General features: G+C 39.7%; 2 protein-coding genes across 2 annotated transcripts; one reads left to right on the top strand and one right to left on the bottom strand.

The window, feature by feature from the left end:
* Positions 1–13272: 13272 nt before the first annotated feature.
* Positions 13273–34815, bottom strand: Gpalpp1 (GPALPP motifs containing 1). The gene is made up of 8 exons (XM_090342110.1): positions 34644–34815; positions 31788–31920; positions 30941–31039; positions 27757–27862; positions 23062–23193; positions 22493–22657; positions 20016–20114; positions 13273–14067 (listed from the first exon to the last, which is right to left on the bottom strand). Exons 1-8 carry the CDS (start codon positions 34732–34734, stop codon positions 13849–13851), a joined length of 1044 nt encoding a protein of 347 aa, XP_090198236.1. The 5' UTR covers positions 34735–34815; the 3' UTR covers positions 13273–13848.
* Positions 34816–34932: 117 nt separating this feature from the next.
* Nufip1 (nuclear FMR1 interacting protein 1) lies at positions 34933–62587 on the top strand. The gene is made up of 10 exons (XM_090342099.1): positions 34933–35350; positions 38012–38094; positions 41704–41802; positions 42518–42580; positions 43185–43261; positions 48967–49059; positions 51628–51821; positions 55045–55161; positions 59018–59253; positions 62038–62587. The coding sequence occupies exons 1-10, from the start codon at positions 34945–34947 to the stop codon at positions 62152–62154; spliced, it is 1485 nt and encodes a 494-aa protein (XP_090198225.1). The 5' UTR covers positions 34933–34944; the 3' UTR covers positions 62155–62587.
* The last annotated feature ends 9196 nt before the right edge of the window (positions 62588–71783 follow it).

Genomic DNA, 71783 nt, shown 5'->3' with positions numbered 1-71783 from the left:
GACCAGTGCATGTAAAAGTAGCAGGGTTCCTGAGACCTTATTAAGGCATCATCCTTGGCTGTGGAACTTAGAGCCTTGCGCTCTCCTTCTACTCTTCTTTCTAGCCCATCACTTGCTGATGAATTCCTTTGACCTTTAATTCTAACAGAGTCAGATCTGTTCCTTGCATTTAAAAGTGTGTAAAGGAGGAATAAGAAAGTTTTGCAGGTGTGGGGCATTGTGGGGAGCACAAGAGGAGCAAGATCATAGAGCAAAGGATGCAGAACTGACATATAATAAAACAGGGAGGGTGGAGCCCTCAGGAGATGCTCCTGGACAATACTGCATTTATGGAGACATGTTTTTGAGGTAATATCCAGTCTTGATTGCCTGAGGGGCTTTCTAAGGATCAATCTCTGTTTAGGTGGAATGGTGCTTGTGTTCAGCTAGCATTTCAATATTTCAGATCAGTCCTGGTAGTACAGAATTTTCTGTTGTTGCTCTCAATAGACAAAGCCCACACAATCCTTATGACTCCCCAGCTGGCAGGGCTGCATCCCTGTATCAGGCAACACCTCCCTAGTGTTGGAACTCAGTGGGAGACCATGCCTGCTCCAAGTCGAGCTCCTTTGCAGACAATGCCTGCTAGTGTCAACTCCATGGCTGACAGGAATTTCACAAGCCAAGTCTAGGACAAAGGAATATGATTATAAAGAACTTCATTCAGAAGTGAAGTGCCTGCTAGAAAGCTACTAATTTGTCTGGTCATCATGTATTCTCTCCATCTTCCCCCTGTTCTTTAATGGTTCTGAGTCTATAGAGTTTCTTATATTCTGGATTCTGGTTGGTTGTCCTTATTATACTTAGACGTTTTTTGGAAGGGGACACTTTATTGGTCTTGTGTCACAACATTCTGATTGGTTACAGTCTAATCTCTTCTGCAAATCCTCTCTGTAGAGTCATTAGAAGGTTATCAAAACCAGAAGAGGCTAGGGGGTTTGAGTGAAAATATGTTGAAATAATGACTCTTTTGTATCTGGTTTTTTTTTTTTTTGGTGGGGGGGGGGTCTTGAACTCTGGGCCTGGGTGTTGTCCCTGAGCTCTTCAATTCAAGGCTACCACCCTTCCCCTTGAGCCACAGTGCCACTTCTGGTTTTCTAGTAGTTAAGTGAAGATAAGAGTCTCACAGACTTTAGTGCTCTGGCTGGCTTTGAACCATGATCCTCAGATATCAGCCTCCTGAATAGCAAGGATTACAGGTGTGAGTCACCACACCTGGCTTTGCATCTGGTTTTTCTAGGATAAGACACTGACCTGGGGGCTGGGGTCTTAACTAAATTACTCAAGCACTGGGACACCCATTTCATCTTGGCTGAGCAGAGGGCATCTCCAGGTTTAGGTGTCCAGTGCTTCCCTTGACACTAATGTGGATAAAATGCAGTTCTAAGAGGTGTGTGTGTGTTTTTTAAATATTTTTTATTTTAAAACTCTAAAAACATAAGAGTTACAGTACATAAGTCAGGCAAAGAGTTCATTGATCTAGAGTTTGGCTGAAGAATTTGGCCTGGGGGAAAGGATACCTCCATGCTAATTGCCCTGTGGGGAAGGGCACTCAAGCCAAGTGATAGGGAATCACAGATTCATAGCAGGAAGGGGACACAAGGCCTCAAAGTCCACGGAGTACTACTGGCACAGGCCAACTTGGGTTAGATTTGGGGAGCCATGCACTTTCAGCTTCAATGCTGTTAGGGAAATAACTAGAGGGAGGGTTAGAGATAGATGCTTTCAGGGTTAATTAAGCCTCCAATTCTTCCTGGTCATTACACTGGCAAGTGGTCTTACGAGCACTTACATAGCATACATGAGGTCCCAGGTTCAAATCTGAGCATGAAAATAATCCCAGAAAAATTAGAATGTTCAATACTAACTTAGGAAGAGAAGCAAAGTTCAAGGTAGGCTAAGAGAGGCCCATGGATGTAGACTACCCATACTGATGATCAAACCATTATAATGGATTCTGTTTCTGCTAAAATAATTCCTAGGCAGAAAAGGAAGGCTAAATTCTGTGAGACTAAACTAAAAGGTGGTCTCCTCTCCTCACATCTGAGTGCTGGTGTGAACTGATTTCTTTCTACACCCCCCATCCTCCCCCACACCCTCACCCCCCCACACCATAACCCACGTGGCCAGGCAGATCCCTGATTCTGTATCCTCATGTGGAATGCTAAGCAAGAGCTCAGCTGTTGCTGTCTATGACCTGGAGAAAACTCAATATGCTTCAAGCCCTGTGTGCTTCTGGGTAGGCAATTCCCTCAGTGGCACGGAGCTCTTCTTTCCACCCTTGAAAAAGATCCATTAGCCTCCCAAGAGCCAGAGAAAATATCATAATGGGAAGTTTCTGCTCTCCCTCTCCAAACCAAGTTCATCTGCTCCTCGTTCCCTGACTTATGTATGTCAAGGTTGTGTGTCTGCCCTCAAGGGGGGCGGGGGAGACTATATGGTTTTCATGGTTATACTCTATCTGCAAACATCAGCCTGTCCCAGAGGCCTTCTTTTATATTTCCCAGAAGTGAGAGGTAGTTCAATCTCTCCACCTGCCCATTCTGTTGATCGAAGCCAGCATCTTGAACAAGCTTGAGTGCTGGACAGTACCAGGAAGGAGAACAGGATAAGGAGGAGACAGGATGATGAGGGGTGGGAGGGTGGAGGGACAGAGGAAGACCGATCATTTTCTGGAAGGTCATCTCTGGATAGGCTAACCAGGGGTCGATACAGCGGTTCAGCTGGAGACATTCTGAGGATTCGTTCCACTAGATTCTCTATACCATGAGCTAGGAAACATCATTGCTTGGGAGAAGATAATGATGGCATGGCCATTTAGAGGAATGACTCTGAGGAGCATGTTGTGTTCAAATTCTCTTGCTGCCACTCTATCATGTATGACTTAGGGGGATTGTCCTAAATACCATAAGCTTAAGTTTTCTCATCTGTATAATGGATGTGATAATAATCCTCAGTAGATTGTTGTAAGAATTAAATGAATTAGGCCCAGTGTGGTGGCCCACATCTGTAATCCTAGCTACTCAAGAGGTTGAGATCTGAAGATTGTAGTTTAAAGCCAGCCTGGGCACTTCTTATCTCCAATTAACCACTAGAAAACCAGAAATGGTGCTGTGGCACCAGGGGTAGGACGTTAGCCTTGAGCTGAAGAACTCACGGACAGTGCCTAGGCCCAGAGTTCAAGTCCCACAACTGACAAAAAAAAAATTAAATGAATTAAAACATGTGGCACGCTTAGGACAGTGTGGGGAGTGTGCCTGATGCCATCCTCTCATGGTTTTATCTGAGGAATCAGAGAGAATTAGTTTTTTTGTGTGTATGTCAGTACTGGGGCTTGAACTCAGGACCTGGAGCTCTTGGTTTGTTTTTCCTCTCAAGGCCAACACTCTACCACTTGGACCATACTTTTAGTTTGGCATTTTTAAAATTGGAGATGGGATCTCTAGGACTTGTCTGCCCAGGCTGGCTTTGAACCACAATCCTCAGATATCAGCCTACTGAGCAGCTAGAATGAGGGGCATGAGCCACTGGGGCCTAGCTGAGCCAGAGGGCTTCAGATGACTGGTTTAACCTTGTTATCGTCTAGACTGGCTATTGAGTGAAAGAGGAGAAAGGGCAATGCATGGAGGAATAGATGGGTGAGTGATAACAGAGGATTAATAAGATAGAGCCAGGTAGTCAACTAAATTCTCAGTTACATATCACTAATAATGTAAACATATAGGTTTGTTTGTGCCAGTAGTAGGGCTTGAATTTGAGGCCTGAGTGCTGTTCCTAAACTTTTTTTTTCCCCTGGAGTCTGGAGCTCTGCCAGTTGAGGTACATCTCCACTTCTGGCCTTTTGATGGTTAAGTAGGGATGAATCTTAGCTGGCTTTAAACTTCAGAACTTAGCCTTCTAAAGTAGCTAGAATTACAGAGGTGAGCCACCCTACCTGGCTAAGAAATAGGTTTTATTTCCCTATGGTAGGTGATGAAACTTCTCTGAGGTGTAACTTGCCTGAGGTCACACTCTGCTAAGGCAGAGACAAATAACTTCACTGCATGCAACTTAAAAAAAAATAATGTATTGGCGTGTGGCTCATGCCTGTAATCCTAGCTACTGTGGCTCAAGGGTAGGGTGGTAGCCTTGAGCTAAAGAGCTTAGGGACAGCACTCAGGCCCAGGGGTTAGGGGTAGCCTTGAGCTGAAGAGCTCAGGGTCAGCACCCAGGCCAGAGTTCAAGGCCCATGATTCCACCCCCCCCCAATGTGTATGCTTGTCCTGGGACTTGAACTCAGTACCTGGGAACTGTCCCTGAGCTTTGTTGCTCAAGGTTGTGCTACTTGAGGCATGGATCCATTTTCAGATTTTTGGTGATTAATTGTAGATCCAATTTTTTGGTGGTTAATTGGATAGTCCTATAGACTTTCCTAACTGGGCTAGCTTTGAACCTCAATCCTCAGCTCTCAGCCTCCTAAGCAGCCAGAATTACAGGAGATTCCCCAGTGCTCAGATTGTGCTCTGCCTTTTCATCATAATGGGTACACAAAACATATCACATAGTTACTCACAAACCAAACTGTCCTTGGGGCTGAGAAGCTGTGATGGCAGAGGGGCAGGATGAGGCGACAAAGCACACCGGCTAGGATGGGAAGAACAGAAACAGGAGAATATGATTGCAAATCACTGTTGTAACATGGAGGTCAAAGTTTCCCTCAAAATAGAAAAGGTCAGCTAAGCCCTGTGGCTCAGTGATTGATCATCTGCCTGGCATGTACAAGGCCTAAGTTTGATCCCTGGCCTGTTTACATCTCACTTACTGGAAATCAAGCCCAGATTCTGACCTATTCTAGTAAAGACACTGTTTGAGAAATGGACCTTTTATTCAAGGATCTGATTTAGCACTAAAGATGGTAGACAAATAGTCTATAATATCAGAGACATAGGTATTGGGAAGATGGGTATGGCAGGGCCAGAGGAATGCTGTAGAGTATAAGGTGTAAATTGGGAAGAAGGAAAGAGGAAGGAGGGGAGGTAGAAAGGAATGAAGGGAAAAGGAGAGGAGGAGGAAGGAAAGAAAAAAGAGAGGGAAAAAGGGAGGGAATCTCTGTTGGCTGTTGAGCTATCATAACAGGGCAGAGGAGAAAGAATCTTTGTGATTTTAGTTAAGAAATGATGTAACTGAGAAAGCCCGGTGGAAAGATTTTTCTCCTTACATTGTAAAGCATTGGCAGCTTCCGACGTTACTTATATGCCTAAAACCTTCATATAAACAATTGACATCACTTGACCATACATATTAACAAGTGCTAAGTAACCTTCTAGTGGCTGGAGCCTGCCAGATTTGAGATAGTAATGGCCCAGCTGGTTTAAATGGGTCGCCATGGTTACACTCATGCTCTGGTTTCCATGGTTACATTTCACGGTCCCTCACAGGAGTTCAATATAGACTTGAAATTTAAAGGCTTTTCTTTTTTTGTTTTCCTTTCTTGCTTCCCTATATAGGAATCTAGGGTTCAAAGATTAGGATGAAAGTTTCCATGACCTCCTGGGAGGAAAGAGAGAAAATGGTAATAGATGTGACATTTGTAATTTCTCTGAAATGAGAAGAGGATTAAATTGGGGAGGGGGGAGAGAAATTATTGCTGCTGAACTAATTAGCCAATAATATGAGCCAGAGGTTTTGCTAAATTAGAAGAGAAAGCGATGAGGGCTCTTGGCAAGGGCAGTAGGTTGTCTAGAGTTGGAGGTTGAATATTGTTCTCTAATTATTAGAGTCCGTTTTAAATGATCATTCACATCATTACCATATAGTGCTGTAGCCTGCTTGCATTAATTTCTTCCAGTCTTCATTTCAAATCTTCTTCCTCGGCTCAGTCAGCTTAATCAGGCATCTGCTATAAGGTACCAGCCCAGGTCTGGCTTGAATTTGGAGCTGGCCTTTTCAAGAGGAGGAAACCTATGTGGAATTCTATCACCTCCTTGTGGCAACCATGAGCATTTCCATGGTTACCTCATCTAGAAAAGAGTTAACTGTTTTTACAGCTAGTATTTTAGGAAGAAGAAACAGCCTTTGTCTATTTACTGACTTATCTATCCCTCCCTCTATTCAAAGTTTACCATGTCTCTATGATATCGCACCTAGAAATCATACTAATATAAGGAAAGGATACTGTCTTGCTAGAACTCTCAATCTGGATATAGATTGGAATGAAGGGTGACAACACTGTGTTTCCATTCCATCCTTGTGGGCCTCAAACACAAACTAGAACAAAAATGCAGTCCAGGCACAGCTTATTAATTCAGGGATGAGCAACAGATCCAAGCCACATGGACTAAGGGGTACAGCTCAGAGCCCCTCAGCAGCACGTGGTGATAAAGGTTCTGCTAGGGTCCCTAATCTGTCAGCAGCCACATAAGTTGCTCTCCAGGAGCCAGCACTTCTCCTGTGCCATTTGGGTCCTGAAGAAGGTAGAACCATTGTCATAAATCACAGTCACAAAGCAGAACATGGGGTTTCAGCTTGGCCTGGGTACACCAGAAGCCTGAGGAGAGTTGAGGAGGATCAGGCATTTTTTGGTGGTGGTGAGGTTTAAAATCAAGGCCTCGTGTTTGTTAAGAAGGTGGCTCTGCCACTGAGCGATGCCTTGAGTTCTAGTTTGCACTGGTTATTTTTGGGATAAGATCGTGTGTCATTTTTAGGTGCATGCTTGGACTTCAATCCTCCTGTTTTCTTTCCCATCAGAGTGGAATGACAGGTGTGTACCAACACATCCAGCTTCTGGTGTGGAGATGGAGTCTCTCGTGGTTTTTTCTCTCCTGGCTTGCCTGGAACTGCCATCATCCCAATCTCAGCCTTTCTAATAGCTAGGGTCAATGGGATGAGCCACCAGTATCGCACCAAAGGAACATATTTGATTGGGCTACAGAATAATGGACAAGGCTCAAAGGTTGTCATCAATTGTGTCATCAACAAGTTGAGGAGGCCACTCTGCAGAGAGTGAATTTGAGATCCAGAGGGCAGTTTTTATGTTCAGAACGATTTTTTGTTTTTTTTTTTATATCTTTTACACTTAAAAATAATTATCTGGCATTAATTTTAATCTACCTATTATTCTCTCACATATCCAGTATTCTCAAGACCATTTATTTATGTTTGCTTCAGAACATTTTTTTTTTTTTTGGTCATTCATGGGACTTGAACTCTGGGCGCTGTCCCTGAGCTCTTCAGCTCAAGGCTAACTAACACTCTACCCCTAGAGCCATAGCACCACTTCCGGTTTTCTAAAGGTTAATTGGCAATAAGAATTTCACGGACTTTAGGGTCCTGGCTGGCTTTGAACCGAGATCTTCAGATCTCAGCCTCCTGAGTAGCAAGGATTATTGGTGTGAGTCACCATGCCCAGCTGCTTCAGAACTTTCTAGGACAGATAAGCTTTAAATCCATCCCCGACCTTGTCCTTGAAGAAAGGTTCATTGTCATTGTTGTGGTGTTTTAAAATATGGGAGAGACTCTGTGTGTGTGTCTCTCTCTCTCTGTGTGTGTGTGTGTGTGTGTATGCATGTGCGTGCACACAGGTACTGGGGCTTCCACTCAGGGGCTTTTCCACTCAAGGCTGGTGCTCTACCACTTGATCCACAGCTCCACTTAGAGCTTTTGGGTAGTTAATTGGAGATGAGTCTCCAACTAACCTGCCTGGTTGGCTTCGAATGGTCAGTTCTCAGCATCCTGAGTAGCTTCCATTACATACATGAGTCACTGGCACCCAGTCCCAATATGGGATACCTGATAAGAGGATAGAATTGTGAGTGACTGACAGATTCAAATGGATATGCCCACCTGAACAAGGGGCAAGTTCTACACATTTTTAGAGTTTTTTCTCTTCCTATATAATGGACCTCATGAAGTGTAGCCCTCCTCTTCAAGTTTGCCATTCGTTTCTTGGTTTCTCCTCTTCTCTATCCAGCTTAGAAGTTGCAATAATCCCTTACATGCTTCTTCATTCTATGTCTCCTACCAGCCCAAGCAGGTCAAGGCCATAGTTCACTGTGACCTTGTTGTCAAAGGATATCTTCCAACATGGTTTCTAGCCTACTATATAGCAGGTGTGGTGCTTAGCTTCTCCCTGTAGGCCCTCAAGGGCTTATTTCAAACCTTCAAGCCCCTGAGTAAGCACTCAGCAAATGACCTCAGATTCTCACATGAGTGGAATGTAAAGTATCCATCTGGTGTTTGGGAAAATAAAAACTTTGCAACAGGCAGGGAAAAATGAAATTATAAAGATTCCAGCCATGTGATTTATTTGAGAAGTATAGGTTTCATCAGATCCCCAAGGCTAGCTTCTATATATCAACCTGAACCTTAGCTACTTTAACCCTCTCTCTGTCTCTCTCTGTCTCTGTCTCTCTTTCTCTGTCTCTGTCTCCATTATTCTATCCAGTCATACTAGTCTCTCCTAAACATACATGCATACATAATCCTGAGCCCCCTGTGTCCCTCCGCCCTTCTGTGCTGGCCTAAGTGACTGTAATATTTTTTTATGTTAAGACTGAGTAAATAGATATCCTTTGTATTATTAACACCTAAATGCTGTTACTTTTCATGCTGAAGCTTGCTAGACAGCATAAACAAAGCCCAGTTAGGAAGGATGACCTACATAAGATAACTCCTCCCTCTTTTATCATCCTTGGAATGATATATTCTCAAGTTCTCTAATTATGATGTACTGCCAGCATCATGACTATACATCTAATTGTCAGTACTACACAAGTATTTATTAAAGGATGGCCTCTTCTTGACAATACTTAAAAAAAAAATCTAACTATGCTAGGCATTTTACTGATTATAGGTTTAGCTTTCCTTCCTCAAAATGTTCTTACTTCTGGTTCGTGTTTCTGGAGGGAATATGGCAGAATACTAGAAATGTGCAGGGCACCAAGGCCTCTAACGGCCTGCTCTCTGCAGGCCCACGATCAATGATGATCACGATGGTTGCCAATAGCAGGCAGTCCTCTAGGGCTGGAGGGAGTGATGTTAAGTCTGGTCCTTGCTTTGGCTAACCTCTCCCTACTTCTCTCCAGGTCCTTCTTAGTCCTGAGGAGACATGATTAATTGCCAAAGTCAGGCAGGCTTCCTTGCTATTGATTGGGCAGTCTTTCAATATTATTTTTATTTTCCTTTCTTCTTTTTCTTGTCTTATTTGGAAAGATTAAATAAATCACTCTGAATTGCACTGTGATTTATACATTGCTCCAGAATGTGGCGCACAGAGAGGGTGATGGTCCATTTCTCATCTCCTTGCTCTGTCAGAGGATTTGAGAAAAATGATGGAGGAGGGGAGCAGTGGGCTCTTTACAAACTGTAGCTATCAGAGGGTGGTCTCAGAAGTGAAGATCCCAGATTCTGAGTATTTCTAGCAAAGAACTAAATGAAAACACACTCAAACTGCTTTCAGCTTTCTAGGGTTTGGAGAGTGTGGGAGGAGCTGAAGGCAGTGATAATGGGCTTATCTCAGGGAAAGAAGGGATCATGAGTTGTCAGATCTTTGGAAGGGATCTGTGCATGTCCAAGACTGTCATAGCATGTGTTTTACATATATGCGTAAAATGCCATACAAGTGCATGAAACCTGAAGCAGGAATTTGCTGTTCTGCAAGGCTCAGGCTAAGGATGCAAGGGATTTCACTATACAGATGCCTCATTTTGCTTAGAGCTGGCCCTGAAGTTTTCTGCTCCTTGGGTGAAGTCCTAACCACAAACTGACTACATATGACACTAAAGGAGGAATGGTCTTAGAAGGTACTAGGCAAGACTTTCTTGCCCAGGGCAGCTTTGAACTATAATCCTCAGTACTCAACCTCCTAAGTAGCTAGGATTACAGAAATGCGTAGCTTCCAGCATTCTGCTCCTATTGAACAACTATTTTTTGTTTGTTTGTTTGCCAGTCCCAGAGCTTGAACTCTGGGCCTGGGCACTGTGCTTGGGCTTTCTTAAGGTTAGCATTCTACCTCTTGAGCCACAGCACCACTTTCAGCTTTTTTCTGTGTACGTGGTACTGAGGAATGGAACCCAGGGCTTTGTGAATGCTAGACAGGCACTCTACCACTAAGCCATGCTCCCAGTTCCTGAACAACTTTTTAAGATAAAACAAATCAAAAGAACAACAACAAAACCCCACAGGCCCCTCTTTTACTTATGCATTGGGTTTTATAATTTCAGACTGAAATCTCACAGTGGTAATCTAAGATGACAATTTAGACAGCTTGGACAAATAATAACTAACATTCCAGGTACAGAGAACTGCAATGTCACCTTTTAGTGGTATGGTAATAAAGTTCCTGCTCTGCTTTATGAAGTTCAAAGTGGGGAGAGGAGGCATTACATTCTTAAAACAACCTGCCAAGAAATGTAGGAAATCAAAAAGTTCTTATTAGAAATGTCAACATATGGCCAGCAGATGTGGTTCGAGTAGGCCTTCTGCATCTAAGGGGGCTGGAAGGAGGAAAGAGAGAGGAAACTAGAGAGTCCTCTTTCTAACTTAAAAACAAACAAAATAACCCTAAAAAAACAAATACAAAGCCCCTGAGTATGAAAGCATGACAGAAAGTGGACAAAGGGCACCATACCCTGTTTTCAAGTAAATGTGCATTCATTCTCTAGCTGTGCTTTGGAGGGGAAAAATAAACAATTTCAAACTCATAGACCTACTGTGGGATCTGATACACTCACTCACTTGGGGACACATTAGGTACATGTGATGCAAAGATCCAGGCTATCATAGTGATCTGGTGGACAGCCACCAGATCTCTAAGGAAGAGAAGTGGAGTGGCAGGGGGAGAGAGACAGAGAGAGAGAGAGAAAGAGAGACAGAGAGAGAGAGAGAGAGAGAGAGAGAGAGACAGAGAGAGAGAGACAGAGAGAGAGAGACAGAGACAGATAGACAGAGAGATAGAGAGATAGAGAAACAGAGACAGAGAGAGACAGAGAGACAGATAGACTGAGAGAATATGAAAGAATATGTGAGAGGTGAAGGACTTCATAAGAAACATTGATTTTGTTTCCTATGACCTTAAAAGATACACAAACGCCAGAAAATCAATGGAACAGAATATACGATCCAAAAATAAAACCACATACCTACAGTCAACTTATATTCGACAAAGGAGCCAGAGATATACAGTGAATAAACACAGCCTCTTCAGCTATTAGTGCTGGGAAAACTGGTCAGTCACATGCAGAAAACTAAAAATTGACCCCAGCTTATAGCCATGCACAAGCATTAACTCAATATGGATCAAAGACCTCAATATCAGACCTGAAATCCTGAAACTGCTACATGATAGAGTAGGAGAGACACTGGAACTCATAGGCATAGGCAAAAAGTTCTTGAACAGAGTCCCAGGGTCACAACAGATTGGAAAGAGACTCGACAAATGGGACTACCTAAAAACAAAAAGTTTCTGCACAGACAAAGGTGTAGCTACTAAAGTAGAAAGACAGCCAATCAACTGGGAAAAGATTATATTTAATATATCAGACAATTTTTTTTTTTTGGCCAGTCCTGGCTTGAGCTCAGGGCCTGAGCACTGTCCTTGGATTTTTCTCAAGGCTAGAGCTCTACCACTTGAACCTCAGCACCACTTCCGGCTTTTTTCTATGTATGTGGTACCGAGGAATCGAACCCTGGTCTTTGTGCATGCTAGGCAAGCACTCTACCACTAGGTCAAACTCCTGGCCCCTATCAGAAAAAATTTTAATATCCAATATCTACAGGCAACTCAAGAAACTAATCCCCCCAAACCCAAGGGAACTAAAGAGAGACTTATCAAAAAAAAGGTTAAAATGGCAAAAAAAAAAACCCAACAAAAAAAAATATGAGAAAATGCTCATCATCCATGGTCATAAAGGAAATGCTATAAAAACAATCCTAAGATACTACCTTACCCCAGTCAGAATGGCCAATATTCGGAAATCAATGACAAATGCTGGCAGGGTTGTGGAGAAAGAGGAACGCTACTACACTGCTGGTTGGAATGTAAAATAGTTCAGCCACTCTGGAAGGCAGTTTGGAGGTTTCTTAAAAAACTGAAAATAGACCTTCCCTATGATCCTGCCATATCACTCCTGGGCATCTATCCTGATCATCATAACCCAGGAGATGATAAGGACACCTGCTCAGCCATGTTCATTTCTGTACTTATTCACAATAGCCAGGCGATGGAAACAACCCAGATGCCCTACTGCAGATGAATAGATACAAAAAATGTGGTATATATATACAATGGAATTCTACATAGCCAACAGACAAGATAAAATAATGGCATTCACTGGGAAGCGGATGAAACTAGAACAAATCATGTTGAGTGAGGTAAGTCAAGACCAAAGGAGCAAAAGGTGCATGGTATTGTTAATATGTGGATATTGGATCCAAACAGTACAAGAGCGAGGATTCAATATTCGGGTACCCAAAGTTATGGACAGGGTCTTGGAGATATAAACATAGCTACAAGACATAAAAATCTATGATGGGATATATACTCTATAGACATAATGTTTTATTTTATAGGTTGATATATATACCTATGACATACAAACCCTCAGCTTAATTTTATATTCTAAAAATCTATGTGCCAGTGATTATATAAAGAGATTCTCTTCTTGAATCCTTGTTCGTTAAACATGACATTTGAAATATGATGTAAAAATGAGTGTCAATAAAATCTTTCAAAAAAACTGAAAAAGATACACAAAAATAAATTTGTCTCTGCATATATATTTATTTTTATGATTATTCTCCAATACTAAGACACCTAGAACAAAGGTATAAAAGTTGGCAAACAGAGTACTCTTCAACTTTTCCTCAGAGCACAGAGAAATCCCCCTCAGGTAATATAGAATTCGGTAAGATGGAAAACACTTCTATTTTTATGTTTTCCTTTAAAAAACACATGTAAATATTGATTTATATTTCATACAATTACAAATAAGGATTTGAAGAAGCAACCATAGCTCTTACGTAATTCCTTATCACAAACTGCTGTTGGAATGGGCTATGAATGATGGGTGTAACTAGTGATGGTTTCAACTAAACTTACAGAGGGCCTTTCAAAGCAAGAGGCATTTTCCAATTATGGTCTTGTTCAACAGGAACCCTATCAGCTAACCTCTAATTTCCATTGTTGACTCATGCTTCATGACACTCTGCATTGAACTTTCTCTTTAGCTTTGTTTGTTTGTTTTTTTTTGGGGGGGAGGAGAAGGCTGGTCTTAGGGCTTGAACTCAGGGCCTGGGCACTGTCCCTAAGCCTTTTTTTTTTTTTTTTTTGCCAGTCCTGGGGCTTGAACTCAAAGCCTGGGCACTGTCCTTAGACACTTTTTGCTCAAGGCTAGCACTCTGCCACTTGAGCCACAGTGCCACTTCTGACTTTTTCTGTGCATGCGGTTCTGGGGAATTGAAGCCCAGGGCTTTGTGCATGCTAGGTGAGCACTCTACCATTAGGCCACGCTCCCAGCCCTCCCTAAGCCTACTCGATCTCAGCCTCCTGAGCAGCTATAATTATAGGCATGAGCCACTAGTGCCTAGTGTCTTATCATTTTTAACAACCCTTTCTTATATTATTAGGAAAGTAAGATTATTTTTCAAGGAGCCCACACTTTGAATACCATAAAGCTGACTTTTCAACAATCATTAATTACCTCTAAAGAAAATAAGATTTAATTTACTTTATTACAAAAGGAAATACATTTTAGCACATAATTATTGTAGATGACAGAATATCCAGAAAGGTTCAAATTGATAAGAACATGTACTTTACTGAAATATACTTACTTATAAAAACATATTGCCTTTGCCATGTGAAAACTTGCTGTTTAGTTCTCTAGATTTCTTTATTAGGGCTTTTTTCTGGGCTTCATCAAACCGATTGACCTTGAGATCCTTATCCCGGTCAAATGGTATTCTCTCTTGGGGCTTGTTTTTATCTTCAGCAGCCTTATTCTTTAGTTTTTTATGATGAAGGTCCATAAGAGATTCTGATCTTTTGGATTCCTAGACATAGTAGGAGAGCAGGGAAAAAAATAAACAAAAAAAACCATACAACTTGGCTTGAACAGATTACTCAGAGAACATGATCACAATGCAGAGCAATTATACAGCAGCAGTGTTCACTAACGCTGTTTAAAAACCAAACGGGGGGCGGGGGAGGGGGGGCGGGGCGGGGACGGGGCGGGACATTCCAGATGTCCCTCAGTTGATGAGTGGATCAACAAGTTGTGGTATTTGTACACAATGGAATTCTATGCTGCTGTCAGAAAGAATGACATCGCCCCATTTGTTAGGAAATGGAAAGACTTAGAAAAAATCATATTAAGTGAAGTAAGCCAGACTCAAAGGAACTTAGGCTCAATGGTTTCCCTCATTCGTCATAATCAGTAGAAACCTTGGACTCTACTAGCAGAGATCTACAATAGAGCAAAATCTTGATACATAAGGCCATATAGTATGAAGCTAATTGAAAGGACCTCCAGGATATTGAAACAAAAGCCATATAACGAATGATTGTTGTCCTTTAATGTACTACGTTGTCTCTCATCTCCTTTGCTGCCCCTTGGTTATCTCATATTGTTATAGTATCTCACTTTGTTATCTGATATATTGAATTTATTTGTATTTGGTTATTTGAAATTTGATAGGGAAGGGGGGAAAACCAAAACGGGTGTGGGGTGTGGGGGGGAGGGTAATGGGTACCAAGACATGTGAAAGGGTATCAATGTATGTGAATTAATGCACCTTCTATCTGGCAAATATCATGTAACCCTTTTACTAATTACAATAAAAAAAAAAAAACGGGGGGCGGGGCCAGGAGTTTGGCCTAGTGGTTAAAGTGCTTGCCTAGCATGCAGGAAGACCTGGGTTCGATTCCTCAGTACCACATACATAGACAAAAAAGCCAGAAGTGGTGCTGAGGCTCAAGTGGTAGAGCTCTAGCCTTGAGAAAGTCCAGTGCTCAAGCCCAGGACTGGCAAAAAAAAAAAAAAAAAAAAAAAACCCAACAGGTTTTCCCAAACCCCAAAAGGTATCTAGCAAAGACAAATTTACTTTCATGGAAATAAAAGATATTTATTAACTACATATCATGCAGTAAAATTAGAGTAAGATGGAGGAGAAACAAATTAATTATGTTATTTATATACTAACAAAGAGTATAAGCCAAAAACATGGTCATAAAAGGATTCTACTCTTACTTCCTGAATGTGGGTCCCTGAAGGATACATGGGTAGAGAGGAGAGGAGGCACTGGCAGACAGAAACTAAAACAAAAGTAAAACAGAAAAAAAACAAGAAAGAGCACAGAAGTGGCAGATTTCAAGGGCTGTGCAGAGATTGGTATGTTCCAGATCCTTGGAGAATATTTGTCCCATTCAATTTTTGCCTGCTCATTCTCCTTTATGTTCCTCATTTATTTTTCTTTCATCTTAGCTAAGTCAGGTTGTTATTCACATTTTCAGAGCTATCTAGTAAGATAAGGGTTGAGAAAAGGCAATATAGATAAGGAATTCAGGACAGACTTCTGAGTAGGTTTAGGGTACAAGATAAAATGGCTCAGGACAAGAAGCAACGAGAGGCTAGAGTAGTAGACGAAGGTAATGCAGACAACAACCTTCAAGGTGGGGTATATGGGTTACCAGGAGTGGAGTCGATGCAGTACACCGGTGTGCAGAATTTTAAGATTATTCATCTACAATTCGTAACTATTTCTTTCAAGGGATCTCAAGTAAAAGTATTTGAAGATCTCTAGTCTCCATCTCAGAGCTGCTTAAAGAACTTCAGATTCTCAAGTTCCTCCACGGACTGGGAGAATTGATATCTGGGACTCTGAGAAACCTGTGGTTTTATTAACAAGGTTCTGATATAGGTGGTCCATCAGAGGAACACACATTGGGGAGGTCTTGCTTTTTTGTAGTTTGTCTAAATGCAAAACTTGATGGTTTATCATCACATCTCTACATGCTGATGAGATAATCCTTAACAAAGTGATTACAAGGGGGTAAATTTTACCAAAGGATATTATATACACACATGGAAATATCACAAGGAAACTTCTCTGTACAACTAATATATGCCAATCAAAATTAAGTACAAGGCAGTAACTCAACAGAAGAGGTAATTATTAATAAGGAAGAATGACAAGCTAAAAAGTTAGAAGGACAGGACTTATAGATGTTAGAAAAAAAAAACTAAAGAAAATAGAGAACAGAGTCTGTTAACATTGGTATGGACACATGAGAAAGGATGGAGTGGTAAGGACCCCATTACTTTACCTAAAGCCACTACTGGGGAAAATGATTTATATTGATGAGCAAAGTGTATAAAATGGAACAAAATGCAAATAAAATGGAGAAAAATTAGATGGCAAGTTTTAATGTACTGATTCTTTATATTAATAAGCTAAACACCAATAGAGACAAAAGAACACACTAAACTATTGGGCTACTATAATCAATTGAAACAATTCAATCCATAAATGTACATAGCCTGAGCATTCTGGGCATTCTGAGCATTCAGCCCAGAAACTATTATTTTTTTTGTCAGTTGTTTGTCAGTTGGCCTGTTTTGATCGATCTCTCTCTCTCTCTCTCTCTCTCTCTCTCTCTCTCTCTTTACTCTTTATTTTTTTTTTTTGTGGCACACAAAGCCAAACTAGGGTTCAACTATTAAAAAACTATTTTAAAAACCTAGAAAAACTGTTGTACTACTCAAAATAGCCAACTTGTGGAAACAGTCCAGATGCTCTACATCAGATGAATGGATCAAAAAAAAATGTGGTACTTATAATGGAATTTTACAGTCATTAGAAGGAATAATATTTTGTCATTTTCAGGGAAATGGATGGACTTAGAACAAATCATGTTAAGTGAGGTAAGCCAAGCTCAAAGAGACAAATGGCACAAATGTGGAAGCTAGACCTAAAAGACACTGGGACATAATAATTTACATGACATTCACACACTGTGAGACCAAAGGAGTATACTCTTAGGAGAGGAACAGAAAGGCACAATGCACCTATGTACATCTGACTATACAGAATAATATTTCTTGAAATGAACTATAGGAAATGGAAACAAGAGGTTTTTTCTTTTTTGCTATTTTTGTTTCCTTTTCTTTTTGTTCTGTTGGTTTATATGTTTTGGGAGGGTAAGGGGGAACAGAGAAATGGAGGGACAAAGTGTGAAAAAACTCAGCAATGGTACTCAAAGAATACTATTTTGAAAATGAACTGTATAACTTGTGGGTGGGGATAGGAGGTAAAAAACTGGGAGAAAGTGAGGGAAGGGGTCACATTTTCCAAAAAAGAAATGTTCTCTTACTGGGTGTGGTGGCTCATACCTGTAATGCTACCTATTCAGGAGGCTGAGATCTGAGGATTGTGGTTCAAAGCTAGCTCAGGCACTACAGCCTGTGAGACTCTTATCTCCAATTAACCACTGAAAAACCAGAAGTGGCACTGTGGCTCCAAGGGTAGGGCTACAGAGCTGAAGGGCTCAGAGACAACACCCAGGCCTAGAACTCAAGCCTCATGATTGACCGGAAAAAAAAAAAAAAAAAAGAAAGAAAGGAAAGAAATGTACTCTTCACCAGGCTTATATAACTGTAACCCCTCGATATATATCACATTTATAACAACAATTTTTAAAAGCTCGAAAAAAAGTTCACTGAAAATTCTAAGTGAAAGTTTAAAGTCAACTGATATAGAGATGCTTGCTTAAAAAAAAAATCAGCTAATTAGTCACATCCAATCACTTAGCAAAAATGAGGACTTAGCAGGTATGGGTTCAATCTCTAAAACCGAAAAACCAAAACCTGAAAAGTTTGTGCTCTCGAACTATTTATAAAACTTTGAAGAGTTTATTTTGAATGGAATGGCTTTTTCAATAGCTTTTGTAAACTCATGCTTAGTTTCTGGATGATTGTTTTTTATTTTGTTTTCATGGTAGTAGTTTTAAAATTTCAGTTTATCAAAAGACTAGGGCTACAGAGTATTTTAGTCTTAAGACTATATTAGTATTAAAAAGTCATTTTATTACTGAGCATCAGCATAACACCAAAACTCTAGTTTCTGGGTGCATTTTAAACTAAACTATAGGCCATTACATATCACTCTAAGTACTTCAAAAACATTCATTAAATACTGTTCAGTATTTGCTTAAAGTTTTTCTCTAAGATAAACTTAGATGTAATGAAACCTGCAAATATTAGGTACGTACTGTTTTATAATTCAAAATCCAATCAAAATTCTGTATATTTCCATCACTACAGAAAGTTCACTGTGCCACTTCCTAGTCAAATCTCACCCTCTTATTCCAACAGCCTACGTTCTGTTATTTACTACCATATATTATTCATTCTGCATATTACAGAGCTTCAGATAAACAGAATCAAGAACATGTGCTTGTCTGTGTAAGACAAACCAACCACTCAGCATAATGACTTTGATTCATCCATGTTTGGCATTTATTTTAATTTGTTGCATTTTACAGTTTGAGTTTTCTTTCTTTTATTGATTGATTCTGGACTGTTTGTAATAATAGCTGATATTAATAAGCTTCTATGAACATTTTTGTATCTTTTTCAAGACTATTATGAAAAAGGCATTGTCTTTTTTTTTTGGTCAGTTGTGGGGCTTGAACTTGGCCTGGGCACTGTCCCTGAGCTTTTCAGCTTAAGGCTACTGCTCTACCCCTAGGCCTGGACACTGTCCCTGAGCTCTTCAGCTCAAGACTACCACCCTACCACTTGAGCCACAGCCCCATTTCCCATTTTCTAGTGACTAATTAGAGATAAGAGTTTCATGGTCTTCAATGCCCAGGCTGGCTTTGAACCTGGCTTTGAACCACGATCCTCAGATCTCAGCCTCTTGAGTAGCTAAGATTACAGGTGTGAGCCACCATACCTGGCTTGGCACTGTGTTTTTTTGAGACGACTATGAATAAGTTGGGTGGACATGTTTTCATTCATCTTAAATAGATACCCTGGAATGTATTTAATTAGAGTAAAATACTATAGAGTCATAGTATAGATGTGTTTGGTTTTATAAGAAAGTCAGTTTGGAAAATAAGCTAGCTTGTTAATCTTAAACCATTCTTCTAACATAATTAATTACTGTATAAACTGTGGCTCTTGAAACTACTAGATATTGCATCTGACATGTTTTGAAATGTTGGAGTTTTGTTTTCATTCAGGTCTGGTTAGTTGGAAATAAGAGTCTCACGGACATTTTAGTGCCCAGGCTGGCTTTGGACTGTGATCTTCAGATCTCAGCCTCCTGAGTAGCTAGGATTATAGGCGTAAGCCACTGTGCCTGGCATACTCATTCATTAGTTTTTAAGAGTAAGAAGGATTATAACTAAAAATGAATGAGCTGGGCGCTGGTGGCTCTTGTCTGTATTTCTAGTTATTCAGAAGGCTGAGATCTGAGGATCAAGGTTTGAAGCCAGGCCAGGCAGGAAAGTCAGTGAAACTCTATCTCTAATTAATCACCAGAGAACTGGAAGTGGCACTATGGCTCAAAGTGGCAGAGCACCAGGTCTGAGTAAAGAAGTCCAAGGACAGTTCCTAAGCCCTAAATTTAAGTGCCCAAAGACCAGCACATAAAAGAAAAAAAAAGGAGGAAGAGTAATACATGGGTAAATACAATCAGAGTACATTATATACATATATGGAAAATATCAGATTGAAATGCCTTTGTAAAATTAATTTATGTTGACTTACAAAATGGAACTCTATAGAGACAAAAGATCAGTTGTTGCTTAGGGCTAGAAGGGGATGCTAGTTGACAGAAAGCTGTGGTAAGGGTACAAACTTTTTGGGGCACAGGAAATGTCTAAAGTTGACAATGGTAAAAGTTACAGATATTCCTGGCCACACTGAAAACTACTGAACTGCATGAATTCTAGGAGTGAATTTTATTTTAATGTAGCTGCTTTGAAAAATTCTTACATTGTAGGACGACACTTGCTCAGCCAATCTCTTATCTCTTGCTGAAGGTATGTGGTCTTCATCCTTCTTACCCAATGACTTCCTTGATTCTTGTGTTTCCTGAAGAACAAACATAGATAACATATTAATCAAGATAAAATAAAAATAAATCTTATTTTTACTTAGATTAAATAACAAGAACCTAAACTAGTCTTTTAGGCTAGTTGATTTCCTTCCAGTTACAAATTTTTATATATTTGAAGAGATCAATTCATGAGTAGCCTATTTTGTAAGCAAAACCTCTAGCCAATCAACTAACAGGAAGAAATTACTTATTTATTAAGCCTAGAGTAAGTTTTTACTAATAATAACAAGATGTAGCAAAATAATGACTAAAAGAAATCTATCATCTGTTATCAAACACAGTGAAAAGAGCAGGGCAGGTAGCTTATTATCCTAGCTATTTAGATGCAGAAATTAGGGGGAATCTTGGTTTGAGGTTAACCTGGGCAAAATGTTTATGGGACTTTATCTCAACTATAAGCTGGTTATGGTAGTGCATACCTGTTATCTAGTTACACAAAAGGCTAAGATCAAAAGGAGAGTGGTACAGGCAAAAAAGGAGACCCCCTATTTCAAAAATAACCAGAGCAAAAGGGCCTGGAAGTATGTGGTTGAAGCTACAGAGCTAAGAGAAGTGGAATGGTGGTACTTTTCTGTAATCCCATCTACTCAGAAGAAAGAGACAGAAAGGCTAGCTGGGTTAAAACTAAAAAGATCTAATCTCACAAACAAATATTGTATGGTGCATGCCTGTAATCTTAGGAAGAGAATCATAGTCTGAGGTAGGCTTGGCGAAAGCACAAAAGTGCTATCTGAAAACACATGAAAAGCAAAGGCACTGGAGGTATGGCTCAATTTGTACAGCACTTGTCTAGCAAGTATGAGGCTCTGAGTTCAATCTCAAAAAAAATCAGTGAAGCTATGCTTCCCACAATATGTGTGGCTCTCTTACAGTTTATCTTTTGTTACTCTTGCCTCCATATACATTCAATTACTGTTCTGAGATATTTATTTAATCTAAGGGACAAAGGGAATTTGTGATGTTGCCAAATGTGATAGAGTGTGCAGATTTCAATGAATCCCCACCCTTCAAGAGTAACACTTCTAAGTGTGCAAGTATAGCTCAGTAGAAGGGTACCCGTGCGGCAAGTGTAAGGCCTTGAATTCAACCCCAAGACAATCACAAAGATACCACAACATAAAATAACCCCTACTTTATAACCACCTCTCTACAAGAGAACAATCCATAGGAAGTTACTTTATCTTTCTACCAAACATGCCTGACAGAAGATGTATTGAACTCATAGTTACAGGAAGAGAATAATGATTCTGAGAAGTCTAAGACTGAGGATCAAAGTAAATAACAGATGAAGTAAGTGTGGAACTGATCATATCAGAATTAAGCATTTAAGCCTTTGATGGGATATCTTATGGAAATTATACCCTTAGGTAGAATAAGTTTAAGGAGTAGTTCTTTTTCTAAAATAAATAATCAGGAAGACAGGAGGAGGAAGAAAAAACACAATATATTTCAATGAAGATGCTTCTTACTATGTTGGCAAGTCATGTGGACCTTGGCACACCTGACTCCAGCCATTTTTGGGAATTCTCTAGGTATTTGCCATGCTACTCTGAAAATTTGGTGACTCATACCTGTAATCCTAGCTACTCAGGAAGCTGAGATCTGAGGATTGTAGTTCAAAGCCAGCCCAGGCATGAAAGTTCTTGAGATTCTTATCTATAATTAACCACCAGAAAACCAGAAGTGGTGCTGTGGCTCAAGTGGTAGAACACTAGCCTTGAGATAAAGAGCTCAGGAATAGCACCCAGGCCCAGAGTTCAAACCCCATGGCCACCAATAAATAAATAAATATACATTTTCATGCAGTCAGTATAATGTAGTATGAAAACTAGGAAATTTGGATTTAGAGGGGTCAAGATGGACTTTTTTTGGGGGGGTGGTCATGGAGGGGGTGGCGCAGTCCCGTAGCTCTTCAGCTCAAGGCTAGTGCTCTACCACTTGAGCCACAGCCCCACTTCCTGTTTTCTAGTGATTAACTGGAGATAAGTCTCATGGCTTTGTAGTGCCTGGGTTAGCTTTGAACCACAGTCTCAGATTTCAGCCTCTTGAGTAGCTAGGATTACAGGCGTGAGCTACCATGCCAATAAAAATGTAATTTTTTGTGACTGCCCTAGAAAAGAGTTAATCTGTGACTTAGGGCTGAAGCTTTAGAAGAGTCTGCTAATTAGAAAATAGTACATAACAGTATGACTTTCCTGCCTCATAATTATACTTTGGAGGAAAACATGTATTTTCCCTTTGGAATCAGAGCTTCCAAAAGAAGAACCCTTAAATACTTTTGCCCTAGCAAAACTGAGCCAACACAGACAAAATTCATAAATAAACCAACACACAACCAAATAAAGGTTCCCACCTTAGTTTTCCTTTCCCTGTCTGCTGGAGTATCTGTCCAGATTGATCGGTCTCCAGATTTATCATCAGCTCTTCTCTTAAAGGTCCTTGGTCCAAGACCAAAATCTTTCATTTCTGGAGGAAGCTCAGTCATCCATGATTCTCTTGTAATTGGTTTAGATGAATCCTTTAAGAGAAATAAAAAGGTGAAAAGAAAGCACCGTGGACAGTGTACAGATAATATTGTAATTATGGTTGCCAAATAAGATTTTAAATTTGCTTTAAAACTTCAATAGAAATGATAGTTTTGTGACATACATTTGTAGTACATGTTAGGAAGTACTTCACCCAAATTTGTTATTCTTCTGGCTATCTTTTGCCATACAGAATATTTTTAGTAGACAATGTCACCAATTTTTCCCTTTGCAATTTATGGGGTATGAAGATGCTAGATTTCAACATTTACAATGTATACAAGTAGAAATAGATACAGACATATACATACAAGCAATCTTAAGATTATAAATAGTATATTTAGTTTTAAAATTAATTTTATGTAGTTTATTTCTTAAAAGGTTTAAAAGACCTTACATCATCTCCTTTTGTTAATTTTTCTTTCATTCTCTGGGCTCTTTTTTCAAATTCTGCTGTTACACTGAAGTTAACAGGTCCTTTGGCGGGCATTGGTCCAATAATATCTTCATTTTCACTGCTGTCTATTTCCTTTTAAAACAAGACATTGTTTTTAATCCAAGAGGAGATTAGTAGGTATAGAAAAAGATCCTAGGCCAGGAGTTTGGCCTAGTGGTAGAGTGCTTGCTTAGCATGCATGAAGACCTGGGTTCAATTCCTCAGTACCACATACATAGAAAAACCAGAAATGGTGCTGTGGCTCAAGTGGAAGAGTGCTGGCCTTGAGGAAAAAGCCCAAGAACAGTGCTTGGGCCCTGAGTTTAAGCCTCAGGGCAAAAAAAAAAATCCCACATTACTCAAATTGAAGTAGATTATCCATAGACAACAGAACAAAAAGAAAATGTACCAGCTCATCCCTAATGCATGACGAGCTTTTCCTTGCTTTCTGCAAGTGCATAGTACAGAAATGATAAACCCAAAGCAAGTGGGCTGTCTACCCCTCCTCTTATTCAATTATTTTAATGTTCCTCTTGGTGTCTTGGTGGACACAGATATGGCCTCAGAATTACCAAGGGTATTTTTTTTTTAAACCAATTATCAGTGACAACACAGATGAAATCAAATATTATTTTTGGTACACAAAGAGTGCTTTGGAAGATATCAGCAAGCAAGGTATATTTTTCGGCCCTCACGCAACAGAAGTACTATGTAATAACATAGAACACTGGCCTATATCCAAGTAACTTTGTTCCAAAGTATCTCACTTACCCCAAAGGTAAAATAGCATTGTTTTAATGGAATTCAACTAGTTGTTATTAAATCATTTTGATAAGCATTTTTTTCCCTCTGTGGGTCTGCTACATGGTCTATACAGCAGGGATGGAAGGCTGTCCTTGTCCTCCAAGAGATTTTTCGTGATAGATAACAGTAACATACTTGATTTTTACACTGTTAAATGATTCCTCTTCTTCTTCTTACTAGTCAGATCAGGAAGTACGTGTGTATGTATGTATATGTGCGTTCATGCGTGCACGCACATGCGTGTGTGTGTGTGTGTGTGTGTGTGTGTGTGTATGTTTATGTTAGCCTTGGGGTTTGAACTAGGGCCTGTTCACTGTCCCTAAGCTTATTTGCTCAAAGCTGGTGCTCTACCACTTGAGCCATAGTGCCACTTCTGACTTTTTAGTGGTTAACTGGAGAAAAGAGTCTCATGGACTTTCCTGCCTTGGCTGGCTTCAGATCCTCAGATCTAAGGCTCCTGAGTGTTTCGGATTCCAGGGGTGAACCACTGGTGCTTGGCAGGAGTTTTTTTTATATTGCTTTCATTCCCCACAAATCACCCAAATGTAGCTTACTCTCAATGAGTTTTCTTATCTCTGAACCATGATACCAATGAGTTTTGGTAACAACTTGGCAATTATTTGTCCTCTAAATCCTCCCTACACATTTAGTATGTATGGACTTTGGCATTAAAATGCCACACTTAATTCTTAGCTGTGTTTTCTTTTTGAGGAAACCTAAGCTTAAAGAAGCATACTAAGAAAACATACAAAACTTTGCAGGGAGGGAAAAGGGGACAAAAACATGAGAAGGGGTATCAAGGTTTTAGAAGTAATGTACCCATTACCATACACATGTAACTGTACCTCCTCTATACATTATTCAACAATAAAATACAATAAAAAAAGAAGCTACAAAACTTGCCTCACATTATAAAGCTAGAATCTAAGACTCAATATTCCATGAACAAAGGCAGGATTTTTTTTTTTTTTTTTGCCAGTCCTGAAGCTTGAACTCAGGGCCTGGGCACTATCCCTGAGATTCTTTTTGCTCAAGGCAAGCACCCTACCACTTGAGCCATAGGACCACTTCTGACTTTTTCCATTTATGAGGTACTGAGGAATCAAACTCAAGGCTTATGTATGTTAGGCAAGCGCTCAACCACTAAGTCACATTCCCAGTCAAGAATTCTTATATAGAGTGACAGCAACCCTTCTGTTCTATTCTTAAACTATTTGTGATTTAACTTCAAGTGTTTTATAGATTAGCTCTACTATAGGAAATTCCTTGACATCACAGATATTATCTTTATTTTTAATTCTATGCAGATTAGAAGTAAAATGGGCCAATATAAAAGGGTGCGGTGGCTCACACCTGTAATCCTAGCTAACTCAGGAGGCTGAGATCTGAGGTCTGCAGTTCAAAGCCAGCCAGGGCACCAAAGAATGTGAGACACTTATCTCCAATTAATCACTAGAAAACTGGGAAGTGCGGCTGTGGCTCAAGGGGTAGGGTGGTAGCCTTGAGCTGAAGAGCTCAGCGATAGTGCCTAGGCCCAGAGTTCAAGCCCCATGACCCACAAAAAAAAAAAAAAGAAGCAATAAATGTATTATTATTGTTTAAGAAGGTAGGATAAGCTAATGGTATATTTTTATTTAACTAAAGACAGCTTTATGAAAGTTCATGTCTTGATAAGAACTTTCAGAAATAAAGAGTCATAAACTAAATGGAGGAAGCAAAGGAAAAAATTGACAAACACAGAAAACTATAATGTAAGCACAAATCTAAGCTAATGTTTTCAGAAAAACAAATACTATGCACCCTTCTAGGTTAGTATGGACTCTAAAGGTAAAGACCTCATTTGTAATTATTAACATTATAATTAATTAATACAATATTAGCCTTGCGATTGCAGATAAGTTACCTAACCTACAGTTCTCCCTGCCCTCCCCTCCCCCCCCCCCCCCCCCCCCCCCCCCCGGCTCTGTTACAAAGATTTAAACTCATCATCTCCTACTTGCTAGGCTGGTGCTCTATCATTTGAGGATGCTTTTTGCAGATTATTTTTGAGATAGTAAACTTTTTTGCCTGGATGGATCTTGAATACTGATCCTTCCCTCTCATCCTCTGGAGTAGCTAGGTTTATAAGATGAGCCATGAGTATCCCACAAAACATTCATTTTTGTTTTGTTTTGAAAGTTGCAACAGAGATTTAACTCAGTGCCTCATAGGCACTCTACCACTTGAGCCACACTTGCAGCCTCCTATTTAACCTTGGCTTTCATGTTTTTTAAATGGAGCTGATAAAAAAAATACTCCCACCGCCAACTGCTCTACTAAAAAAGAGAATCAGGCGTTTTGTTCCTCCTCTTTTGTGACTGTTTATAACTCCTGGGGAAAATGTTGATAATTTTGTCAATCACTTTGGTTCCAGTCTTACTACCCATCTAACTGGCTTGGGCATGGATGTCTGGTAAAATTTTGGTCAAACAACGTGAATGAAGATCTGTAGAAAACCTTGTAATTTGATGACAGATTCGTTTTTTGAGTATGTGCCAGGAACACTGCTGTTCTTAGAAACCACACAGAGTTAATAACTCTAAAGTTCAGTCTTTACCACTGCACCATATTTCCATTCACAATCTCTCTCTCTGGTCCGTCATGGGGCTTGAACTCTGGACCTGGACTCGGTCCCTGAGGTCAAGGCTCCTGCCCTACTCCTTGAGCCAAGGGCCACTTCTGGTTTTCTAGTGGTTAACTGGAGATAAGAATTTCACAGTTCCCTGGCTGGCTTTGAACCATGATCCTCAGATCTCAGCCTCCTGTGTAGCAAGGATTACAGGCATGAGCCACCATGTCTGGCCACAATAGCATTTTAACTGTTACTACAGTGGAGACAAGCAGTGATTTCTTGACTACATGAATTCACTTGTAGAAAGAGGTGTTTGCTAATTAAAAGTTGGTTTTGATGAGCGGGGAATTTGGTCAATAGAATGCTTGCCTAGAATGCACAAAGACCCGGGTTCGATTCCTTGGTACCACATATACAAAAAAGGCTGGAAGTGGTGCTGAGGCTCAAGTGGCAGACCACTAGTCTTGAGAAAGCCCAAGAACAGTGTTTAGGCCCTGAGTTCAAGCCCCATGACTGGCAAAAAAAAAAAAAAAATGGCTTTGATAAGTAAACAATGTGTAAACTTGGGTAAGTTACCCACTATATTTTATGAGACTGGAGAGAAGGATCAGATCCACATGTGGGGAAAATATATTATAAATGATACATATTTCAGCTATTTTTTAGGAGAAAAAGGGCCCCTTTCATATTTGACTATAAAATCACTTGATTATTTTATAAAAATCACTTATCTACAAGTATATTTGTTATAAACAGGTAGCAGTCCTGCTAGGAGAGAGTTAATCTCAAGGTAAAGAACAAACTCCATAGTTTCTCTCCTCCAGGTCAATAATTACAATAATTCCTTCTTTTTTTTTTTTTGCCAGTCCTGGGCTTAAGCTCGGGGTCTGAGCACTGTCCTTGGACTTTTTCAAGGCTAGAGCTCTACCACTTGAGCCTCAGCACCACTTCTGTATGTGGTAATGAGGAATCGAACCTAGGCAAGCATTCTACCACTAGGCCAAATTCCTGGCCCCTAATTCCTTCATTTTTTTCATCATGTTCTACTTTCTTAATGCTTTAAAACTCTGTCTTCTAAGATATTTCATACCAACAGAACCTTTGTGGCTAGCTTTTGAGTTCATCTACCTATGTTATGATCTTCAACCAATCTGAATATAACTGAATCTTATATTAATCTCCAACTGCTCCTGAGGTTCTGAGTTTGTTATCTCTTATTTTTAAATGAAAATGTTCCAAACCTCAGAGTTGAAATATGTTGATGCTTGTCCTTGGTCCTCTCTGCCTTTGTCACTTTTCTGAGTAGATTTAATGAACCCAGGTGGCAATGCAGGACCTATTATAGGCCTGAAAAATAAAATGGTCCTTTGTCATTCTCCCGACTAAAATGCTGTTTTCAGAGTAAGAGTTCACAAAAATAATAAAGTTAGATAATAACCAACGTTTAAACCAAGCATCTTAATACAGTATTTTTACTAGTTTAAAAAACTTACTGCAATCTTTTGATATTGGTATATGACTATTTTCTAAAGGTACTGTATTAAGTAAGTAAAAGGATAATACTGTTTCATAATGGGTTTAGAGTATACGTATAACTAGCCGAAGTCTTTTTTTTTTTTTTTGCCTTGGCTCTTTTTCAGTTTTGATGTTCACAGTCCACTAAAAGTATCTTAAGGGTATTATAATTATAGTCTGAACTACTTACTTAAGTTTAAAATGGATTCTTCTGAGAACACACAGAGCATGTATACACAATATGTGTCAGTAATCTGTGCCAGAACAGTGTATATATCTACACCCTAACCTCACTAATAATCCACCAAAAGCCTGGAAGTATAGAAGACTGTAGCTACCTACTTCACTGAGTCCTATGAACAGAAGAAAAGTTGCTGTGCTAACTACATTTCAATCAGGCCCTTTTCTGTTTCCCAAACACAGTCCAGGTCAGCATAAGTTGCTCTACTTTGGGAAAATTTAAACTTAAAGACACACATAAGCCATAAGTAGCTGAGCTGTCTTCTGCCACATGCTAAAGAGACTGTTATCAGGTACAAAGCCAGAATGCCTGAATTCTGCACCTTACTATATACACTATAAAAAATAAAAGAGAAAACGTATTTTCTAGTCTCTTTTAGACTTTTCAGCTTCTCATCCTTGCTTTTATGATAATATTTTTTCCTACAATTGTCACTGGGTGCATGTCACCAGTCCAGATGACAAGGCACAAGCTGAATTTTTCAGGTTGTGATGTATTCCATTTACAGAGTGGTCAGAAAGTCTGGGCTCTGTTTTGGTTCATGAATTCTCTCTGAGCTTAATGATTTTGCACATGATAGGGAAGTTTGGTGTGGTTATAAATGTTCAATTAATTAAAATAAGTAAAGCATTTTTTACTTATGAGTACAATTTTTTCCTGCATTGGAGGTTTTCACGTTTGAACTCAGGGACTCAGACTTGCTGGCAGATCCCCTCCTGCTGAGCCATGCCTCCAGTCTATTTTGGAGACAGGATCTTATTTCCTATCTTATTTTTCATGTGGTAGCAAGGATGACAAGTGCATACCACCATGTCCAACTTCTTCTACTGAGACTGTCTCAGAGACTTTTTTGCCCAGGGCTGGCCTGAAATTATAATCTCCTTGATCTCGACCTCCACAAAGTGAGGATGCCAGGTGCATACCAGTGCATCCAACTATGGATTGAGAAGGAGCCTTTTGAGTTTTTCTGCTAGGGCTGGCCTCTCAAGTAGCTAGGGTTACTGACATGAGCCACCAGGCTCTGCTCTTAACACAATTTTTTTTTAGCACAGCTACACATACAATTATAGTTTATTTTTCTGACTAGAGGGAATCTGTGGAGATAAACTAAGCGTATATAAAAACCTTAAAATACAGTAAACATAACTACAGCATGATCAAGACTGTATTAGAAGCTTTCAACCCCCAATATATGTTGCTAGTTATTTATTTCACATACAGATTTTGTAAATTATTTTATTAAAATGTAATTATTAAGAAACTGCTTTAAATCTAAGTATAGTTAAATATCCCTTATTAAAAATGTTGGGGAACACTATGACTCAGAAATCCTACTCTCCTGGGCATTTACCCAAATGTCCAGAAACAAGGCCATACTAAAGCCACTAGCAAAATGATGTTCATTGAAGCATTATTTACCATAGCTAAAATATGGAACCAACCCAGATGCCCCTCAGTAGATGAACAGATCAGGAAGATGGTATTTATACACAATGGAATTCTATGCTGCCATCAGAAAAAATGACATCACCCCATTTGTAAAGAAATGGAAAGACTTGAAAAAAGTCATAGTAAGTAAAGTAAGCCAGACCCAAAGGAACATAGGTTCCGTGGTTTCCTCATTTGTATTAGTATACATCTAGAATTCTCCTACCAGAGGATCAGAATAGCTCAAAAGCTATGTACATATGGCCATATCTAGGATGAGACTAAGCGAAATGAACTCTAGGATATGGAAACAAGAGGTTTATCTTTGTGATTGCTGTTCTTAAAGTACTATGTGAAGTTGTTTCTTTTCTTTTTTCCCCCTTATGATTTATCTCATGTTATTACTGTATCTGACTTTGTTATCTGGTATATTATATATATGCTTACGTGTTTATTTGAAATAGGGAAGGGAAGGGGAAAAACAATAAGACTGGGAGGGTCTGCAGAGAGGGGAAGTGGGAGAAAAACATGAGAAGGCGTAACAATGTTCAAGAAGAAATGTACTCATTACCTGACCAATGTAACTGTAACCCCTCTAGATGTTACCCCAACAATCAAAAAAAAAAAAGAAAAGAAAAAGAAAAGAGAAAAAATGTTGGGAAACAAAAGTGTTCCACATTTCAGATGTTGAAATATATACATGAAATATCTTAGGGTCTATGTCTAATCGTGAAATCCATGTTTCATACACATTTTAAACACACAGCCTAAAAGTACACACTATTAAAAAAATTTTATGTATGAAATGAAATTTGAATACACTGAGCCAGACTTGTGGTGTCAGGTTGGCACTCAAATATGTTGGATTTTGTAATATTTTGGATTTTAGACTTTCAGATGAAAAATACCACACCTGTAATGTATGTATATGCCTGTTGGACTGTATTACTTTATCTTTTTAAAAGGGGGAATGGGTGCTGTCTCAGTCAGCCCCCCAACCACTTTTGTGAGTGTGAAATAAAGAGATGTGGAAGTTTTCTATAATTGATGTCATAAACATGCAAATGATAATTACTTTTTATTATTATAAAGAACAACTACTTTCCCCTATGAATGACTCTTTTCAAACATTATGGAAATAGGTATATTTAAAAACACAAAACAATTTCAGACAACTCTTTCACATATTAATGGATACTGGTGGCAATAATTTAAAAAGACTGGCCTTTAAAAAGACTCACCTTGGTGGAGAATCATCCTGCTTTTTAAATCCAGGAGGAAGGGCTGGTCCAAAGAATCCTTCTTCCTCCTCATTGTTGTCATCCTGACTTCTCTGTTTCCTAGAAACACAATAGTGTAACTTTACGTCAAGAAAATTTCCACAAAGACAGACCGACAGACAGACAAAGAGGGAGAGAGAGACAGAGAGAGCGAGTGTGTGTGTGTGTGAGTGTGTGAAGTTTGAACTTAAGCCCTCAGACTTGTTCTATTTGCTCGCTTGGCTGGCATTCTACCACACTGCCCATACTACTTTTGGATAGCTAGATTGGAGATAATATCTCCTGGACTTTTCTGCACTGGCAGCTCTCAGATCGTGATCCTTCAGATCTCAATCTCCTGAGTAGTTAGGATTATAGGTGTGAGCCACTGACTCCTGGTGGAAAATTTCAATTTTCAAAGAAATAATTAGCTAATTAATTGCATGCCTAGTATTTAAATAGAACAAGCACAACATATAAACCTTTTTTTTTTTAAGGTGCAGGGCTAGAATGTTTAGAACATTTTCTCATTTGAATAACACCTTAAAGAAAAAAAAAATCCCATATGTAAGAATTTTGCTGGGTTGGGAATGTAGGCAAGATTAATTGCCTACCATGTATAATCCTCACTATCATAAAAAATTGTTGAAATTCTAGATATATCTACAGCTATGTAGCACTAAAATAAACTTCTGTTTATGATCAAATTATGTATGAAATTATTTTTTCAGTGTTACAGAAACCCAAATCCATATGCCTTTACAAGCTATGTGTTCTAGTCAAAGCTAATGCTTTGCTTTTGATTTATCATGTAACTTAAAATACTTACTTTGCAATTGGACCACTGTCATCTTCTTCAGATTCTTGATTTCTTTCTTCAGACAAAGAACTGCTGTCCTCATCGCTGTCTGATGAATTTGAACTACTGCTTTTATAATTAGGGGGCAGAGCTGGTCCTGCAACTGAAGATTTGCTGCGTGTGACATAAGCAGCCACAACTGTTTCACTGAATCCTCTTCACTGATAAGTTTTCACATTCTTTTCTTAACGTCACAGCACTATCTATGCATAGTTTTTTATGAACTCTCATAACATTTGGTCCTGTTTTATGTACAGTGGTTTCATCCTTTCCAACTCTAAGAATGCAATCACTTTATGTTATAACTCCCTTCCCCTCACTTTTTTGTGCTGGTATTGGGGCCTGGTTGCTATCCCTTAGCTATTTCACTAAGGGGAGCCCTCTATCTTTTGAGCCATAGCTCCATTTCCAGCCAGTGTTTACTTGGAGATAGTCTCATGGACTTTCTTGTCTGGGTTGGCTTTGAATAGAGATCATCAGATTTCAACTTCCCAAGTAGTTAGGATTACAAAGATGAAACACCAATACCTGGCCTTATACCATCTTTTCTTGTTGTTGTTTTGGTCAGTGGTGGGATTTGAATTCTGGGCCTGGGTGTGTCCCTGAACTATTCAGCTCAAGGCTACCACTCTACCCCCTGAGCCACAGCACCTCTTTTCTGGTGGTTAATTGGAGATAAGAGTCTCACAGACTTTAGTGCCCAGGCTGGTTTTGAGAGATCCTCAGATCTCAGCCTCCTGAGTAGCTGGGATTACAGGTGTGAGCCATCCACCGCACCCAATTATATACCATCTTTTTAGATTTACTTATTTATTTATATTTTGTGGGTCATGGGCTTGAACTGGCCTGGGACCTGTCCCTGAGCTCTTCAGCTCAAGGGTAAGGCGTTACCCCTACCCAAGAGCCAAGCCCATACTTTTCTAGCTGTTAATTGGAGATAAAAGTTTCAGGTCCTATTGTGCCCAGGCTGGCTTTGAACCTTGATCCTCAAATCTCAGCCTCCTGAGTAGCTAGGATTACAGGCATGAGCCATTGCGCCTGGTGATCTTTTTAATAAAATTCAAGAAATCTTTGAAGAGCTCAGGGATAGCATGCAGGCCCAGAGTTCAAGTCCCATGGCTGACCAAAAAAAAGATCCCTGCTCATCTTCACACTTGAAACCATAAAATAACATAATTTCTCTTGTAACACCAAGTTACTGTACCTGCCAAAATTTGCATCGTCCTCATATATACTGAGAACTTGGCTAAATGCATAGGACTTTGAACCCAAGGGCATCTAACATAAAACAGGTATTATGATGGAAAGCATAACTTTTTGCCAGTCCTGAGGTTTGAACTCAGGGCCTGGATGTTGTCCCCAAGCCTCTTTGTGCTCAAGACTATTGCGCTATCATTTGAACCACAAGGCCCCTTTCCGCTTCTTCTGAGTTGTTTATTGGAGACAAGAGTCTCATGGACTTTTCTGCCTGAGCTGGCTTCAAAATACCATCCTCAAATTTCAGTCACCTGAGTATCTAAGATTACAGGCTTGAACTATGCATCACTTTTTATAACAGCCAAAAATAGAAAGTATTAAAATGCCAGTCAACAGTAAAATGAGTAAATGAATTGCAGAATGGTCACCCAATGAGATTTACCTACATTTTTCTTGAACTTTAAACTGAATAGGCTTTGCTAAAATAAAAGCAAAACCTTTAAAAATGGCTCTATCAGAAATGAGAGATGGAAGGAAACCTACAGTGGAAACATCGTATCTGGGTAAAGAAACAAAATTTTGATTGAGAAATGTTTGGGATTTTTTTTTTTTTCTTGTGCAGTCCTGGGGCTTGAACTCAGACCATGAACTCTAGCCTTGAGTTTCTGTTTTTATTTTTTGCTTGAGGCTAGTCCTTATTTGAGCCACAGTTCCACTAAGGGCTTTTTAGTGGTAACTGGAGATAAGAGTCTCATGGACTTTCTGCCCAAGTTGGATTCGAACCTTGATCCTCAGATCTCAGCCTCTGAAGTAACTACGAATCCCTGGCACGCAGCGGGATAGTCTTTTGTGTCACTCCCAGTAAACAAGTAAGAACAAACTTTGCAGGAGGCACCTGAGAAGCATTTGCTTGTTACCTGGGAATGTCCGTTATACTTTAAGAAACAAGAGTATAAGGAAAGATGCAGTGGACTGGACAGAGAAAAACGTGAGGATAATGAGGAAGGCACAAAAAATCTGGGAGGGTTTAGAAAGAGGACGTTCAGTTGGAGGATGGATAGGAGTTTGTAAATTGGTTTACGTAAGAATCCAATCAGAGACCAAAAGGAGCTTAGCCCTGGTGAAAGTATGTGGACACTGGGCTTCGGTGCTAGGCGGTGTGTGTGACGCCAAGGAGAGGTAGGCAGGTCTGAGGCTGGAGGACATGGGGTTTCCTGCATTGACCTAGTAGGAGAGGCAACCTGGGGCAGGGATGAGAAAAACCGCTTCGTTCTACTTTGAACTCCACCAATGAGGGTGTGATCTGTGACTCTTCCCGGGCGCCAAGGTCCCAATTTGTAACATGAGGATAATAACCTTTTCCTTATAAAGTTGCACGGGAGGATGAGATGACTGAATTGACTATTGATCAATTTGGCAAGGTATCCGGCTTCTGTTTAGTGCGCTGGTTCATTTATTTATTATTTACTTATTTTACTTATATCACGCTAAAGCGGTTTCCGAGGAGCCTCCTTCCCCACCACTATGGCCTGAAAAGGAGAGTGAGCTCGAGCCACCTCGCTCCGCCGCCCTCGGATGCGCTGACTTTGCCTCCAAGGACCGGGTCGGGCTGAACGCGCGGCCGCTTACCGGGGCTCGGGTCTCGCTCCTCCTCCTCCTCCGCGGTCCCTCTGGCCTTGAAGCCAGGGGGTAGCTCTGGTCCGATCAGCTCCCTCGCCATCTGCGGCGGCGGACAAGTGTCGCCCAGGTACGTCAAATCTATCCAAAAGGGAGTCCGCGGAGCGCGGAGACTGTCGGAAGTTTTTTTTCCGGCGCCGACTGATGACGTGTCCGCCCGCGGTTGGCGGAGACGATGTAATTAGCATAACGGAAGTGACCTTTAAAAGCGCGTTCCGCCACCGCATGCTGGGATCCCAGTCTCGGGGCTGGCATGGCCGAGCCTACTAGTGATTTCGTGCCTTCTGCGGGGTGGCTTCCAGCCCCCGAGCTGACCCCCGCCGTGGGGCCACTGAGGAGCCCCGCCCCGCCGCAGGGCAACTGGGCGCTCTGGGCGATGCTGCCGCCGCCGCCGCCGCCGCCACCTCCCGCGGACGGGGCGAAGCTCTCCTCCGAGGCGCAGCTCCCGGCGGAGGTTCAGCCTGTCTCTGGGGCGCCGCCCCCCTTTGATGCTCACCTCCTTCCCGGGGCTCAGCCTCCCTTCGACGCCAAGTACCCGCTGGATTCCCAGCCCCAGCTCAGCGGCCAGCCTTCCTGGGATTTCCAGGCTTCGACATCGTGGTACTGGAGTCAGCCTCCCGATGGTTCTCCGTGGCATCCGAACTCGCACAGCTTTCCCGGTAGGCCGATACCCCTTCGTCCCTCCCTCTCCTCGTCTTTTCTCTTCCCCTCTCTACTCTGTGCTTCGTTCTTGGTGTCTGGAAATGGCTTAAAGTATGTCCGACTGGAGTGAACTAGTACGTTTATTCAGTTTGGCTCCTCTTTAAGTCAACTGCAGCTATGTTCCGGGAACGCCAAATAAACCACATTTTTTTTTTTCTTTTCTTTTTACATGCCAGTCTTGGGGCTTCAACTCGGCCTAGATGCTGTCCCTTCACTTCTTTTTCTCAAGGCGTCTGCTTTGCCATTTGGGCCACAGCTCCACTTCCCGCTTTTTCTTTGATGTTGGTTATTTGGCTGGCTTGCGACCTTGATCCTCAGATCTCAGCCTCTTTAAGTAGCTAGGATTACAGAGGTAATCCTTATCCGTATGGGACTTAACATCTTCCGAGAATGGGAAGACAATAAGGCAAATAAAAGTATATATTAGAAGATGCATGTCGAACATGGTAGGACATGACTGTAACCCCAGCACACTGTAGGCTGAGACAGGAGTTGAAATCCTAGGAGTACATAGCAAGATCTTACCTCAAAATAAATTAAAAAAAAATACAAGACCAAAAAAGAGAAGGGTAATGAATTCTGTGGAGATATAAAGGAGTTATTAGTGCATTTTTGAATATCATTGTCACTTATAAGGAAAGTGACCTTTGAATACAGACTTTAGAGAGGTGAGAGATCAGAACCATGTCTACATCTGAGTGAGCAGGGAAACAGAAGTTCCATTGAAAAAGCTGTCAGAATAGAAGCTAGGGTGGCTAGACCAATACTGGCCCAGCTGCAGAAGACTGTGTGAGAGGGCAGATTGTAGATAGGGTATGGGGCTTTGATTTGTATTGTTGTGAGGTGGGTAGTACAGGGGAGTTCTACTTAGGTGATTTAGTTTTTTAGCACGAGTGGGAAACTGTTTCATTTTCCACCCCTTCAGGCCCACAAAACCACTTCATACATGAAGGGGCAGGCACACTTGCTTGTAGATGACTGCTGGAGACCTGTCTGTCTATGTTGATAATTTGTTATGGCTTATAATGATGTAAATATCCAAGTTGCTTTGGGCAGAAGAAAAGCTTCCCCACTCCTGCAAAAGATTACTGTGGCAGCTGATGAAAAGTGAACGAAAATGAGATCAGTTAGGAAGCTATTGGAATTGTCAAGTGAGATGTACTAGTGGCTTAAAATGAGGGTATGTGGAATGATACAATCAAAATGATTTATCAAGGCCTAGAATGTGAGGTAAAGAAGAGACTTGGATAACGTGGTAGGCTTGTTGTTGTTGTTTCCCGCCCCCCCCCCCCCCAAATAGCTAGAAAGAGTTGTTACTGAGATAGGAAAGAATGTTGAATGTAGCAGATTTGGAAGATCAAGATTGAGTTTGGATATGTTTAAATCAGAGATTCTGAATAGGCTGTTAAATCTATACTTTTAGATGGAAATTTGTGACTAGAGTTGTAAATTGGGGTCTCAGGCATATAGATTGTATTTTAAGCCATGAGGTTTATAGGATATGTATTTATCCAACTCTGTTAGAGCCCATTTCCATTCAATTGAATCTATACAACCAGTACTTACTGAGTGTTGAATGTTAGGAATTCTTAATTGACTACGTCAGTTGAAATTAGTTCTGTAAGTCACAGTACAGTGTGATGGATGATAGAGTTATTTCAAAAGTAATTTAGGGTTTAGGAGAAGTTGGGAAAAGATTTTGTATGGATTTGTGTAGAATTTGAGAAGGGATACTTGCAAAGCTGGAGGTAAGTTTTGGAGACTACAGAGTTCTGGTGTGAGTAAAGCAACATATTTGGATGATATAAAGGAAAGGCAGGGTAAGAAGAACTGAAAACTCATAAGAGGACTTTGTAGATATTGGCTCTGAACTATGACATGCCTGCAGAATTATTATTTTTTTCAGAATTATTTTTGTGGTGTCAGTATGCAGGGTCTGTTGGAAGACTGACTGGCACAGTAATCTAGATGAAAGATTAGAGTTTCTGAGCAGGATAATAGCTATAACAATAGAAAGATACAGTGGGGTTTGAGATGTATTTTACATGGTTCTCTTTTCCCAGTATGAAATTGATGCTGAAAGATCAGGATTAGAGATTTACGTCTAATATTTGAACTAACTGAAATAATTTGATTAGATTATATTGTCCATTCTTGTACCCTCTAAGCAGCAATGGCCATGTAATCTCACCTGTATGTTTTCATTTGAAAAATACTTAATGTAGTGGTTGATGCTAGGTGTTTTGTTTGTTTCGTTTTATCAGTCATGGGGCTTGAACTCAGGGCCTGGGCACAGTCCCTGAGCTCTTTTGCTCAAAGCTAGTGCTTTAGCACTTTGAGTCACAGCACCACATCTGGTTTTCTAGTTGTTAGAGATCAGAGTCTCAGGACTTTGCTGCCCAGGCTGGCTTTGAATTGCAGTTGTTCCTCAGATCTCAGACTCGTGAGTAGCTAGGATAATAGCGTGAACTACCCAGTGTTAGTTTATTTTTTTTAAACCATTCTTCCAAAAGGGGGTACTGTACAAGTGCTTTTTCTCCAGTATCTATGCTATAGTAAATGAAATTTTAAATAATTATACAATTACAAACTTTAATGGATATCTTTTTGTTTTTTAGCCAAGAATTCTTATTTCCCACGAAAATATGGTACCAATTTTACGGACTTCAATTTCCCTCATAATAAAAAACAGAAAAAAAAGGTATTTCTAAAATATTATTAAATGTGAACTTTGGTTCTTATGTTATTATATCTTATTTTAAGTGTCTTCTTTTATAATTTTTTTATTGTAATTAATAAAAGGGTTACATGATATTTGCCAGATAGAAGGTGCATTAATTCACATACATTGATACCCTTTCACATGTCTTGGTACCCATCACCCTCTCCCCCACCCACCACCCACCCCCCGTCTTGGTTTTCCCCCCTTCTCTATCAAATTTCAAATAACCAAATACAAATAAATTCAATATATCAGATAACAAAGTGAGATACTGTAACAATATGAGATACCCAAGAGACAGCAAAGGAGATGAAAGATAACATAGTAGATTAAGGACAACAATCATTCATTATATGGCTTTTTTTAAGTGTCTTTGTTACTGATATAATGGAATTCTACTGTAGGATTAAAAAAATTGATATTATAGAAATGATATACAGAAGGTTATAGTCACATAATTATAGCAGAATTTTTTTTTTTTTTTTGTCAGTCGTGGGACTTGAACTCTGGGTGTAGATGCTGTTCCTGAGCTCTTCAGCTCAAGGCTAGCACTCTGCCACTTGAGCCACAGTTCCACTTTCAATTTTCTGGTAGCTAATTGCTAATAAAAGTCTCTCATGGACCCTGTGCCTGGGCTGGCTTTGAACTGCGATCCTCAGATCTCTGCTTCCTGAGTAGCTAGGATTATGGGTAAGAGCCCTTGGTACCTGGCTTATTGTAGATTTTTATTTATTTATTTTTTTTTTTTGCCAATCCTGGGGCTTATACTCAGTGCCTGAGCACTGTCCTTGGGCTTTCCTCAAGACTAGTGCTCTACTGCTTAAGCCATAGCACTATTTTCGACTTTCTGTGTACGTGGTACTGAGGAATTGAACCTGGGTCTTCGTGCATGCTAGGTAAGCACTCTACCGGTAGGCCAAACTCCTGGCCCCTTATAGAATTTTTTTAAGGATAAGAAAGACTTCAAGAATCATTTTGAAAACTGGATAAAAAAAAAAAAACACTGGCTGTTTCAATGCAGTCAGGAATAAAAATAGTCAAGATTTATGATTACAAATATAAATGTTTTAAAAGTTAGATAAGTTTTTAAAATCAGTAGCTTATTGGGAGCTGAGGGATGGGATTCTGGGACGAGGAAAGAAGTCCAAGTTTGTTCTTTTCCGCATGGACTTAACATGAACTAAAATGAAACAGATGATTTATTTTCCCTCAGTTTTTAAAATAGAAAGGTCTTTTAGGAACATATATCACTGTAGAAAAAAAAAAGCAGTTCTTGGGGCCGGGAGTTTGGCCTAGTGGTTAAAGTGCTTGCCTAGCATGCATGAAGACCCGGGTTCGATTCCTCGGTACCACATACATAGAAAAAAGCCGGAAGTGGTGCTGAGGCTCAAGTGGTAGAGCTCTAGCCTTGAGAAAGTCCAGGGACAGTGCTCAGGCCCTGAGCTCAAGCCCAGGACTGGCCACAAAAAAAAAAAAAAAAAAAAAAAAAAAAAAAATTCTTTTTTCTTTTTTTGTATTAAATTCAGTTAAAATTACATTTAGTATTTTTACTTGAAAATAGTTTAATCTTACTGTACAGACCTTTTTGTATTACTGTGACATTTGTTGTTTATCTTAATTTACTGCTGTGAATTCTTTTTCTTTTCTTGCTTTTTCTTTTTTCTTTTTTCTTTTTTTTTTCTTTTGTCTGTCATGGGACTTGAACTCTGGGCCTGGGTGCTGTCCCTGAGCTCTTCATCTCAAGGCTACCACCCTGCTTCTTGAACCACAGGGTCACTTCCAGTTTTTCTGGTGGTTAATTGGAGATGAGTCTCACAGACTTAAGTGCCCAGGCTGGCTTTGAACCAAGATCCTCAGATCTCACCCTCCTGTGTAGGATTACAGGTGTGAACCACCGTGCCTGGTTTATGAAAGGATTTTTTTTTTTTTTTTTTTTTTTTGCCAGTCCTGAGAACTGTCCTTGGACTTTAAGGCTAGTGTTCTACCACTTGACCCACAGCACCACTTCAGGCTTTTTCTAGGTCTGTGATACCAAGGAACTCCTGGCCCCTATGAAAAGGTTTTTGTTTTGTTTGTCGTGTATATGTATGTTGGTCTTGGGGCTTGAACTCAGGGCCTGGGCACTATCCTTGATCTCTTTTGCTCTGGATTAGTTTACTACCACATGAACCAGACGTCTACTTCTGACTCTTTTGGTGATTTATCAGAGATAAGAATCTTACGGACTTTCCTGCCTGGCAGATCTCAATTTGAGTCATTGGGGCCTGGTATGAAAGTTTTTTTTTTTTTAATGTTGAATACTCTTGATTATGGTTCTCAAAACACTGTTAAAATAAGCAGCTTTTAGTCGAGTTTAGCTCACATACCTAAGCTTTCAATTTTGAAGTATGTGTATCATTAATTTAAAATAAGTTGAGTGCATAGAGTTGTTATTCTTCATTTTGACACAAAAAGTTGGATATCTTGAGAAGAAACTTATATTAACAATATTGTACATATGTAGTCTATCAACAATCTTAGTATTAAAAAGTAAGAAATGAGGCCAGGAGCATGGCCTAGTGATAGAGTGCTTGCCTAGTATGCATGAAGCCCTGGGTTTGATTCCTTGGTACCATATATACAGATAAAACCTTGAGAAAGCCCAAGGACAGTGATCAGGCCTGGAGCCCAAGCCTCAGTACTGGCAAAAAAACAAAAAAAAGAAAGAAGAAAAGAAAAAGTAAGAAATCACTTCCTATATAGTATGTAATCTAGTAATAATCTTTTTTGTTTTATATTTATGGAAATAGCAAATTGTGAATTTTCAAGAAAATAATTTAAATTGTGCTTGGTTTATGCTGATAATTTAAAATATGCAGAATCCATCTTTCTTTTTCAAAAAAAGTAGAACTAGTTATTTATTCTAATAAATTATCCTAATAAGCTAGGGGTTGGATTTTTTAAAAATATATTTTATTAGCCGGCAGTGGCTCATGCCTGTAATCCTAGCTCCTCAGGAGGCTTAGATCTGAGGATCAAGGTTCAAAATGAGCCCAGGAACAAAAGGATTTGAGACTTTTATTTCCAAAACAGGGACATGGGACTTGACTCAAGAGTAGGCCGGTAGCCTTGAGCTGAAGAGCTCAGGGACAGCGCCCAGGCCAAGTTCAAGCCCAATGACCCCCCTTCCAAAAAATACATATATGTATATATTATCGTTATTGTAGAGGTAATGTACAATGGGTTACCATTACATAAGTCAGGTAATGAGTACATTTCTCTTTGAACCGTGTTATCCCCTCCCGAGCTCTCTCCCAGATTGTCCACACAGTGCCTAGTAGGGACCACTGCTGTATTCACCTTTTGTCCACTTTTCTGTCCCCTCTCTTATTCTGTTCCCTCTCTTACCTTCCCAAAGACAGATAAACTAACAAGACAAAAAGAGAACAAAAACAGCAGCAGCAACAAAAACCTGGAAATATAGTCAAAACTTTCTTCCACATGTAAGGAGTATATGATGAATAAAAATGGGTTTCTAGAAGGAGAATTATGTTATTGTTGACCAAAGTTTTCACCGAAAGTCTAATGCTTCTTTGTTTATATTCGCAGAACAGAAAGGAGCCAGTTTTTCACTTTTTTTGTGATACCTGTGATCGTGGTTTTAAAAATCAAGAAAAGTATGATACCCACATGTCTGAACATACAAAAGTATGTATTTCCTGCCTGTCAGCTTTTTTTTTCCTTACAGGTTTATAGTTTTCATAGAAAAGTTGGATGATTTGTGATTTGACAAACAGGAACAAGTCTGGGATTCGGATTTTGAGGGTGGGGACCCACTATTTTAGGGAAAAAGTAAGATGGCAACAAAGAAGAGCAATCTGACAGCTCTTTGTATGTGTGTACCTGCACTGCCAGGTAAGAGTGCTAACTCTCTGTTCTACTCGTGCTGTCTGCACGAGTAGAACTCACTTTCCTTAAAGACTTCCTTGACCACATCCACACTGCAATTAGTGTATCTCTCTTAAGGGTGATACAGATTTTAAATACTGGATTGTAGTGGTATACTCCTGTAATCCTAGAATTCAGGAAGCTGAGTTGGAGGCACATGAGTTCAAGGCCAGCCTGGGCTACTTAACAAGACCCTGTTGTAAGACAAAATAGTTAAAGTTAAAAACATTTTACATGTTGCTGATGCTGTGCTTTCATTTCGGTGAAGTAAATGAGATGTATTACTGTGCTGTTTAGAGTGAGAATGTCTTTCTTTTCTAAATATAGCTCTATTTTAGAGTGATCTTTGTTACCAAGTAATAATACCATAAAGTTAGAAGATCTGTCTATATAACAGAACTTATCTGTGTATGCACAGTAGATGAATTTAATGTGGGAGACATTAAATTGTCTTTTTTAAAAAAAATTCTTGTAGTGTCCTGAAGCAGATTGCTCTTTTAGTGCACATGAGAAGATTGTACAGTTCCACTGGAGAAATGTAAGTTCTTATTTTTTTTAACTTTTTTTGACACATGCTCTTATTTTAATTATACATTACCATCACAATTCTTCATTTGTGTAGACTAATAACACTAATGGAGTACTTTGTAAAGGAGTTTTACATCTTCTATTTAATTTTATTCTCATAAAGAACTATGCTGGGTAAGTCAATATTAGCTCCATTTAATAAATTGAAAAATGATTTGTCTGACATCTCAAAATTGTCACTGGAGCTTCTTGACTCTGAATTTGGTGCTATGTTACGTAAGTTGGCATGCCTACTTACTGCTTTAGCTGTCACTCTCAATTTTGATTTGTACATCATTTCAGTATTACGTGTAAATCAGAAAAAATAGTTTAGACATCTTCTCCTTTAACCAAAATTGTTACTCCTGTTCCCTTATCAGTAGTAGCATTAAGCAAAAATCACACGCAAAAATCACTCCTTTTCCTTTAAAGGAATAATCATAATACGTCTGGAAAATAGTGACTCCTTAGTTTTTTTTTTTTCTGTTTGTAAACGTCCTGTTGTCTTCAAAGTTATCCACATGCTCTGGAGCATACACTATACTTCCTGATGTTTAGTAGGTTTTTTCTCCTAGATGCATGCTCCTGGGATGAAGAAGATCAAGTTAGACACACCAGAAGAGATTGCGAGGTGGAGGGAAGAAAGGAAAAAGTAAGTAAAGAGCTAAGAAACAATAACTTTCTTTGACTGTGGCAAGGCTAAGTACTTCAAAATAATGACCAGTTTCATCCTAGCGTAAAACACCAAAAGAGAAATTTGAAGTTGATTTTTTATAGTGTTGCAGACTTTCAGCTGGTTTGGGCCTGATTTTTTTTGTTGTTGTTGTTCCTTAGAATTGGTACATAGTGGGGCCAGGAGCTGGGCCTAGTGGTAGAATACTTGCATAGTATGCACAAAGCCCTGGGTTCAATTCCTCAGTACTACATACACAGAAAAAGCCAGAAGTAGTGCTGTGGCTCCAGTAGTAGAGTGCTTGCCTTGAGAAAGCTCAAGGATAGTGGCCAGGCCCTGAGTTCAAGCCCCAAGACTGGCACAAAAAAAAAAAAAAAGAATTGGTACATAGTAACATTTAGAAAATTGCTACTTGATAGGGTAAAAATACAATTTTGTTATTGTTGTTGTTATTAAATAGTTATACAAAGTGGTTACAATTCCCTAAGTCAGGATATAAATACAATGCATCTTGGCTAGTGTCAATCCTTTCTTCATTCTCCTCCATTTTTCCCCTCCCATCCGTACCATCAAATTACATCGTTCTTTTTTTACATAATGTACATTGAATATAATGACCACATTTTCTCAGCCTTCTTCTTTCACTCCTGTGATCCCCCTTTCCCAACACCCCAAAAACATATTTCCACTTCCTGTTATGTGTTTTGATGAACCATACTTTAGTTGTTAAGGGAAGTTAGCCTTTGAATTCCTCTCCTAAATATAAACTCCTTTAGTTAGTTTGTGTGTAACTGCATTGAGCTCTGTATGTTATGCATAAAAAGTATAATTTTTTTCTCACACTTTTGGTTTGCTATTTATTAAGGAAAAGTATAATTTTTATTGAAGAAATTCAACTCCCTTCTAATATTGGTTCTGTGGAACAGGACTGTAAGTTCTATTACATGGAAGTATGGAATGTAGTTTGGGGAGAGTTAATAGGAATTCTATTCAAATGCTGAACCTGTTGTTACCTATTATATTCTACTGTCTTGAGGAGAGCTAGTAGATGCTGCTCACTTGATGTTTAGTGACTGACACATACTGGCTGGGTAATTTTATTTTAAAATTTAGCTAGGTGATGGTGGCTCATGCCTGTAATCCTAGCTATTCAGGAAGCTGAGATCTGAGCATCATGGTTCAGAGCCAGCCTGGTTAGAAAAATCAATGAGACTTTTATCTCCAATTAAGTACCAAAAAGGGGAAAAAAAAAAAAAAACTGCTGAAAGTAGAGCTGTGGCTCAAGAGGTAGCTTTGAACACAAAAGCTCTGGGAGAGTGCCCAGGCCCAGAGATCAAGTCCCAGGACTAGCAAAAAAGTTTTATTTACTGTTTTTCATTAGTTTTATTTCTTATTATTAATTTTATTTTTGGCACAGAATTGTCAAATGGCTGTTGTATGCTGGACACATAACAAGTTCTATTCCCTATAGATCAGCAAACAAGATTGTAGCAGTCACCTGGCTCATAACTATCTTCATTCTCTTCATTTCTCTTATTACAGTACTTGCAGAGTGCCAGTCTGTTGATATTAGTTTAGCTGCAAAACTATAAGTAAGTGTTTTGTATTTTAAAAAGCAGACATTTTGAGGCCGGGAGTTTGGCCTAATGGTAGAGTGCTTGTCTAGCATGCATGAAGATCCGGGTTCGATTCTCCAGTACTACATACATAGGACAAAAAAAAAAGCCAGAAATGGTGCTGTGGCTCAAGTGGTACTGCTCTACCCTTGAGAAATCCCAAGGACAGTGCTTAGGCCCTGAGTTTAAGCCCTGGGACTCGCAAAAAATAAATAAATAAAAAAGCGAATATTTTGCCTTCTATGGCTAAAGTTACCTAAACTAGACAAGAAATAGAAAGAGAAGCCAGCCGCCAGATAAAAATTAGCAAGATCCTTTCCAAGCAAACACCCCCCCCCAGCCTTCCCAAACTGTAAAAGTTTCTTTTAACAACCTGCCAAAAACAAAAGTATTAGGAGTTACAAATGCTCTATTGGCACTACGGAAAAGGTAATGGGGGGTGGTTGCTTCAGATTGGCTTTCAGAAAGTATACCATGCTTCACAGTATGACCACTAGATGGCATAGTTTCATAGTATTTATTTCGGTATTCACTTTGGCTCAGGAAATCCTTTTGATTTGTATCTCAGATTCATTCAGATTAAAGAATGGAGGCTGTCTGCTCTTTAATAAGGCAGTATCTTTTTGAAGTTCGGAAAGACTTAAAAAAATAGTGGCATAGCTGTGTTGAAGCAGTTGTGTTTTGGTGAGACTAAGGAGGGATTATAGTTACAGAAGATTGGCCTAGAGTCAATAATTAAGTTATCATTTGAGAATGGGGAGAGAATCAGAATAGGATAGAGTGTGTGGAGATATCAGTGGGTATGGGTGTAGCTAGCTAGAGAGAAATTAAAGAGAAGATAGGAAATGAAAGAAGAGAAAAAGATTTGGTGTCAGGACCTATCCTTTGGGAAAGAGGGAAGATAGAAGTATGGAGAGAAAAGTGATGTTAGTAGATCAAAATACAGAGAAGTCAGCTATGAAATATCTCTTGTTATAAGTCTTTGGACCTTCCTAATATTCTCTAACAGGAGATGCTGAGATGAGTTATATCTGTATCTAATTGTGCAATATAAGATATAACTTAAAAGTTTTTCTCTCAGTGGCCTTATTTCAAAGAGTAATTTATTAACCTGAATTATATACATTCCCAAAGCTCTTTGTTCTTCCTCATTCATTATTTTAAGGTTTTATTTTCAAACCATAGCTATACAGGAGGGATTTCACAGTAACATTCCCAGGTAGGTACACAATCTGTTCCAATAAATCTCCTCTGCTGTGGTCTCCCTTGTTTTCTCTCCCCTTCCTAGGACAGTGTCAACAGATTTCATTATTTCATTTTTATGCAGATTGACAATCTGTTTCTACCATATTCATACTCTTTCACACAAACATCAAGATAAAGTGACTCCCTTTCCAAGGGCTTTTCTTTTGTGTGTGCCAATCCTGTGGCATGAACTTGGTCTTACAATCACTCTTGTCTTTCTTGTTCACTGCTGTCTTTCTGCCACTCAAGCCACCACCTTTTCCTTATACTTTTTTTTTTTCTTGTAGGGCTTGAACTCTGGGCCTGGGCATTGTCCCTGAGCTCTTCAAAGAACTCAAGGCTCCTGCCCTGTCCCTGGAGCCACAGTGCTGCTTCTGGTTTTCTAGTGGTTAATTGGAGATGAGAATCTCACAGACTTTAGTGCCCGGGCTGGCTTTGAACCAAGATCCTCAGATCTCAGCCTCCTGAGTAGCTGGAATTACAGATGTGAGCCACCGCGTGTGTGGGTCTTTTCTTACTGTTGTATCTCAGTTTTATGTAGGTCTGGTATTTCTGGTTCCCTTTCTAAGAGATGATTTTCTTTTTTAGTATATCTATTTTCTCTAGTTTTTAAGTCCCTAGATTCTGTATAAACGAGAATAGTATAAATTTTGGAAGAGGATTTGACTCATTTCAGTGCTGAAACTTAAAGTCTTGCAATTTTGGAAGGAATATTAAAAGATTTCTTACCTGTAGGAGCATGATAATTTAATCTACAAGAAAGAGAAATTTTTGCTGGTTTTTAAAGACTTCATCCAAATGAGTTTCTCTAAGACCTTTGGTGTTTTATTTAGGAAACTCCTTTATATCTTGTCTAAAATCCATTTGCTCTAAAAATGTTTAAATCCTTTATATTGAAAATCACATATGTAGTATGTTCCTACTTATACATGATAGACTCAAGTCAAATATACCGTGAGGTAACTAATATACGTATGATTCACTGTGTTAATAGTCTGCAAGATTCAGAACAAAAACAGTGAAGAAAATGGTGGTGTGGGCAGGTGAGCTTGAGATTGTGAAGGAGCTTGAGTGCCTGTTAGATCCATCCAGGCCCACCGCCGCAGGGCTGGGGAGGCTGGTGGAAATGATTACATTTGTCATCATTTCTCCTTCTGCATGATCTGTCTGTAGATTGAAGACAGCTAGCTGGCTACCACTCTCCCTCTAGACCTACTTTATTGTCACCTCTCATCCTCTTTTGTATCTATTCAGAGGTTTTATTTTGTACTCTGTTAATCATCGTCGAAGCTCTTCTGAATCTCTTTCAATTGTTTTTTCCTCGGGATTTTGTTCCCACTATGCTGACACAGTGCTCTGAGAATATCTGGCCACTTTGAGTATCAGAGCTTTTTTACACTTGTAGTTTGTCAGAGTGTACTTCATATAACCTTAGTTTATGTTTGTTTTTAGAAGCATAGTTGTATATTACTGGCTAGCTGTCAAAGTTTTTTTTTTTTTTTTTTTAATGTGGTAGGACCTTGATCCTTTCCTTTTAGGTTTATTTATAGCTTGAACATTCATCATCTTTTGTTTATACAGGTTATTTTTCTTGGCTGGGCATATTGCTTTGCACTATCCTTATTGAAATTCATTGCCTTTTTCCTGATTGCTTCACCACTATTCAATGTCATTTCCTTTCTTTTCCAACTTGCCTAAACTCATGGGCTTCATGTTGTCTGTGCTATTCAAGCTAGTAATATAGCATTTTTTTTTTTTTTTGCCAGTCCTGGTGCTTGAACTCAGGGCCTGACCTTGGGCTTTTCCCTCAGGGCTAGCATTCAGCCACTTGAGCCACAGCACAATTTCTGGCTTTTTTTTCTATGTATGTGGTACCGAGGAATCGAACCCAGGTCTCTGTGCATGCTAGTCAAGCACTCTACTACTAAGCCAAACTCCCGGCCCAGCATTTTTTTTTTTTTTTTTTTTTGGTTGGTCATGGAACTTGAACTCTGGTCCTGGGTATTGTCCCTGAGCTCTTCAGCTCAAGGCTACCATCCTACCCCTGGAGCCACAGCCCCACTTCTGGTTTTCTGTTGGTTAATTGAACTTTAATGCCTTTAATTTAATGCCCGGGCTAGCTTTGAAGGTGATCCTCAATCTCAGCCTCCTGAGTAGCTAGGATTAAGGCATGAGCCACTGCCCTTGGCTAGTTTTTGGTTTTGTTTTTGGTACAATTGGAGAAGTGTCCTACAAATAATGGCAGAATGCAGTTCGTTAGTGTTTGTCAAACTTTTTCTCACAGAAAGTGTGCTTTCTATATTAATAGGTCAGTTTAAGACCAATGTCTTTCCTGGTCCTTTTTGAATTTTTCCATTTTGATAGTCTTTCCTTTGTACCCACCCAACTCTATAGTCTTGAGTATTTATATTGTTAATATATTTGTTCTAGTTATAGCCATTTGTCTGCTTTTCTTACTTACCCTTCCTAGTAGATTGTTTTTTTTGAGAACTGTCTCAGTGACTTTGAGTAAATCTAGCATACATTTGCAAAAGTTACTCAATAGACTTGTTATTCCTTCAAGTATATGAGGGTACTTGCCAACTAGATTATTATCGGTTTCAGCATATTATGTGACATATTTTATTTCAATTCTGACATAAGTGGATCTGGTAAAGCTTATCTGTTGTAAATTGATAGCAGTTGATAATGAGGTAATGTTGGTTGTTTAACAAAAAATTGCTAAATTTAGTTTGTAGATTGTTAGCAACTAAACAGTTGCTAGATAGCTTAAAGCTGTACACTTAAAGACCATTTTATAATTAACTTTCCATTATTTTCTAGAAACTACCCGACTCTTGCCAATATTGAAAAGAAGAAAAAGTTAAAACTTGAGAAGGAGAAAAGGGGAGAAGTGTTGACAACAACACAGTATGGGTAAGTTTTATAGAACTTCACTCTCAAGGCTAGATGTAACTGATAATACTTTCATAAGTAAGTAAAGGAACAGAAACCAAGATCTTAAACTTTCTTTCTTTTTTTTTTCTTTTTTCCCAATCCTGGAGCTTAGAGCCTGGGCACTGTCCTTGAGCTGTTGCTATTTTTTTTTTTTTTTGTGAGTCATGGGGCTTGTGCTATGGGGCCTGGTGCTGTCCCTGAGCTCTTCAGCTCAAAGCTATCGCTTTACCACTTGAGCCACAGAGCCACTTCCAGTTTTCTGGTGGTTAATTGGAGATAAGTGTCTCACACAGACTTAGTGCTGAGACTGACTTTGAATCACAATCTTCAGATCTCAGCCTTCTGAGGAACTAGGATTATAGGTGTAGGCCACCGCACCTGGCTATGTATTTTTTTTTGACTGCATGATTCTCATTCTATAAATAAGAGTAACTGTCAAAGATATAAAGCCTGGCTCTGGTTTGCTCCCGCTTATAATCCTAGATACTCAGGAGGCTGAGACCTGAGGATCAAAGCCAGCCTAGGCAGAAAAGTCCATGAGACTCTTATCTCCTATTGACCACCAGAAAACTAGAAGTGGAGCTGAAGTTCATGTGGTAGAGTGCTAACCTTGGAGCAAAAGAACTCAGAGATAGTGCCCAGGCCCTGAGTTTAAGTCCCACATTCCCCCCACCACTTCTCCCCCCTGCCCCCCCCCCCAAAAAAAAACAGTAAAAAAGATATTATCTAAGAGAGATGATGGGATGGTAGGTAAGTTACAAAATTGAAATTTGTGCTCAGATTTCTAATTTTTCATACTTCCAACTGAAGCCTCTATTAATGAATTTTGCCTGATAAATGCCAAATAGGTTTTTTTTTTTTTTAGTAAATCTAATCCCTTTAAAAAGATACTTTGTATTGTGTCCTGAGAATTTCTTTATACATGCTTAAAAAAATACCTTGTTTTTACGACACAGAAAGCCTTTTTTCTTTTTCTTTTTTTGTCAGTGCTGGGGCTTGAACCTATGGATTGAGCACTGTCCTTGGGCTTTCTCAAGGCTAGCACTCTACCATTTGAACAACAGCACCACTCCTGGCTTTTTCTTTGTATGTGGTGCCAAGGAATCAAACCCCGATCTTCCTGCTAGGCAAGCACTCAACCACTAGACCACACTCCTGCCCTCAATGTTTGTTTTCTTGTGAGGTTGATACTCTGCTGAGAGCATACTGCCTGTGTTGGCTATGGGGCTGGGCAGGGAACAGTCCCTGTCTAATCTACTTTAGAGTTTAGCATGAAGCTCAGATAAGGTGGCATATTTCAAAAATTAAATTATTTAGGGGCCGGGAGTTTGGCCTAGTGGTAGAGTGCTTGCCTAGCATGCACGAAGACCCGGGTTTAATTCCTCAGTACCACATACATAGAAGAAAGCTGGGAGTGGTGCTGAGGCTCAGGTGGTAGAGCTCTAGTCTTGAGAAAGTCCAAGGATAGAGTTCAGGCCCGAGCTCAAGCCCAGGACTGGCAAAAAAAAAAAAAATTTAAATTATTTAAAAAATATCTTTATGGGGGCCGGGAGTTTGGCCTAGTGGTAGAGTGCTTGCCTAGCATGCACAAAGACCCGGGTTCGATTCCTCGGTACCACATACATTGAAAAAAGCTGGAAGTGGTGCTGAGGCTCAAGTGGTAGAGTGCTAAGCCTTGAGAAAGTCCAAGGACAGTGCTCAGGCCCTGAGCCCAAGCCCAGGACTGGAAAAAAAAAAAAAAAAATCTTTAGATCATTGCACAGAAGGAAAAGTGACATATACTTAAATGCTGAGGAAAATAAGTAGACAAAACCATATAAACGCTCTTAAGGTACATTTTTTTAAATTAAAGAATTTATTAACGTTGATTTTTACATCATATTTTAAATGACAAGTTTAACAAACAAGTGTTCAAGGAGGGAATCTCTAATTACAATCACTGGGACTTATTTTTTAGAACTTAATCAAAATTAGGCTAAGGGTTTGTATGTCATAGAAACATTAATTTATGAAATAAAACATGTCTATAGAGTCATAGGTTTTTATGTCTATATAGTTATGTTTATATTTCCATTACCATGTCCGTAGTTTTGGGTATGCAGTTATTGGGTCCTTGCTCTTGTCCTCTTTGGATTTAATAACCACATATTAAGGATACCATGCGCCTTTTGTTCCTTAGGTCTTGACTTGTCTCACTCAGCATGATTCTCTCTAGCTTCATCCACTTCCCTGCGAATGCCATTATTTTATTTAAGGCACATTTTTATATATGTAATATAAGACTTGTGAGTTACATTGATCGAATGATAGCAAATGTCAGATGGGGAAATGTGTAGCTGAGCATGAGTAAGATAAATTATATAGTATTGGTGTATTGTGGGTGTTCATTCATTAACAGTCTTTTGTCTTTGGGAGACAGTTTCTTTTATTTTGGCTACACTTGATCAGTCTAACATCTAGTTGCTTTTATACTCAGTAACTTTTCAATTATTTTTTTCAAATCATTGTCTTTTATGCTAAGAATTGCATTTTTTTTTCTTTAACCAGCAAGATGAAAGGAATGTCCAGACATTCACAAATGGTAAAGATTAGAAGTCCTGGCAAACACAAGAATTGGAACAATGGCAGTGCTATACATAGAACAGTCATTGCATCAGGCAATCACGGCTCTGCTTCAAAGCCTGAAGGTCTAGCAGAAACAAATGAAGATCCTCTTGGCGTGTTGATAAACAGTGATTCTGGTAAGCCAGTAGGAAAGCAGTGTGTACCTAAGTATGTGGACAGTTGATTATCCATAGCCGTATTTGTGGAGAGTATACTGGCAAATACATACAAATGAAGTTTGGGGGATTTTTTTGTTTTGTTTTTTCTTCCATTTGTTGTAGTCCTGTGGCTTGACCTCGGGGCCTTGTTCTTACCTGGTAAACATTACTGCTAAACCACTCATTTAGGCCTTTTGTATTGATCATTTTTGAGGGACGGTCTTGCTCACTGCCTGGGTGACTATCTAGACCAAGTTTCTTCTATAAAAATAAGGTCATCCTGGGATGACAAATACATGCCACCACGACACCAGCTTCTGGTGAGATAGTCTTAAGCGTCTTTTTCTGCCTGGGCTGGGTTGGAGCCATGATCCATCTGATCTCATCCTCCCACATAGCTAGAATGACAGGACCGAATGACTAGTGCCTGCCTTTGTTTTTTGTGTTTGTTTCTGTTTTTTTGTGGGGTATAGTAGTTTTGGAACGGGGACTGGTCATTGGAAAGAACAGTGCTAGATTAGAAGATTATGTCTTTCATCTCTACTTCCCAACTTCCAGGGAGGGAAGAGATGCGGAAGGTTGAGTGCCAGTGGCTGGGATTGAGCCAGCCATGCCTATGTATTGGAGGCTGCATTAAAGTCCAAAAGGAGCATGTGAGAGCTCCCAGTGGGAACCAGCCCAGGAAGTTCTGTTCCTTTCTCTGATTCACCCTGCACATCTCTTCATCTGTGCAGATTTGTGTGATGTCCTATAGAATGCACTGATCAATAAGAAAAACAAAAAGACCTGGCCTAAAGTTGAATTTTCATTATTATCTTAGATTTCCTTTTGTATGTATGAACAGAGTACATATATACATAATTAGAAGGAATTTTCCCAAGAAAGTATCATTCATGTTTTAGCAGTAGGTATATTTTGGGTTGTTATTTTAGAGTAACTCTGAAGTCTAGTTTCATCATCTTGATTGCTACTGTTTTTTGGGGTTTTTTTTTGGCCATTCCTGCAGCTTGAACTCACAGCCTGGTCCCTGTCTTTGAGCTTTCTCAAGGGTAGAGCTCTACCACTTGAGCCACAGTGCCGCTTTCACTTTTTCTATGTATGTGGTACTGTGGAATAGAACCCATGGCTTCCTACATGCACTCTACCACTAGGTCAGACTTCTGGCCTTGCTACTTTCTTTATCTTTATTTTTAGTTCAGTGAAGTATTTTAGCTGCTGTTAAAAAAAAAAATGAGGGACTAATGTCTTGTATCATTTTGTCAGCCCGCACAATGTGTTTGAATGCCTTCCACTGTCCTAAGATAGGTGCTAAAAATGCTGTTGGCTGGGGCTGGGGGTTTGACTTAGTGATAGAGTGCTTGCCTAGCATGCATGAGGCCCTGGGTTTGATTCCTTGGTACCACATACATAGAAAAAAGCCAGAAGTGGTGCTGTGGCTCAAGTGGTAGAGCTCTAGCCTTGAGAAAACCCAAGGACAGTGCTCAGACCCTGAGCCCAAGCCCAGGACTGGCAAGGAAAAAAAAAAAACAAGAAGAAAAGAAAAAGGAAAAAAGAAATTAAGGACTGGGCCCGGAGCGTGTGGCCTAGTGATAGCATGCTCACCTAGCATGCACAAAGCCCTGGTTTGATTCCCGGGAACCACATACACAGAATAAAGCCAGAAGTAGAGGCTGAGATCTGAGGATCATGGTTCAAAGCCAGCTCAGGCACTAAAGAACCTGAGACTCTATCTCCAATTAATCACTAAAAAATAATGGGAAGTGGGGTTGTAGCTGGAGGGTAGGGCAGTAGCCTTGAGCTGAAGAGCTCAGGGACAGTGCTCAGGCCCAGAGTCCAATCCCCACAACCAAACAAAACAAAGTGTCCAAGGATAGTACCTAGTCCCTGAGTTCAAGCCCCCTGGCTGGCCAAAAAAAACCCCAACAAATAAATATTTAAGACTTAGAAGAATCCCCTCCCATTTTGATAATGTCATTGTGGAAGATGTTTTGATAGTGCCTAAATGCACAGTTCCTCTTCAAAGTATAAGTTTTTATTTTATATTTCATTTTATATTTAAATGCAAAATGAAGAACCTCCATTACTCAACCTTAGATGATGTAGGCCTTCAAAAGCTATTGTTTGATCATTCAAATGAAGAATAGTCTTCACATTATTATCATAGTTGCTTTCTACTCAGTTTACATATTTAGATTACATAGTTTCCTTTCTCTTCATTAATGCAAAGCAGTAATGAAGCAGTTTTAGTGTGGGTAGTGGAGGGTAGAAGATGTCTTCATCCTACTGGAGATACAAGCCAGCATTCCCATACAGTGTATTATATTTCCTGGCAGAATGTTTTGCTTTTCCCTTCTTGGTTTTGAACACGAAATACTCCATTTTGAAACATTTTTTATTGGTTGTGGGTCAAATTGGTTTACTAAAGAGACAAGTTACTTATTGTCTTCAGTCTGGCTTTATTTTTATGGTTTGTCTAGAATAGAGTTAATGTGTTTTTAGAGCTGCCAAAAATAAATGTAATAGGTGGTGTCCTACAGCTCCAGTGGAACTTGCTGGGCTTTGATCAAACACTTTACCTTTGGCAGGCTCTTTAGTGCTTGTGAAATTTTCATGGTTGGCTTGTTGACTTAAGTTCTTAGAAGTTCCAAATAATAAAAATGTTGAAACAGAGTCATTTCAATAAACCTCTAAGCCCATAGAATGGCTTAAATATTATTTGGATTCTGGAAAGCCAGTCCTGAAACCCACAATATTTTTTTCTTATATCAATAGTATTTTAATTTATTCCTAAAAACAATATTTCTCAGACTGGTTTTCAGAGTTAATGATCCTGATCTGATAAAGTTAAGTAAATTTTTGACTTTCAAAGTACCTGTAAATTAATAGCAGAGACTGTGTAATTAATTTAATTCAGGAACAGCTCAAATTCCATAACCTATGAAGCATGGTAAGTTAACTGAGCTGTGTGGTGTTTCTATTTGTCCCTGTCCCTGACTGCCCTGGAGCAAATAGTTTCTTTGCTTAAGATTTAAAACAACTAGAAATTTGTCAAGCTTCCTAGAAGCAGTTTTTGGGAAGATCATGGAAATAATGACAAATTACTTTTACCAACAAATGAAGGCATGAAAGCCAGCTTTCTTAAAGTGGTGGGAGCTTTTGGGGGGTATACTGTTTGATTCCTGCTCTTTCCCCATCTGTTCAGAGTCTGATAAGGAGGACAAACCACCAAAGACAGTCATTCCTAAGGAGGTGACGCCAGCCTTGTGTTCGTTGATGAGCAGCTATGGCAATCTGTCAGGATCAGACAGTGAGCCTGAAGGTAAGTCAAGGCTTCTCTTGGTATGAGGTGTGTGTTTTGTTGCCTCCCCCCTTTTTTTCTTTGGCCTTTGGTTCAGTATGCATTAGTAGCATTAGGATGAATAGATTTTTGTTGCTGTTGTTGGTCATGGGGCTTGAACTCTGGGCCTGGGCACTGTCCCTGAGCTGTTCAGCTCAAGGTTATCCCCCTACCCCTTGAGCCATAGTGCCATTTCTGGTGGCTAATTCTTTGAACTTTGATCCTCAGATCTCAGCCTTCTGAGTAGCAAGGATTACAAGTGTGAGCCACCGTGTCCAGCAGGATGAATAGTTTTTATTTGGTCTTTAGATTCATTTATTTTTAGCTTTCAAGGATCCTTGTCATAATATTAGTTTATAACACCTACTGTTTACAGGGCATTGATGTTTATGGAGGACATTTACATAAATTATCTCACTTGGCAAATACAGCCCTGTACTTGTGGTTGAAGTAGCCTGGGTACAAGAAATGGAATCCTTCAAGAATCTTTCTGAGAGGCTACTGGTGTTAGGGAGACTTGTCTTACCTTGAGAGATGATATTACAGGGCCCTAGAGCAAAATTTATTATGACAGCATCGTTTTTTTGGAGAGGGGAGTGTACAAGTACTATGTGTTAGGTCCGACTGGAAGAAATGACTTCTCTTGGCTCTCTCCCATTGCACCCTGGAAATCCCCGCCCAATACCTGTAACCCTGGCAACTGGCATGCCTGGGGGCAGTGGGAGGTCCCCACTGAGGTCTGAGATCACATCCACTTCCGCTGTGTCTATACCCCTCCCCCTATATAAACTCTCACTTCCCGCCCTAAGCCCTCTTGCTCACCCAACTCCATCTTGGGTAGCAGGAGTCTGCTCTTTCCTCACGCAATAAACCCTCTTGTCTTGAGCTGTGTGGAGTTTCCTTTCGACAGACCTTACAGAATGGACTCTTGATCTGATGACAGGTGACATTTTGTTGGTGGTACAGTAATTGAACTCAGGACCTTGTACTTGTTGCAGGTGCTCTACCACCTGAACTTCACTGTCACATTGGCCTTCTTGTTTTCACTGTTTTACGCCTGAGCTATCACAAGACCTTAATTCTATTTTCACAGTCTGTGTAGCTGAGATTAAAGGAGTATGGAACCATGCCCAATTTTTTATTGGTTAACATGGGGTCTTGAACACTTTATGTGCAGGCTGACCTCAAACCACAATCTTTCTGATCTGTACCTCCTGAGCATTTAGGACTGCAGGCATGAGTACTATGCCTCGCTAGAATGAAAATTTATAATCCAAGGTTTGTATTGATAATTTAGTTTACATTTGGTGATTAAGCCTATGTCCTATTATGGGCACTTGGTATGATAATTTTATTTAGGCTTCTCCAACTATGAGAGAATTTAAGCATTTATGTGTCTCAGGAGAAGTGTAGTCAAAATAAAGTAGCTTTAGTACAGTCAATGTAGGACTGTACTAAAGTTAAGAATATACTCTTAGTCTTTATTTAGAAGATAGATGAAAACAACTGCTCACTGAGTATTGATTAGACTAGAGATAAATGTTTGAATTGTTGAGGGATGTTGAGTAGCGAATAATTAGATTTCAGTATGAAATGTGAATATAACATGAACAGTTTTAAATTAGTAGGCTGTGGTGTGTTTTGTCCAAAAACAGCTTGAAATGTGAAGTTCAAATCACTTTAGCTTTATCCTTAACAGACAGTGGCCTATTATTTCAATTTTGGAAAAAACTTATTTCTTACTCTTGCTTCAAACATACTGATCGAAGCTGGAGTCATCCTTGGAACACATATGACATTTCCCACCTCTCAGCTATATTTATAACAGGTGATGTGAAAGCAAACTACTACCAGATTACTGAATCCCATAAAGATAAGCTGAACTAATTCTTCTCTTTCTTAAGATATAAACATTGTTACACTCATGTCTTTATTCTGAAGCTGCCACCACTTTTACTTGGAAGAATGGAAGGACATAGGAAAGGATCTTTGGACTCTTGTGGATTCGTTTTATAGGTCAGATAGCATTACATGTGCTATGGGTTGTGGCATCGCAGATTTAAAACGTAAATTGGAGCCAGGTGCAGTGTCTCATGCCTGTAATCCTTGCTACTCAGGAGTCTGAAATCTGAGGATCTTGGTTCAAAGCCAGCCCAGGCACTAAAGTCCATGAGACTCTTATTTCCAATTAACCACCAGAAAACTGGAAGTGGTACTATTTTTTATTTATTTATTTTTTTTTTGCCAGTCCAGGGCCTGAGCACTGTCCTTGGACTTTCTCAAGGTTAGAGCTCTACCACTAGAGCTTCAGACCATTTCCGGCTTTTTTCTATGAGGTACCGAGGAATCGAACCCGGGTATTCATGCATACTAGGCAAGCACTCTACCACTAGGCCAAATTCCCAGCCCCATGGAAGTAGTACTATTGCTTAAAGGGTAGGGAAGTAGTCAAACTGAAGAGCTCAGGGACAACACCTAGGCCTAGAGTTCAAGTCCCGCAACCAACAAAAAAAAATAAAAACGTAAGTTGGAGACTTAAAAGCCTAGAGAGGCCAATTATATTGTTTTCCCTTAAGGACTTTGTGTGGCGCTTGCTGTCTTTCTGAACAAATTTAAAGCCTTTTATAGGTAGCAGAGGATACTGTTTAATAAAATATTTAATTTTGTGTAAGTTCATTTTGACTCATTATTTAAAATTCCTTGCTTTAGAAGAGGAAACTCTTGTTTCATATTCCTAAATCTTGATATTTATGCTTTATCTATCAAGTGAGTATGAAGTGCCTTGAGTTCATGTCCCAATGTACAAAAGGCACAACAGGAAAAATTATAGTCAATGTACTTAATATTTTTGTCCTCTCCTCCTTTGTGCTACTGTTACCATAGAATTTTGTTTTTTGGCCAGTCGTGGAGCTTGAACTCATGTCCTGAGTACTGTCCTTGGGCATTCTTTAAGGCTAGAGCTCTACCACTTGAGCCACAGCACCACTTCTGGCTTTTTTTTTTTTTTTTTTTTTTTTGCCAGTCCTGGGCTTGAGCTCAGGACCTGAGCACTGTCCTTGGACTTTCTCAAGGCTAGAGCTCTACCACTTGAGCCTCAGCACCACTTCTGGCTTTTTCTTTTCTTTTCTTTTTTTTTTTTTTTTTTGCCAGTCCTGGGCTTGAGCTCAGGGCCTGAGCACTGTCCTTGGACTTTCTCAAGGCTAGAGCTCTACCACTTGAGCCTCAGCACCACTTCTGGCTTTTTTCTATGTATGTGGTACCGAGGAATCGAACCCGGGTCTTCATGCATGCTAGGCAAGCACTTTAACCACTAGGCCAAACTCCCGGCCCACTTCTGGCTTTTTGTATATATGTGGTACCAAGGAATTGAACCCAGGTCTTGTGCATGCTAGGCAAGCACTCTACCACTACACCAAACTCCTGGCCCACCATAGAATTTATTTCTACAAATATTATAAATCCTACTATTTTAAAAATTTTTAGTCCATTATGTTTAATTTTCTCAGATAAAAGGAAATATATTTTGAGTGTATCCACATATTTCTGTTTCCAGTGATCATCCATTCCTGTCTTACATTTATTTCATAGATCAAATTTCTTTGCATATTATTTCCTAATTTGTGGTAGTCTCAATTCTTGGCAGTTACTGCTTCAAATTTGAGGGAAAAAAAATTGTAATGTACTTTAAATGCTTTGCAAAATTTCTCCTACTCTTAAGTTACTAAGTAGCCAGTATGATAGGTTGGAGAATTTTTGTGGCCTTTCTGGTTATCTTTGAAAGTGCTACATGTTTTCTGTGTGTTGTTTAAACTTTGTGTTTGCTTTTCATCAAACTTAGAAACTCCCATCAAGACAGAAGCAGACATTGTGTCAGAAAACCAGGTTCTTCGCCCCAACACTCCCCAGAGTCCAAGTGACCGTGTTACAGCAACTGTTCCAGTCTCCACTGGAGCCCAGTGTGGACGTGCGAAGCAAGGCTCGAGAAGTGTGAACCCCAGGAAGAAGAAGAAGAACAGTCGCAATCATCAATCATTGTTTGAACCAAGAACACACCATCCCTATCTCCTGGAGATGGTAAGCGATTGTTCTTCACGCCTATGTTCATATATGTTAGAAAGGCAGGGCAGATCCACAGGGTCCTACAAATGTCTGTGTATCTTAGTTCTGAAGCCGTATCTGGCATATAGCTGGTGTTCAGTAAGTATGAAATAATCATACTTTTCAGTAATTGTTTAAAAATCAGACATTCGGGCTGGGAGTTTGGCCTAGTGGTAGAGTGCTTGCCTAGCATGAACAAAGACCCGGGTTCCGATTCCTTGGTACCACATGCATAGAAAAAAGCTGAAAGTGGTGCTGAGGCTCAAGTGGTAGAGCTCTAACCTTGAGAAAGTCCAAGGACAGTGCTTAGCCCCTGAGCCCAAGCCCAGGACTGGCAAAAAAAAAAAAAAAAAAAAAAAAAAAAAAAAAAAAGACATTCATTTAGGGAAGTTTTTAATGAGGTGAAAGTATTCATTGAAAATACAGCTGAAGTTGAACACTAGTGGCTCATACCTGTAATCCTAGCTGCTCAGAAGGCTGAGATCTGAGGATTGAAGTTCAAAACCAGGCAGGTGGGGGGGGAAGGCTGTAAGTGGAGCTTTGGCTTATATAGCAGAGCACTAGCCTTGAGCATAAAAACTCAGGGACAGTGCCCAGGTCCTGAGTTCATGCCCCAGGACTGGCATGAAATAAAATAAAACAAAACAAAACAAAATTCCAGATTAATACAACAGCAAGCTTGAGAAACCCTTAATAGGAATGAGTTGTTGTTTAAATAGAAATTCGTGTTGAAGACCACGAGGCAATGGAAAGAAAAGATCTGAAGTTTTTCATTTCCTGCCTTTAGAGACTTTCTCTACCTTTTTTCTTTCTGAACATGTATTTATTAGTATCTTGAGAATAGTTGGCTTTCTCAACAATGCATTAAAAAATATGGTTAGTTCAGCTTGTAAAGAGAAAACATGTTTTTGATTCTGAGAAATGCAGCTAAGAAAGATTTTGGGGGGGGTCCAGAGTGTGGCCTAGTGGTAGAGTGCTTGCCTAGCATGCATGAAGCCCTGGGTTCAATTCCTCAGTACAGACAAAGCTAGAAGTAACCGGGTGCAGTGTCTCATACCTGTAATCCTAGCTACTCTGGAGGCTGAGATCTGAGGATTACGGTTCAAAGCCAGCCTGGGCAATACAAAGCCCAAAGCTGGGGAAACTCTTTATCTTCAATTAATCACTAGAAAACGGGAAGTGGGGCTGTAGCTCAAGGGTAGGGCAATAGCCTTGAGCTGAAGAGGTCAGGGACAGCACCCAGGCCTCGGGGTAGGGTGGTAGCCTTGAGCTAAAGAGCTCAGGAACAGTGCCCAGGCCAGAGTTCAAGCTCTATGACCCACCTCCTCCTCCCCACCCCACCCCAAAAAGCTGGAAGTGGTGCCGTGGCTCCAATGGTAGAGTGCTAGCCTTGAGCAAAAGAAGCTCAAGACCAGTGCCCAGGCCCTGAGTTCAAGCCCATAGACTAACAAAAAAAAAAAAAAAAGATTTTTATGTGTTTATGGGTAATAGAAATATTCTACAGTGAGCTGAGCACTGGTCATAAAGAACTACTCAGGTTGAGGTCTAAGGATTGTGGTTCAAAGCCTGCTTGAACAGGAAAGTCTGAGACTCTATCGCCAATTAACCACCAGAAATCTGGAAAAAGTGCTGTAGCTCAGAGTGGTAGAAGGCTAGTCTTGAGCAAAACATCTCAGGGATATCACCCAGGCCCTGAGTTCAAGCCCCATGACCAACAAAAAAATAAATATTTCTCAGTGAAGTTGTAAAGCAGTTGAGATTCTCTAAAAAGTCATTTTTACTTACCAGTAAGTGTATATGCTATAGTTTAATACTACTGCTACTACTTCTTCTTCTTCTTCTTCTTCTTCCCTTTTTTTTTTTTTTTTTTTTTTTTTGGTCCGTTCTGAGGCTTGAACTCAGGGCCTGGGCACTGTCCTTGACATTTTTTGCTCAAGGCTACTAGCACCCTGCCACTTGAGCCACAGAACTACTTATGGCTTTTTTCTGTATATGTTGTACCAAGGAATTAAACCCAGGGCTTCATGCCTGCTAGGCAAGCATTCTACCACTAGGCTATACTCTTGGCCCTGTAGTTTAATTATTCTATAGCTATACTGTGAAGTATGGGGAGACAGTCACTTATTCAGGTGGACCTGAATCATAATACTCTTATTTTATAAATATCAGTGCTATCTATAGAATTTGCATTTTATACTGACCATCACTGAATATTTCTGAACTATAAAAATGATGTCAGAAAATAAATTGAGAAGAAAGTTAATTATTTCTAACATATACTTAGAATTTCTATACTACATATGTATAGATTTGGATTTCAGGGAATTCTTTTTTATTATTATTGTATCTTATCTCTGTTTATAAGAGATAGTTCTTGCCCAAGTTGGCCCTGAACCCTGGGCTCATGTTTTTCTCTATCTCCTGGGTAGCCAAGACTGCAATTAAGAGCCACTGAGGAAGTGACATGAGCTTGATAGTAAAGAGTTAGACTTTTAAATCTGCTCTCTTGTCTTTTGTTAGATGTTCCTAGAAAGGAATACAAATGTGAATATTTTGCTGTTTAAAAAGCTTACCCAGGTACTCTTGGTATAAGTTAAAAGGCATTACATTTGACTGACTTAGCAATTAGTAAATATTTAACAGATTAGTAAATGTATAACACATTGTTCTATGTCCTTTAAATGAGTTAAACATATGATATTTTAGACTGCCTTTTGTGGGCATTCATATTTTTAATCAGCTAATTTTTTTTTTTTTTAGCTTCTAGCTCCAGACATTCGACATGAAAGAAACGTGATTTTACAGTGTGTTCGGTACATTATCAAAAAAGACTTTTTTGGACTCGATACTAATTCTGAGAAAACTAAAGATGCATAGATGTCAAATGTTCAATACTCACTCATCAGTAAAGCATATAAAATACTCTGATCCTCAAATCAGGAAAAACAAAAACCATTTAAAAAAAACTGGATTAAGTAGTGAAATTGTAAGTCTCATAAGATATTATGTTGGATTTTCAAGTCTCTCCTTTGATTCTAGCAAATAAAAAACAACTGAGTTTTTTTTTTTTTAAAGGCTGTGCTTGCATTGTTGGTATATATCTGTTGGGAGAATTTTTCTCTTTGTGTCGTGTTTTTTGTAATGTCTTCATATAAGGAAAATTTCGATTGGGCTGGTTAAGAATCCAAGTTCCTGGCCAGATGTGGTGGTTCTTGCTCATTATCCCAGCTACACAAGAGTCTAATAGATAGCTATGGTCAAAGGCTGGGCAAAAACATGGGACCCTCTGAAAAATTAACTTAAAAGGCTAGAGGTGTGGCTTAAGAGATGAGATACCTGCCTACAAGCACAAGGTCTGAGCTCAAACCCCCCAGTACTGACCTCCCCTTCACCCCCTCCCACCTAAAAAAAGACTAGTAGAAGATAAACTGTTAAAATATCAAAGCCCTTAGTTCAGCTAAACAAAATTAGGCAGAGAAATGGGTTTTGTTTTTAATGTAGAAGAGGGAGAATTGTTCTCTTAACTATAGCAAGAAGGATTTTCAAAAATAAACTAATACTTTATAAACATAAACCAGAGGGTCTCAATTTAAATTTTCCTTGTTTATTCTGACTCCCCTTACATAGCTTAGATATTGAATGTTTGAATTATTAATGTAGATATGATCTCTATGTTTAGATTTGATTGGTGCTTTTTCTCAAAATATGATTTTAAAATCAGACCTTTTTCTGTAAAAAAATATATATAGTACTTGATGAAGTTTAGCTTATATTTCTTATGCAGCATGGCTAGTCAATTTAAAATTTGTTCTGTGAAGGTAGTGACTGAATCCTTTTAAACATTATGAGTAAATGAAAAGAAGCCAGATCTTGCATCCTATGACAGCAGGGAATTTGATCTTAAGTTGTCATCTTAAGTCTTGTGTTCCCTTTTTTACCATATAGCTCAAAGGGACTAAATTTATTTGTTAACTAGGCTGTTGCTACAATTGAAAATTTAATTTTATCTAACAGTGAAGTTTGTGAATCTTTCCTGCAACAGAAAAGGTAAGACAGCTGCCATTAGCTTTCAGGAAAGCTTTGACTCTCTTCACAATCCTGGAACACCTTCCACGTACACCAGTGGCTTTGTAGTCCTAAGGTGCAGATTCATGTTGTTTAGCCATTGTTTCCCAAGGTTGTAACCACCTGACAGACCTTTCTGTCCTGTATTACCTAATTCTCCAGTGAGTGTCCTATTTTTTCCACTTTTTCTTTTTTTTTTTTTGGTGGGGGGAAGTTGAGGGAGACTTTGAACTTAAGGCCTGGGCACTGTCCCTGAGCTGCTTTACCTCAAGATTAGCAATCTACCACTTGAGCCACAGTACTACTTCTGGCTTTTTCTGTTTATGTGGTACTAAGGAATGTAACCCAGGGCTTCATGCATGCTAGGTAAGCAGTCTACTACTAAGCTACATTCCTAGCCCTTCCCCCCCCCACACACTTTTTAAAAATTGTTATTATAAAGATGAAGGTGATGTACAGAGGGCTTATAGCTACATATGTCAGGTAAAGTACATTCTCCACCCCCCTTTTATTTTTTTGGCCAGTCCTGGAGCTTGAATTATGGACTAGGGTATTCTCCATGAACCCTTTTTTGCTCAAGGCTTGTTAGCACTCTACAACTTGAACCACAGGGTCACTTTTGGCTTTTACTGTGATTAGTTGGAGATTAGAATCTCACAGAGGACCAGGAGTTTGGTCTAGTGGGAGAGTGCTTGCCTAGCATGCACAAAGACTGGGTTCAATTCTTTGGTACCACATACACAGGAAAGGCCGGAAGTGGCATTGTGGCTCAAGTGGTAGAGCTGTAACCTTGAGAAAGTCCAAGGACAGTGTTTAGGCCCTAAGTTCAAGCCCCACGACTGGCAAAAAAAAAAAAAAAAAAAAAAATCACAGACATTCCTGCCCTGGCTGGCTTCAACGTGTAATCTAAGATCTCAGCCTGCCTAGTAGTTACGATTACAGATGTGAGTCACTGGTGCTCAGTCAGACTGTCTTTTTTTCTTAATTTTTATTTTATTTTTTATCGTCTGGGTAATGTATAGAGCGGTTACAGTTACATTCGCCAGATAGTAGGTGCATTACTTCTCACACATTGATACCCCTTCTCATGTTTTTCTCCCCATTTTCATTCTTCCACCCCCTCCCAATCATCTTGTTTTCTTCCTTCCCTTTCCTTTTTCAAAATAAACATATATACAATATACCAGGTAACAAAGTCAGATACAGAAACAATATGAGATTAGCCAAAGGGCAACAAAAGAGAAGAGAAATAACATAGCATATTCAGAACAACAATCACACAGATAAAGCCCTTGTTTCCATATCCTAGAGATCCTTTCATTTAGTCTCATCCTATATTACCTTTTATTATTCCATATGAAATTGTGGATTGCTTCTTCTATTTCCTTAAAGAATGACATTGGGATATTGATGGGTATTGCATTGAATTTGCAGATAGCTCTTGCCATTTTCACAATGTTAATTCTTCCAATCCAGGAACATGGGAGGTTTTCCCACTTCCTCAGTTCTGTTTTAATTTCCTTTTTTAGGTTTTTAAAATTTTTATAGTACAGGTCCTTTACATTATTAGTTAATTCCTAAGTACTTTATATTTCTTTAAGGCTATTGCAAAAAGAGTTGCTTTCTTGATTTCTGCCTCATTCCTCTCATTGTTGGCATAGAGGAAAGCAGTTGATTTTCAGACTGTCTTAAAATGTTTTTTTTAAGCTCAGTACGGTGGTTCACACCTGTAATCCTAGATACTCAGAAGGCTGAGATCTGAGGATCGAGGTTCAAAGCCAGGCTGGGCACTAAGGTCTAAAATCCATGAGACTCTTTTCTCCAAGTAACCACCAGAAAACCATAAGTGGCATTGTGGCTCAAGAGGTAGGGCAGTAGCCTTGAGCTGAAGGGCTCAGAGAGAACCCCCAGGCCCTGAGTTTAAGCCCTGTGACCAAAAAAAATGTTTTTTGAAGGCTGTCTTTTAAGAATTAATGACATTAATTTCTAATTGCTTAATCCTTCAACTGTCAAATTCTTTTAATTCTTAAATTACATAATTGAGATAATGCTGTAATATTTTATTTGTACCTTGTTTCAGATGTCATAAGAACAAACCATAAACTGTATTTTGGACATATTTCAAAAGCACTGCTCATTCGCTGTGTCTGCTAGTACCTTCACTTTCTCATTAAGAAGTAACATCTGAAACTCATGATTCAAAGCCAGCCTGATTAGAAAGTCTGAGAGACTCTTATCTTCAATTAACCACCCAAAAGCCAGCAGTAGAGCTGTGGCCCGAGTGCTAGAGCCCTAGGCTTGAGGAATAAAAGCTCAGGAACAGCAACCAGGCCCTGAATTCAAGCCCCAAGACCAACACAATAAAAATAAAATAGAAAATCTGAATCTTGGCCTGGAGATGAAAAGCTGGCAACCTTTCACTGTGTAGGTGATGGCACTTGGTACTGAGTTTACCTCACTCACCTCAGAGTCCAGCCAGTCATGGGTGGGAGCTTGATCCTCTATCTATCAGCCTTTCATCCGCAATAAGCAAGGACAATCTAAATTAACACTCGTAAGGCTGGGGGCATGGCTCAAGGGTAGAGCAAGGCTGGGATGGAGGGAATGGTCCCTGAAGAGAAGCCACAGAAAGTGCTGGAAGTATGGCTGTTGTGAGGGTAGCAGTGAGGGACTTGTTCCAACACCGTGGCCTTTAGCATAGTTCTAGCTGCCTTGGGAGTAGGGTGGAATTAGCAATGACTGCTCTTCAAAACTGTGAAAGAGAATCTGCAAGGGTGAATAATAGGATAATAAGATGGACATTCAGCAGGTAGAGGACCTCTGGAAGGAAAAAGTTCCAATTCAAATTCTCTTGATAGCCATTGCTGTCAGCTACCTGAGGATGGTGTGTGCTGAGCAACAATGACAGCTGATGTTGGAGCATTTCTGGGTCTTCTCATAAAGAGGCACGCAGGCTTCTATTGACCTGTATCTATCTGGTCAACTCAGTCTTTGTACAGGCCCAGGGGAGTTGGGTGTCTTCAGTCCCTTCTGTAGATGTGTGACATTCTCCCCATTTCACTGTCTGCCAGTTCTCATGTCTGCCATTTCCCATGTCACCACATATTGGAGTTTAGTATTTGTTTTCCTGATTTGTTTACTCTTTAAGCTGAACTATAGGCTTTCTTTCCATTTTGTTGGTTTTCCATGAATTGTTTTGTTTTTCAGTACCAGGGTTTGAACTCAGGGCCCTACACTTGCTCTACCACTAAACTGTGCCTCCAGCCCCATGAGTGTTGTTTTGATTATTCAGTCTGGTTTATTTTATATGTCTCTTATACTTTGTTTTTAGTTTTGGTGGGTTTTTGTTGTTAACTCAGAGTTGCACTGTGAACCCTTTACTACTTGAACCATCCTCTGTTTTTGTGCTAGATATTTGGAAATATTTCTTTTCTAATAAAAGTCTAGTAGACTTTTCTGCCAGGGCTGGCCTTGAACCAGGATCTTCCAGATCTGTCACCTGAACAGCTGGGATTACAGGTGTGCACCACCACTCCTGGCTTAAGTTTCTTGACTTGCACATACTGTATCTTTTTGAAAAACATTTTCTGACAAGGACGTAAAGATTTCTTTTGACTCATTTTCTTAATGTATTATGAGTATTTCCTTAGTTTAGTTGAGGCTTACCATTCAAGAGCTTCAGAAAGATGTGGGGTTGGGAGAAGGATCAGGCAGTGTCCCTTTTTGCAAGTCTTACCTAGGGTTTGGAGTGTGCTTTCCTCCTACCCCGAACAGCTGTGCAGGGTTCCCAGGCTCTGGGCAGTGAAATTGTCCGGTGTAATATAATAGTTGGAATTTGTTCAGGGATGTCACATGAAACAGCAAATAATGTCACTCTGTCAGGTGAGAAAATGGCTTTTTTAAATTGCATTTTCCTGACACAAATGAAGCCATTCATTGTTTTTTTCCTCTTCCTTCTTCACCTCCTCTATTATTAATCATTATTACCTCCTCCGTTATTAATCATTATTACACCACTGTTGAATTGTCTGTTCTACTCTGCTGTCTTTTCCTGATGGATTGCTTGCCTTTTTGATCCACACAAACACTTCATCAGGGCTACCTTTTCTTCTTGCCTCTTCACTCCTCCATTTTCTCAAATGACTGAAATTGTTTCCTTATTTTATTAGAGAGGTAGTAGCAGCCACTTCACAAAATCAGATTTTACATAAAGCTTGTTAGCTCTAACCACTAAATTGTCCAAAAACATCCTAACCAATAATTCTACCTACACATACACACACAGAGTTAAAATGTCCACTCTTCTCTGTGGATTTGTGACCTTACACCGTGACAGAAGTAAGTAAATAAGTTATACTTTGCTTGGGCTTTAAGAACTTAAATTAGCAATGAGGCCAGTCAATATTATTGGCAGGTGAGATGCACAAATCTCAGGATATCAGAAAACCTCAGAATGGTAAAATTCTTTCAAATGCCCTTGCATAGAAATAGCAGCATCTTGGGCTGGGAGTTTGGCCTAGTGGTAGTGTGCTTGCCTAGCATGCAGGAAGACCTGTGTTCAATTCCTTGATACTACATACATAGAAAAAACTGGAAGTGGTGCTGTGGCTCAAGTGGTAGAGCTTTAGTCTTGAGGGAAATCCAAGGCCAGTGCTTAGGCCCTGAGTTCAAGCCCCAGGAGTGGCAAAAAAAAAAAAAAAAGGAAATAGCAACATCTGTTTGTTTCTGGAAGTTTTAGTTTTTAAACAATATTTTCTTAATTCCTTATATAATTATTTTTAATGTATATTTAAAACTGAGGCCAGGAGTTTGGCCTAGTGGTAGAGTGCTTGTCTAGCATGCACAGAAGACCCGGCTTCAATTCCTTGGTACCACATACTTAGAAAAAGCCAGAAGTCGGGCCGGGAGTTTGGCCTAGTGGTTAAAGTGCTTGCCTAGCATGCATGAAGACCCGGGTTCGATTCCTTGGTACCACATACATAGAAAAAAGCCAGAAATGGTGCTGAGGCTCAAGTGGTAGAGCTCTAGCCTTGAGAAAGTCCAAGGACAGTGCTCAGGCCCTGAGCTGAAGCCCAGGACTGGCAAAAAAAAAAAAAAAAGAAATACATAAATGAAACTGAGACAGGTGTGAAATAACAGCTTGCGTGACCACAGATGCCACAGAATGTCATAAAATGACTTAAAGTGACCTAAGGATTAATGACAGGCTTCATTCCAGCAAGATGGCTGAGCTGGATTGATGATTTCCCCATGCCTTGTCTGTGCCGTATGCTTTCTTTCATTGCTGTATTTCTTTTCTAATAAACTTTGCTGTCATCTTTACATATATTCTTACCTTGCCTGAATTTTTCTCTTGCCAGACATAAGAACCTGAGATCAATTTAGCTGTCCTAAATTTCTGGTAACAAACCTGCTGAATCACTATGGTAGAAAATCTACTTCCTCTCAGGAACCAGAAAAAGAAAATGAATTGGTTTCCTATTTGTGTTTTAAGACTGGACACATTTCTTTCTTTCTTTTTTTTTTTTATAACTTGATCCAATGAGGTCAGCATTATTCTCATTTAGGCAAGTGGAGAAACTAAGGCTCAGAGAAGGAGGTAAAATTTCCATAACAAACCAGGGGTGGAGTCTTGATTTCCAGTTTAAGTGTGCAAAATGGGGTTTTTAATTTTTGGTACATTTCCTTGTAATATTTTACTTGGGGGTGTTTTCAAGAATAGATTAAGTTGGAGATATAAGAAGACTAAAATTTTGGCAAGGTATGATACTGTGTGCAGTGACTGATGAAATGAGACTCTTGGCAATAAATGTCAACGTAGGAAATGTCTGAAAGACACTTTTAAAATCAAAAGAGCTAAGAAGATGGAAGCTGTCAATCAAATTACACACTGAATCTGCTTATAGAGCCTGAGATACTTATCACACTTAATTTCCAGGCAGGGATAGATAACATTTGGTAATTGATTTTGTCAGATACTAGATTATGTCACTGTAGACCAGTGGTTCCAACCTGGGTTGATTTGTCCTGAGAACACCTTCCCCAGACCTACACTGAGATTCCCACATGCATAGATTTTGGAGTTAATGGAGGAATACTTGGTCCCCCAGTGGTGAGATCAGGCAGCTTTGGGAATCACCTTGTGTATATGAAGTTTCCTATGGAGTTCTTATTAAAATAGAGATTGCTGGTCCCCACCTGCTAAATTCCCAATTCATGGATGTTTAAGTGGGGCCTGAGAATGTGCATGCCTAGTCAGCTCCCAGGAGATGGCCTGAGGACCACTCTTTGAGTCCTCCAGTAGACACCTACACATATTGCATAGAAATAACAAACCGAATTCTACAGTCAGGCTATCTTGCTAGCTATCTCTATATATGAATGTATATATAGAGATACATCATTTAAACTTTTGCAGTTTGCTTTTTTGTTGTTTTAGTGGCCTTGTGTATGTTTGTTACTTGGGACTGAACTCTGGGCTTTGTGCTTGGATTTGTTAGAAAGTGTCTACCCCTTCTGTCCCTATGTATGGTCCCCATTTAGAACTAAGGACCAACCAGAGGAAGTCAAGCTTATACATTGCTGCTGCTGCTGGTATGATCTACCTGCTTGGCCACTTCACCTGGCATCTCTGCTGATCATAGTCTGAATCAGGCTGGGCATTTTACCCAGGGAAATAGTGGGGAGAGATGGATAAACAACAGATGGGGATCTGATTTTGAAGAATTACTAGGGAATACTGTGGATTGTTTCCTGTAAGTAAAGCAGAAAGAACATGAGCTTCAATAGAACAGGCAACGAGAGATTCTGATGTAGTCTGATGAGTGTGTGGTGGTTGTTTCAAAGCATTGCTAAGAGGATATGCAGCTCATGGGATCCGTAATCAGTTGACTTCTCTTAAATTCATTTGTACATCCCAGTCTTCTTTTAAAGTTATTACCCCAAGAACAGCTCCACTGTACATATCATTGTCCCACAGCTTCCAGAGGTAGGGAATTGGTTTGTGTGTGTGGGGGGGGGGGCTGGGATATGTTGGTATGTGGAACTTGAACTCAGGGGCTGGGCACTGTCCCTGAGCTTTCTCTCTCAATACTAGCAGTCTACCACTTGAGCTACAGCTCCACTGCCTGTGGTAGAGAATTTATCATTTATCAGCTGCTTAGAAGTTAACTGAAAGTTGGGCCGGCAGTTTGGCCTAGTGTTAGAGTGCTTGCCTAGCATGCATGAAGACCCTGAGTTCAATTCCTCGGTACCACATACCTAGCAAAAAGCCAGAATTGGTGCTGTGGCTCAAGTGGTAGAGCCCTAGCCTTGAGAAAAAATCCAGGGACAGTGCTCAGGCCCTGACCCAAGCCCAGGACTGGCAAAAAAAAAAAAAGTTAACTGAAAGTTGTAGTAAATGTCCCTCTCCCCAAATCACATTTACTTAAAGGGCTAGGACAAATTTAGCTTCTTTCCAGCCAGATTATTATTGATTTTTTTGTCAGTCTTAGGGCTTGAACTCAAGCTATGAGCCCTGTCCCTGAGCTTTTTCACTTAACGCTAGTGCTCTATCACTTTGAGCCATAGTACCACTTCCAGTTTTCTAAGGGTAAATTGGAGATAATTGTCTTCCTGGCGAGGCTTGCTTCATACTGTGATCCTCCGATCTCAGCCTCCTCAGTAGGATCATAGGCATGAGCCCCTGATGCCCAGCCAGATTCTTTTTATTGTTATTGTTTTTTTTTTTAAACATTTCAAAGCTCAGAGTTCAAACCCCAGCACTACCCTCTTCCCTCTGATTACTTCTGTTCTTAAACACTAGTTGTACAAAGTAAGAGGTTTCATTGTGATATTTCTGTACATACTTACAGTGCACTGTGGTCATATCTGTCTTTCCTATTAATCTTTCTTTTATCCCTTCTCCTGTCCTCCCCTTTTTACAAAAATATTAAATGTTGGGTACGGGTGACTCATGTATGTAATCCTAGCTACTTAGGAGGCTGAGTTTTAAGCGTTCTGAGTTAAAGGCAGAAAAATCCATGAGACTCTTAGCCACCAAAAAGTGGAATTCGAGTTGTTTAAGTAGTAGAGCACCAGCCCTGATCAGAGAAGCCAAAGGCCATTGTGAGCAGAAGTTCCAGAGTGAAAGTTCCAGTCCACACGCACATTCATTCATGGATTATAGAACCAGACTTTGCCATTAGGGAATATACATGATCTGCCATAGACTGAAGCAAGGAAATAGGGCCAGCCCAACAGTGGATGACATGGGCCATGGACAAGCACCTGACCCAGCGTGAGGGGTTCAAGGATGCTCATCCTGAGTCATAGGTCATGAAGAAAGTCCCTAGATTTGGCAGAGGTGAGGAGGAGAGTTACATGATCCAAACAAGCTGTTGAGGAAGTGTGGCGTCCCAGCGGCCTTTCGAGATCACATCTAGTTTTAGAAACTGAACCTA

The sequence above is a fragment of the Megascapheus bottae genome, chromosome 11 (genome assembly GCF_031878675.1).
Source record: "Megascapheus bottae isolate mThoBot1 chromosome 11, mThoBot2.hap1, whole genome shotgun sequence".
NCBI lineage: Eukaryota > Metazoa > Chordata > Mammalia > Rodentia > Geomyidae > Megascapheus > Megascapheus bottae.
This window is presented reverse-complemented; position numbering and strand designations above follow the sequence as displayed.

Excerpts from the sequence above, each read along its gene's own strand:
- Nufip1 (XM_090342099.1), top strand. The coding sequence starts at position 34,945 with ATGGCCGAGCCTACTAGTGATTTCGTGCCTTCTGCGGGGTGGCTTCCA. Across the intron at positions 49,060-51,627 it reads TTGACAACAACACAGTATGG|CAAGATGAAAGGAATGTCCA; the intron begins GTAAGTTTTATA and ends TTCTTTAACCAG. Across the intron at positions 55,162-59,017 it reads ATCAGACAGTGAGCCTGAAG|AAACTCCCATCAAGACAGAA; the intron begins GTAAGTCAAGGC and ends CATCAAACTTAG.
- Gpalpp1 (XM_090342110.1), bottom strand. The coding sequence starts at position 34,734 with ATGGCGAGGGAGCTGATCGGACCAGAGCTACCCCCTGGCTTCAAGGCC. Across the intron at positions 27,863-30,940 it reads CAGGATGATTCTCCACCAAG|GCCTATAATAGGTCCTGCAT; the intron begins GTGAGTCTTTTT and ends TTTATTTTTCAG. Across the intron at positions 22,658-23,061 it reads AATTAACAAAAGGAGATGAT|GATTCATCTAAACCAATTAC; the intron begins GTAAGGTCTTTT and ends TTTCTCTTAAAG.